General features: G+C 41.8%; 1 protein-coding gene across 2 annotated transcripts; it reads left to right on the top strand.

The window, feature by feature from the left end:
• The first annotated feature begins 5,476 nt into the window (after positions 1-5,476).
• On the top strand, positions 5,477-24,112 carry LOC138832935 (betaine--homocysteine S-methyltransferase 1). 2 transcript variants are annotated; one of them, XM_070031205.1, is made up of 8 exons: positions 5,477-5,689; positions 9,331-9,463; positions 12,192-12,310; positions 12,975-13,166; positions 14,050-14,197; positions 19,459-19,641; positions 21,985-22,213; positions 23,357-24,112. In XM_070031205.1, the coding sequence occupies exons 1-8, from the start codon at positions 5,660-5,662 to the stop codon at positions 23,541-23,543; spliced, it is 1,221 nt and encodes a 406-aa protein (XP_069887306.1). In that variant the 5' UTR covers positions 5,477-5,659; the 3' UTR covers positions 23,544-24,112. The 2 variants fall into 2 exon arrangements, with proteins under 2 accessions (XP_069887306.1, XP_069887307.1); XM_070031206.1 differs by lacking the exon at positions 5,477-5,689 and adding an exon at positions 6,128-6,219.
• Positions 24,113-53,064: the final 28,952 nt, after the last annotated feature.

Here is a 53,064-nt window from a genome sequence, read left to right as displayed (position 1 = left end):
CATTTTTTTTTTCTGGGTCTCGTTGTGGGGCCTGAACTCTGGGCTTGGGCGCTGTCCCTCAGCTCTTCAGCTCAAGGCTAGCCCTCTACCACTTGAGCCACATCACCACTTCCGGCTTTTTTCTTTTTTTGCTTATGTGGTGCTAAGGAATCGAGCCCAGGGCCTCATGCATGCAAGGCAAGCACTCTACCACTGAGCCACCTTCCTAGCCCCAATAAACATCATTTTATATGAACATATGCACATATCTATTAAGCCTTTGTGATCCTCTCCTAAGAATATCCTCCTTTAGTCTCACTGAATATTTAGTCCTGTTTAATTTATCATGTCCAAGTGTGATTTTGCTTTTTACCATACATTGTTTTTACTTGTAGATTTATAGGCTCATTCTAATTACTACAAGTAAGGAAACCATGCAACCTGTGTTTTGGGGGGGTCTGGCTTACTTTGCTTAATATAATTTTTTCCAAGTCTTTCCATTTCCTTATGAATGGAACAATGCCATTCTTTCTGATGGAAGCACAGAATTACATATATATTACATATACATAACATGTTTCCTTGATCCATTCATCCACTGAGGGACATCTGGGTCAATTCCATATCTTGGCCATGGTAAACAATGCAGCAACAAACATGGTTGTGCTGGTAGTGACCTTGATTGTGTCTATTGGGTATTCCAGGAGTCGAATTGCTGGGTCATTGGAAAGCTCTATGCTTAGTCTTTGAGGAACCCCCATACTGCTTTCCAGAGTTGTTGAACAAGTTTACATATCTACTAACATTGTAGTAGCATTCCCTTTTGGCTACATCTCAGCTGGTACCTATTATTGTTAGTTTTATTGAAACTGGCTATTCTAACTGAGGTGAGAAGGTATCTCAATGTTGTTTTGATTTGTATTTCTTTTTTTTTGGGGGGGGAGGGAGGGTCCGGTCGTGGGGCCTGAACTCTGGGCATGGGCACTGTCCCTCAGCTCTTCAGCTCAAGGCTAGTGCTCTACCACTTGAGCCACAGTGCCACTTCCGGCTTTTTTCTTTTTGCTTATGTGGTACTGAGGCATCAAACCCAGGGCCTCAGGCATGCAAGGCAAGCACTCTACCACTGAGCCACCTTCCCAGCCCCTGATTTGTATTTCTTTTATGGCTAGAAATGTTGAACATTTCTTCATGTATCTATTGGCCATTCTTCTTCTGAGAAATTTCTCTTTAAGTCTTTAGCCCATTTATTAATTGGGTTGTTGTTTCTTTCAGGGTTTGTTTTTGGAAGGTTTAATTTTTTTGAGCTCTAAGCATATTTTTGATATGAGGTCCTTGTGTGGTGCACAGTAAAAATCTTCTCCTATCCTGTGGGCTTTCTATTTATTTTGCTAGCAATGTTGTTTGCTACACAGAAACTCTTCAGTTTGATGCAATCCCATTTATCCAGTCTTTCTTTGATTTGTTGTGATTTTGGATTTTTACTTAGGAAGTTCCCACCCATGCCTAGGAGCCCTAGTGTTTCCCCTATCCCTTCCTATAATACTAAATCTCAGTTTTATTTTAAGAGCGATGCCATCACTTTTCAAGCTTTGGGCTAAAATCAAGTATTAAAGGAGATGATAATGAATAGAAAAGAAAAAGTCTTGATATTTTCCCTACAATCTATTGATAAAAGAGATATTTTAACCACTTTTATGAGATGATATATACCTCCCCATTAAAAGTAAAGAGAGAGAAAGAGAGAGAGAGAGAGAGAGAGAGAGAGAGAGAGAGAATCCATTCCAGCCCCAAGAGTAATGCTTGATAAATATTTGTTCAATGGTGCTTAATAAATATTTCTCAGGTTATAAGTACAAGAAAACAGGAGCTAGATACAGAATAAACTCTTTTGAGGTTATGAAACTCAAGTGGGGTGGTTGTCCAGCTCTAACCCTCCTCTTCCCTGTCAGGATTTATTTTGAACTCTGAACATCTTTGCACAAGGTAGAGGAATTCATTGGTAGTTATCTCCCTCATCTTGCTGCTCCGGCAGAGCTCAAAGACCATGGGCAGCCTCCCAAGAACAGCTTCTTACAGAACTTGTTTTCTAAGTGGTAGCCAAGCGGACTTGGTTCTTTGGGATCCTGACAAAAGAACAAGAGATCTTGCTGATAACCTTCCTACTTGCCTGCCTTCATGACTCTTGAGTACAAAGTAGAGGAATTAACCAGCTACGTGTAGGAAAGGTATGCTTAATGCCAAAAGGTATGCTTAATGCCTGGCATTCAATAAGCACTTCAACATAGTCATTATCATCTATGATAGAAATAGAAGGTCAATGGGGCCTGGGAAGGTGGCTCAGTGGTAGAGCGCTTGTTTGAGGCCCTGGGTTCAATTCCTCAGCACCACATAAGCAGAGAAAAAAAAAAAAAGCCAGAAGTGGCGCTGTGGCTCAAGTGGTAGAGTGCTAGCCTTGAGCTGAAGAGCTGAGGGACAATGCCCTGGACCAGAGTTTAGGCCCCACGACTGGACCCTCCCCCCACCAAAAAAGAAAGAAATAGAAGGTCGATGGGTATTTTTGTTAGTTTTTTTTTTTTTTCTTGTCGGTCATGGAGCTTGAACTCTGGGACTGGGTGCTGTCCCTGAGCTCTTCAGCTCAAGGCTGGTGCTCTACCACTTGAGCCACAGCGCCACTTCTGGTTTTCTGGTGGTTAATTGGAGATAAAAGTCTTGCAGACTTTCCTGCCTGGGCTGTCTTTGAACCAGATCCTCAGATCTCAGCCACCTGAGTAGCTAGGATTACAGGCATGAACCACCTGGCCTTTTTTTTGTTAATGGACCTAATGTGTAGAGGGAGAGTTAGGGAGAGTTGTGAAGCAGAAAAATAACAAAAGCATCCCAATGCCTGCCTATAAATCATTTTTGGAAAAGTTTTCTGGAGTTTGAACTCAGGACCTTGCACCTCCCAAGAAGGTACTCTACCACTTAAGCTATACCCCTACCAATTTTTGCTCTTGTTTTTTGCATAGGGACTTATTTTTTATCCTCAAGACTGTCCTGTATCATGGTCCTCCTATTTATGCTACCTACATAGCTAGAATGACCGATGTGTACCAACATGTCTAGCTTTTTCTTAACTAAATGGAGTCTCATGTACATTTTTTAATGAGGGGGAAAAGGTGGACAGGGTTGGCCTTGAATCACAATCCTCCAACTCATCCTCCAGGTTACAGTTATTAGCTAGGATGACAGTTATTACTCACCATGTCTGGCTCAAATACAATTTTTATTCACATCTATATACTTAGATAAACATAGAATGCTTCTGGAAATGTAGTTAACAGCAATAGTGGTTATCTCCAGGAAAGGGATTCAAACTGGAATGGGTAAAAACAACTGGAAAAAGATTTGTAAGGTTGGGCTGGGAAGGTGGCTCAGTGGTAGAGCGCTTGCCTTGCATGCATGAGGCCCTGGGTTCGATTCCTTAGCACCACATAAGAAAAAAGAAAAAAGCCGGAAGTGGCGCTGTGGCTCAAGTGGTAGAGCGCTAGCCTTGAGCTGAAGAGCTGAGGGACAGTGCCCAGGCCCAGAGTTCAGGCCCCACGACTGGACCCCCCCTCCAAAAAAAAAAGATTTGTAAGGTTTTTTAATTTTTTTTGCCATGTGGTTATATCAATATCTATTAAAAACTATTTATATTAACAGAGTTTATGCCATCTGAGCTGGCCTCAAACTCTTGATTCTCCTACCTCAACCTCTGAAATTTTAATGTGTGCCACCACACCCACCCAGCTTAATAATTCATTTTTAAAATTAATGCTACCAGCTTAAAATCTCTTCAAAGTTATACTGCCTTTGGACAACATGGAAAATGAATAATGCCTGCTGTCACCCTTTGTTGACTGATAACCATTGCAATAGAGAAGATTAATTCTGAGAAAAACATAATATGTGCATGTCGGAAAGACATGGTCAAACTCCTTGGTACAATGATATACACTAATTAAAAAAGAATAACAAGGGGGAAGGGGGCTAGAATAATAGCAGGGAGATGGTGGGCTATGGAGAAAGTGACTGAGGATGTTATATGGTCCAAGGAGGAAAAGAGGTAGGAGGTAGCCATAGAGGGAGTGAGTTTGATCTAGATAGCTTGTATGCATATATGGAAAAGTCACAATGAAAACCTCCTTATACAACTAGTGTAAGGTAATAAAATACCATAAAAATCAGTATTGAGAAAAACATTTTAACTGTTTTTTTGTTATTGTTGTTGTTTTTTAAGTAAGACTGTAAGTGTGCTCAAGTGTCATAGAGCAGTAAAGGAGTAAGCATGAGACCCTGAGTACAACCCACAGTACTATAAAAAAAAAAGAACATTAAAAATATTTTGGGATGGGCTGGGAAGGTAGCTCAGTGGTAGAGCGCTTGCCTTGCATGCCTGAGGCCCTGGGTTCAATTCCTCAGCACCATATAAGCAAAAAGAAAAAAAGCCAGAAGTGGTGCTGTGGCTCAAGTGGTAGAGTGCTAGCCTTGAGCTGAAGAGCTGAGGGACAGCGCCCAGGCCCAGAGTTCAGGCCCATGACCGAACCCCAAAAAAAAAAATATTTTGGGATGGAGCTGGGAAGGTGGCTCAGTGGTAGAGTGCTTGTCTTGCATGAATGAGACTCTGGGTTCGATTCCTCAGCACCACATAAGCAAAAAAGCCAGAAGTGGCGCTGTGGCTCAAGTGGTAAATGCTAGCCTTGAGCTGAAGAGCTGAGGGGCACTGCCCAGGCCCAGAATTCAAACCCCACCACAGACAAAAAAAAGAAAATTAAAAAAAATTTTGGGAAATACTATAAAACATGGAGAATAACAAGCACTAATTCTACCACCAACAGATAGCTACTGTTAACATTTTCATTTCTTTTCGTTTCTAAGATCTATACATTTGCATATACAAAGTGTTCATGCTGAATTTTGAGGTCTTCAAAATATATTTCCATTTTTCTTATATAAATGACAATTGGCTTGTCCTTTTTAAATACTGCAAAAAATATTCCCTTTATGTTACTGTATTACTAGACATTGCAATGCATGTTTTCATATAAGGTAGAAATCATTTGGAAATCTCCGTAATTTCAGGGTTAGCATTGACTTCTTCTATAAATGCCATAGTTAAGTTCACATGGATGTCTGTCACTCAGTTCACACTTCAGGCTGAAATGAGTTCTTCCTCTCTCACTAATACCAAGTTCCCGGCTTTGGGCAAATATTTGAGTATTGAATGGAAACCTTAGGGGGCTCCTCTGGTGGCTTTCTTAGGTAAAGGTACATGCTCCTGGCCAAGAGAGCACTAGATCAAGGTCGGGGCCCTGCACTGGGCCAAAAGGGGACAGTGCATAGATCAGCGAGCAAATGCCAATTTCAATTTTTCCCCGTTATCTTCTTGGGCGGTGTTCCCACCCACTTGGGAAAACAATCTCCACATATCCTCAGCGGGTAGCTTCCTAATGATCACCGGGCTGAAATCACAGGCTGGTAGGCGGGTCCATGCCGGAGGCTCGTGTTGGACCAAGCCTGGGCTGGAAACCCACCCCACAGACGAGCCAGGCAGTATAAAGGGGCGAGGCAGGCTGGGGCTGCTGTAGCACAGCTTTACCAGAGGAAAGGCTCGCCTGCTCTGTCCACGGCTGCTGAGTGCCTGTCCCACATCACGAAGATGGCACCCGTCGGGAAAAAATCCAAGAAGGTGAGTGTCCTGGGAGCGCGAGGGTGCTCTGGGTCCCACTTGCCAGCCGGGTGCTAACCTCCTCAGGGAGTGCGGAAAGGCCCCCGCAGCCTGGCTGCAGACCAAGCGACCTCCTCCCCGCCGGCCTCAAAGCCCTCACTCCTCAACCCACGTCCAGGGAGGGCGTGCCCCTGGAGTTCCTCTCCCTCCTCTCCATCCCCAGCTGCACTCTGGACCAGAGTAAGCCCTGTGATCCTAGCCGCCTGTGCCCAAAGGCACCTCGAAGGGGCCTCCAAGCTCCAAGACTCCTCCAAAGTCCAGTGTCCCAAGACCAGATTACTCCTCAGAAATGCTACTCTAGACCCCCAGGTCCGATTTCCTGCCCTTGAAAGTGGCGCGGGTTGGTAGCCTGCAGGATGTAGGGGCTGGGCTCCAGGAGCGCGAGGACCCAGATAAGACCGTTTCCCATCGGTGCCAAGAAACAAGCGCGGCTGGTTCCCACTGTGCCCCCGCGGCTGCCGCACCAAGGCCAGACGTTGGTGGGGGTAATGGTAGGTTTCATCCACGATTTGTTTCAACAATCACAGAGAGAGAGAAAAAAAATCACCACACCAGCTTCAAAAGCAGTTTGAGAAGAACTGGGCAGAATGATTGAAGCTGTTGAGGAAAAGCTGCTGGTTAAAAATTGTTAAACCCCAAACCCAGCAGTTCTAGCTCCGGGCTAACAAGCCCATCACTTCACTTTTCCCAGTGCTTTCTGGGAGGGGCTGACCAGCATCTCCTATACCTGGTGGGAAGGGAGAGAAGGATGGAGGGGGAACAAAATGTACTTGGACCCTTTGCTACCACCACGACCAGCCACACACCTGGCACTAGGAGATAAGTAAGAGGCAGCAATGGTCCAGGCCAGCTGTTAACCCTTGATTTGTGAGGCACAGGAGGGCAGCCGAGCCCTGATGGGGTGCCCACTTTTTAAAGGAACCACCAACAAATCAAAAGGTCCTCTGCACAGGAATAAAAGGTGAATTCGATTAAATATTTCCAAGGCCATACCCTGATGCTGAATGACAAATTACAGGCTGTTATCAGTTGAAATAAGTTGAGAAGTACTTCCAGCCCCCACACATTTACTAAGTGAATAGCCCATGTGGACTAGAATTCCTACAGAGATTCAATTAATTGTTTTTCTTGGTCTGGCCCCGTTCATATAGCCATGGATTCTATCCCTTTCCCTCAAGATGCAAATTCAAATTTTTCGCCATTTTAAAGAATGGTCTCTAAAGAATCATCTAAGCAACAGGGGTCTCCAATAGAGTAAAGTGTTGCCCTCATTCCCCCATCAGTGATAAAATGTGGACAGTAATTTGTTTGCATATATGAGTATCAAATATGTTGCAGAGCTAATACAAATTCATTATAAACAACTAGTAACACAAAGAACCATGCTCATCACATTTGCCATATGTTCTGCTAGTTACTGTCAAGGCACCTTTTTCAATAAAAATGGACTGATACACACACACACACACACACACATGCGCGTACACACACAACACACATGTAATACTTCTTCACAAAATAGTATCCATTTCATAGCACATTCCAGTATGTTCTTTGAATCGTCCCTCCTACTCTGCCACCAAACAGCACAAAAGCTGGTATAAAGTCATAGCTCACTGATGTGTTTTATGTTTAGGAAATAACTGCACTAGTAGAAATGTTTTTGTAGATAGATAGATAGATAGATAGATAGATAGATAGATAGATAGATAGATAGATAGATAGATTTTTCTTGCTAATTAGGTCACAGTGATCAAAGCTGCTGTTTTAAGACAAGCATTTAGATACATTGTAATCATGCCAAATGTTTGGGTTTCAAAAATCACATGTGGAGAATTCTGTATTTTTGTACTTGTTTGATAACCTATGGTCAACCATAGGTTTTAATTAAAGGTAATGTTTTAATTAAAAAGGTATTCAAGGGCTGGGAAGGTGGCTCAGTGGTAGAGCACTTGCCTTGCATGCCTAAGGCCGGTTCGATTCCTCAGCACCACATAAGCAAAAAGAAAAAAGCCAGAAGTGGCGCTGTGGCTCAAGTGGTAGAACGCTAGCCTTGAGCTGAAGAGCTGAGGGACAGTGCCCAGGCCCAGAGTTCAGGCCCCATGACTGGACCCTCAAAAAAATAAAATTAAAAATTAAAAAAATAAAAAGGTATTCAAAAGTAAATAGAATTATCCCCCACTAAGCTTCCTGCTCTAAGGTAAAAATGCCCCTGGTTTCCTCTCTCTGAGCATTTGCTGTCCAAAGGGCATGGAATGGAGCTGTGGAGGGGAAGACGATTGCAATGAGATTCTAAGAAAATGAAGAGGAATTGGGTGCACAATCTTATGAATGCCTCACACATTTATATAGGCCTTGTTATATCCACTTTAAAAATTTTTTGTCCACTTGTAGTAGCAATAAATGAGACAGAGTGAATACATTCCAAACTCGTCTTTAGAGTTTACAGTTTTCTCAGGGTTATCTCACTCTCCCCCTCAATTCAATTTACAATCAAATCTAGGATAGCATTTAAGGACAAAAGAGTCTGGAAGACTTTGTATAAATTACTCAGGGACTCTGGGCTTTAATTTCTCATTTATAAAACCAGAAACAGCAACCTAAATTGAAGGTAGGGTATCTTTTATTTAAAGTCTGAGTCTCCAAAACTGCAAAAATATTCAGTTACACTAGTAAATTACTTTCTAGTCTATAAAGCCCTTTAAAAATATCAATTCAAAATTCATTTCTTAAACATTAAAGTCGGGGTGATTCTTGAAGTTTTGTAAATGGAATAGGTGTGAAGAATGGGCTAGAAACCATTTCATAAATGTTTTACTCATCTTTTTCCCTGTTCTTGGTGTAGTGCAGGACATAAATCATCTCAGTCTCCAGGATGGATAGCAAAGCTGCTACTGTGAAAAATGATCTTTAATGCCAGAGAGAAAAGTCCTTTAAATGGTTTAGTCACCTATGTTAGAATCTTCTTCCTTCTGTTTGTGCCAAGTGTCTTGTTTTCCGTCTTTGAAATGTGTACAGTATTACCTCTTTAATCCTCTAGTTTATTGATTGAACAGGACCACTAGCAGTTGCCATTTAACAACATGCACATCAGGGCTGTGGATTGGCATGGTTCACTTGTAGAGCACTTGCCTAGCATGCATAAGGCCCTGGTTTTATCCCCAACACATACAAAGAGAGGAGAAGAGAGAGAGAGAGAGAGAAAGAGAGCTCCTGATTAGGGTGACTACAGTTGACAACAACCTTATATGTAAACATTTAAAAGAATGTACATTTGGAGGTGTGGAGGAGGTATGCTGAGGATCAAACCAGGGGCCTGGGCAAGCTAGGCAAATGATCTACCACTGAGTTATACCCTCCTCCCCCATCTGAATATACATGCATGTGTTCTGAAAGACACCACCCCACACAGCACATACACATGAATACACACATTTCCACTCTATGAGTATTCTGCCATAAATTTGTGTATAAAATATTTGATGTATTTTTTCCTGAGAATTTTAAAGAAACTATACTTCTCAAGGATGTTTAGCAAAAGCATTCAAATACAAAATTGCTTTAAAAATAAACTCCTTTCTCACCCTCATCTGTAATTTCAGGGCATCCTAGAACGCTTAAATGCAGGAGAAGTTGTGATTGGAGATGGAGGGTTTGTCTTTGCACTGGAGAAGAGGGGCTATGTAAAGGCTGGACCCTGGACCCCAGAAGCTGCTGTGGAGCACCCTGAGGCAGGTTGGTACATAGCTTTATTCTAAATTCTCAGAATGGACCTTCAATTGACCCAAGTTCATGGGCAAAACCAAAACAGATACATAAATGCAATACTTTGCAGAAACTTGTTCTTGATTGCTGGGCCCTGCTAGGTTAAGTCCAGATACATTTACACATGTTCTAGCACCCTGGCTCTCCCTGCTGTTGATAGCTACAGACCTCCAATCCCTGCCTCTCACTCTATATGAGTTTAGAGCTAGCTGACTATCCTACCTCACCAGTCTACCCAACTTTAATATCCATATAGATGATGCAGCAATTTTCCTGGTAGTCCGTCAATTTCCTCCCCACCCCCAACTAGCCACATACTCGTAGGCTTTACCATCACCGAGAGCTGCCCACCTCTGAAATCTCAATTCCAAGCACCCCACTCCCTCACCATCACCACCTTATCTTTGTCTTTGCTAGGCCAGTATTATGCTCCATTCTCCCTTTAAAAAAGCTTGTTTTTATTACTTGGTCAGGTGTGTCCAGCTTACTTTGGGCTTATGTGTGTTTAATATTTGCTTTTTCTTCTGAAAGTTGCATGCTTTTCAAGAATTAATAGAAACTCCATGATGCCAAATCTTTCAGCTTAATCCTTTCAGCCAGGGACTGAAGTCTTCTATGATATTTGGCTCTGCCAGCACCCAGCTCAATCTGGGCTCTGTTGGAAGCATTTTATATAATTGGTGCCTGAAGCCTGACTTTTTAGTGCCAGAGACAGCAATAAAGAAAAAGATACGTTGCAGGTCCACAATCCTTTATCCAAACTATTTTGGGATCAAACATGGTTTAGAATCTAGAAGTTTGGGATTTTAGAAAATTAGTACAGTATATATACTGCATATTACAAAACATTCCTATTGGCCTAAAGCACATGCGTGAACACGTGAACACACACACACATACACACACACACACACCAAGAAATCAAATACATATATACTTTTTGTATCAGCACATGTGACTACCATATCAATGGGCATGCACTTATAAACACCTTTGTGTTAGTACAGGCACAGTTTGCTCCCAAATGTCTTAGATGTTATTCTACTCAAGAAATGCTGCATTGGGGGGCTGGGAAGGTGGCTCAGTGGTAGAGCGCTTGCCTTGCATGCCTGAGGCCGTGGGTTCGATTCCTCAGCACCACATAAGCAAAAAGAAAAAAGCTGGAAGTGGCGCTGTGGCTCAAGTGGTAGAGCGCTAGCCTTGAGCTGAAGAACTAAGGGACAGCGCCCAGGCCCAGAGTTCAGGCCCCATGACCGGACCCAAAAAAAAAAAAAAAATGCTACATTGGGCTGGGAAGGTGGCTCAGTGGTAGAGCGCTTGCCTTGCATGTATGAGGCCCTGGATTCAATTTCTCAGCATCACAGAAGCAGAAAAATAAAGCAGGAAGTGGCGCTGTGGCTCAAGTAGTAGAGAGCTAGCCTTGAGCTGAAGAGCTGAGGGACAGCACCCAGGCCCAGAGTTCAGGCCCCACGACTGAACCCCCTCCCCCCAAAAAAGAAATGCTGCATAATTTTATCTGATCCTATAGATTTTGGAATTACAAAAACTTGCATTTCTTGCTGGGTGTGGTGGCACATATCTGTGATGTGACAGACAGAATCCAGGCAGAGTGAGACCCTGTCTCATAAAATCAAGGACTAGAGACATAGTTCAGCAGTGCAGTGCTTGCTTAGTATATACAAGGCCCTGGAGTTCCTTTCCCAGTATTCTCCCCTCAAAAGAAGCAGCAGCCTGGAGGGATAAACAAATCTATTCAGAATAGCTGTCATCAACTGTTTGGCACCATTGTCCTTTGGAAAAATCTGATGACAATATAGTCCTACTGCACTGCAAAATGCACTTATGTACAAACTATTTGCACATTTTTGTGGGATGATTTCACGAGATCTCTTGAATTCTACCTTCAGAACAAGTGGGTGGGTGGGCTTACACTCAGGAATCCTATGACCCTGTCACCCCATGTAAGACCTCTCCATACCCACAGCTAGACAGGGATTTCCTCTAAAATGTTTTTATAAAACAAGCTTGAAGCTTGTGATTTAAGGCATACTTTCAAGTTCCAGTCCCACTGAAAGCTAAATTTTCCTTATTTTACAAAAATCATAGGAAAAACCTGGCTTGTCTCAGCCTGTTTGTCAGTCCTCTTAAATGCCCAATTTGTTCCTGCCTTCCGATCTTTGTTCAAGTTGTTCCCTCTGCAGAGAATGCCCTTACCACTTTCCATGGTTGGTAAGAATACTGCATTCCCCAAAGTACAGCTCAGATGACACCTTCTCTGTGGGACCTTTACCCCATAGCTCTTTACTCCATGGAAACTCTTTCTACTCCTCCATTGTCCATCCACAGTCAGTTATTCTTGAATGGTTCATAGAGTTTTTTGAAGACAGGACAGTAGGCTCTTCTTCCTTGAGTGCCATACACACAGAAAGCCAGTGCATGATGAATGAGTTAACACTAGACACAGTAGATACCAAATATCTATAAGAGTAAATGCAGGACCATGAGCCTCCAGCTTCAGCTACCCATCCACCAAGTCATGGCAGGTTCGCAGGAGGTGCACACCTCTCTCTTGCTAACCCCTAAGATGTCCAAAATGCCACACAACAAAAAGTATGTCTATTTATATGAGTCTTTTGAAAATACCATGGATTAATACATGGACAGAAATGACAGCTTTTCCCCCCACGCAATCTCCCAGTTCGCCAGCTTCACCGAGAGTTTCTCAGAGCCGGGTCAAATGTCATGCAGACCTTCACCTTCTACGCCAGTGAAGACAAGCTGGAAAACAGAGGAAACTATGTTGCAGAGAAGATATCAGTGAGTGGTGCCTACCCTGACCGCATACACATTCTCTCCACCACCCAAATCTTCACAGGGAGACACAACAATCTCTTCTGAGTTTTGTGTCTACTACTATGAAAATGAAGGGTAGTGAATAACACTCATGTTTTATCTAGAATTTCTCAAGTGAACAGAAAAGCATTTAATGAAGCAGATTAGAGAGAGCTACTTAATGATTAATCATCCTGCTAGTCTCTTGATTAAGTTGCTAAGTGGACATCTCTACAAATCTGCACTTTTTAATGTGCACAGTGTTGGGAAAGATCACAGGCTCAAGCAGTCCAGAAACTAATGGAATAGTGCCTGAATCAGCTACAATCATAACTTGTGTTGTTGAGCAAACCATTTTTCCCAGCATAGTTTCATCTCTACAATAAAACAGGGAGATCTAAAATTCCATGAGTCTAATTAGTGTTGTTGTTTGAGGATAAAACTTCTTTGTTGTTATTTTGTTTTTGTTTTGCCCCACAACTGATAAAAAAAAAAGCATGTATTAATTATACAACAGGGTTTCATTGTGATATTTTCATACATTTTACCCTCTTAAGCCTTTGCTGTAATTCCATACCCTCATGGGGGTTTAACCAATGATAGTTTTCAATTTCAAGTGCAAATACAGATGTATTGTCACCCATTCTAGGGGCAGAAAGTCAACGAAGCTGCTTGTGACATTGCCCGGCAAGTGGCTGATGAGGGAGATGCTTTGGTGGCAGGAGGTGTGAGTCAGACACCTTCGTATCTTAGCTGTAAGAGTGAAACTGAAGTTAAGAAAATATTTGCCCAGCAGTTAGAGGTGTTCATGAAGAAGAACGTGGACTTCCTCATTGCAGAGGTAAGCACTGGTGATCCAAGATCAGATAAATAAAGTGCACTTTGCTGGCCTATTGATCTCACGCTGTCCATGTGGAGTCCAGAGCCAATAAAGACTAGTATTTAGTTTTTGGAATCTTTATTTTTTTTTCAGTCAGGGCTTGAACTCAGGACCTGAGCTTTTTTGCTCAAGGTTAGCACTCTACCACTTTGATCCACAGCTCCACTTCCATTTTTCGGCTTATTAATTGGAAAGTCTCACAGACTTTCCTGCCAAAGATGGCTTTGAACTATGATCCTCAAGTCATCCTGAGTAGCACCAGTGCCCAGCAGAATCTTTTTACAGTATAATTTTCTGCTAACTTTGATTCAGTGAATGTTATAGTAGGGGGGGTTGTTGTTGTTGTTTTTTTATTTTTAAGAGAGTCTCATTAAGTAGCCCAAGCAGTCTCAAACTTGCAATCTTCCTGCTTCAGCCTCTCAGGTGCTACGATTATGGGAGTATGCTAACCCACCTGGTTTCTAATATATAGTTTTTCTTTTCAAATCTTATGACCGTAATTCACACTAAGTAATTACAATTCCATTTTATTCTGTTAAAAAAAGAACTTAGTGGCTGGGAAGGTGGCTCAGTGATAGGCCTTGCATGCCTGAGGCCCTGGGTTCGATTCTTTAGCATCACACAAGAAAAAAGCCGGAAGTGGCGCTGTGGCTCAAGTGGTAGAGTGCTAGCCTTGAGCTGAATAGCTGAGGGACAGCACCCAGGCCCAGAGTTCAGGCCCCATGACCGGACCCAAAAATAATAATAATAATAATAAAAAGAACTTAGTGAGCAATAGTTAACAATAAAGTAAGTGTTCATATTGTTTTGTGGTTAACAGTATCATAACCTTAACTGATTTCAGTATTTTGAACACGTGGAAGAAGCTGTGTGGGCAGTGGAGGCCTTGAAAGTATCTGGCAAACCAGTGGCTGCTACCATGTGCATTGGCCCAGAAGGAGACCTGCATGGTGTGACCCCTGGCGAGTGTGCAGTGCGTTTGGTGAAAGCAGGTAAGTTGTTGGCAATTAATAAGTCTCTTAAAATAGCATCCAAAAACACACATCCCTGCCAGAATCCACATGTACTCCTTGGCATACACCAAGGAGATATATGGCAACTATGAATTGATATGATTTTTAAGAAAAATCACACACACACAGACACACACACACACACCTTTTGGAGGGAGGCTACTAGACCTTGCTAGAAACCTTAGCACATAGAAATGAGAAGAGTACTTTGATACATCAAGAGAATCATTAGGATCAAGTACGTTTTATTTTAAACTTGTCTCAAGTACAGGCTCTTAAACAGTAATAACTTGAAAAGTACTTGCCTTCTATACCCAAATTTTTCCAGTTTCATAAGTTATAAGCATGTTTTTCTCTTTATAATTGGTGTAATGAATCAAAAAACAAAACTTTTTTATATGAAATATTGACCACCTAATATATCTTTTTATACAATTTCCTAGCAATGGGTGTTTTTTCAATTATAGGAACTGTTTTCAAAACTGCCTTATTTTAAAGTCAAGAGTGATTCCTCCCTCCTGGGAGGAACCCAGATCACTATGAAATGGAGAAAATTTGAATGGTGATTTGTTTAATATCTGATTCTTCACTCAATACTTGCTTTTTTCATAAAAATCCTTTCATGCTTCTCATCAACAATAACAGATATTTATATTTAGGAATGAAATTGTATAATTCTCATTAGGACTGGGAAATATAAAATAGGACCGATGAGGAGCAAGTTAATTGTTTTCAAAAAAACTGCCAGGAGGACTTCACAGGGCTTGGGGAATGGGCCCGGATGCTGACCTGCATCTATCTTGTCCTTCCATCATCATTGTGTTCAGATGCACTTCATGTTTTATACCACCACCCACCCTTATGTCCTTCATGGCCTTTCTCATCTTGTCTTTAATGTCTGGCCCCCTTACTAGGTTATTAAATCCACAAAGGCAGAGACCATGTCTGTTTGGTTCAGCACTGAGTGCCCTGTATCTAATGAATAAGACAGTTATGCTTAAATATTTATCTAATAAATCTCATCCATCTTTCGATATTCAGTTTAAATTTTATACTTGTTTCTCTCTTGTCTTTCTCTCTCTCTCTCTTTTGTTGGTCATGGGGCCTGAACTCTGGGCCTGGGCACTGTCCCTGAGCTCTTCAGCTCAAGGCTAGAGCTCTACCACTTGAGCCACAGCGCCACTTTTGGCTTTTTTTTTTTGCTTATGTGGTGCTGAGGAATTGAACCCAGGGCCTCACACATGCAAGGCAAGCGCTCTTCCACTGAGCCACCTTCCCAGCCCTAAATTCTATACTTGTTGACGCTTCTATGGTCATCTCTACCCCAAGTGATCACAGCCCATCTCAGTAATGACAACACATTTTACTTAATCTCTTCTGTTAACATCATATTCATAACATTTATTAGCTATGCCAAGGCTCCAAATTCAGGCCCCACACTACCAGAACCAACAAGAAACAAAACACAAAGGGCAAGTTATGGGAATCTTTACCTCCCATTTCCTGCATGGAGAGCAGGAAATGTTTCTGTTTTTCTATTTCTCCCTACTATAACCTGGTTATACTAAAATAAATCCTTGCTAAAACTTTAAAAATCAGGTGCCAGTGACTCACTCCTATAATTCCCTACTCAAGAGGCTGATATCAGAAAATTGTGGTTCAAATTCAGCCCAGACAGAGAAGTCCATGAGACTCTTATCTCCAATTAAATACCAAAGTCCAGAAATGGAGCTATAGCTCAAGTGGTAAAGCACTAGCCTTGAGCACAAAAGTTGAGGGATAGTATCCAGGCCCTGAGTTCAGGATTGGCACAAAAAAAATTTAATCAAGTTGTACATGGATCTTTACTGTATAAATTATCAGAGGCTGGGCACCAGTAGCTCACACTTATAATCCTAGCTACTCAGGAGGCTGTGATCTGAGGATCATTGTTCAAATCCAGACTGGACAGGAAACTCCATGAGACTCTTATCTCTAATAAACTACCCAAAAAAAGCCAAAAGTGGTTCTGTGGCTCAAGTGGTAGAGTGCTCTCCTTGAGCAAAATGAAGCTCAGGGACAGCACCCAGGTCCACAGTTCAAGCCCCAGCAAAAGAAAAAAGAAAAAGAAAAAGAAAGAAAGAGAGAAAAGAAAGAAATTATCAGAATCTTTGATACATTTGTATATATTGTCATTCTCCAAGAAGGAGATATAGTGAAGAGCTGCAGCCTGACCTATTTTAGTCTATTGCCATAGACAAAAATTTTGGGAATCTCTGTACTAAATTACAAAATCTTTGATGTCATAGGCAATGTCCTATATGTATATTTCCCCATAACCTTTGTTTTGCCAGTTCTGGGACTTGAACTCAGGGCCTGGGCACTGTCCCTGAGCTTCTTTTGCTCAATGATGGTACTCTACCACTTGAGCCACAGAGCCACTTCGGGCTTTTTCTGTTTATGTGGTACTGGAAAATCAAACCCAGGGCTTCATGCATGCTAGGCAAGTACTCTATCACTAAGGCATATTCCCACTCACCCCCATAAACTTTTATAAAGAACCACACACTAGATAAACACCCCAAAATAGCCACTGTATCACTAATTCGTTCATGCAATGAAGTTAAAGAAAGAGAAACCTTGGTAGTCCAATATTAAAAATAAAAATAAATAGTCACAGCCCAAGTGAAGATATTAAGTATGCTGTTGATTGTTCAAGTTTGGAACTCAATGAAAAGGTCCAGGATAAAGAGAGAAATACAGGAGAGATGTGGGTATATATGGTACTGAAACTCTGGGCTAAAAAAAGGAGGTATAAATGGAGAAGAGAAGCAGACTGGGGGGGGGAGGGATCATGGAATTCTACAGGCTTAAAAAGGAATTAGTACAATAAAAAATGCAGCCAGGGAGGTTGGAGCACCACTCAGAGTGTGATCCGAGGAGTGAGGAGGAGGGTCAGTGGAAGTTGAGTCACACATAGTGGATCAGGACCGAAAGCCCTATGAGTGATGACAGATTCTACTGCTGAGAAGTGATGGAGAATGAAGCCTACTTGGAACAGGAATGAGGTGCAGACAGCAGGCCCAGCCCATTGAGGCCCACCATATCACCTGCCGCGAAACACTACATGCTTCTGGGGTTTGGATATTGGTATCAATTTCACTACATCCAACAAGACTCTTTTTGTTTTGTTTTGTTTTTGTTTTTTGGGGTCTGGTCTTGGGGCCTGAACTCTGGGCCTGGGTGCTGTCCCTCAGCTCTTCAGCTCAAGGCTAGCACTCTACCACTTGAGCCACAGTGCCACTTCCGGCTTTTTTCTTTTTGCTTATGTGGTGTTGAATCGAACCCAGGGCCTCAGGCATGCAAGGCAAGCACTCTACCACTGAGCCACCTTCCCAGCCCCCAAGACTCTTGTCTGTCATTATTCTTGGTCTATCTGTGTAGGAATAACATCTTGCATCATCCAAAAGAAGTCCTTTTTGGAGGTAGAAACATCCCAGAAGTCCTTCAACAGATGAATGCTAAACAAAACATGGTATATCCATGCAATGGAATACTCTTTAATCATGAACAAGACTACTGCTGGAGTATATTTTATACAAGGATAAACTTTAGAAACATCATGACAAGTTAAATAAGCCATTCACAAAAGAACAAATATTATATGAGTTCACATACATATTTAGAATGGGCAGTCCTATTCTTACCAGATTAGTGATTACCAGAAAGCAAGGACAAAGGGGGAAACCGGGAGTTTTTTCTTAAGGAGTATAGATTTCTCTCTTTGAGGCAATGAAAGGCTTTGAAAGTAGTGACGATGGCTACAAAGTGTTGTGTATATGGTTAACATCATTGAGCTGTATATTTAAAATTATTTAAATGGCCAATTTTATGATTATATACTTTATCAAAAATGTAAAAGCCCCCAAATAGTAAAGACTCTACTTGGAAATTCTTTACATTGCAAGAGGATGGAATAATGTATGTTGTCTCTTACTTCCTCTAGAGGAGAAAATTTCCAAAATCATGTCTAGTAATTGCTGATAAATTATCCTTGGTCCAGATATAAGTAAACATACAAAGGAAGTTTTCAAAATAAACTTCTATGCTGGGTGCCAGTGGCTACTCAGGAGGCTGAGATCTGAGGATCACGGTTCAAAGCAGGCCTGAACAGGAAAGTCTGTGAGACTCTTATTTCCAGTTAACCACCAGAAACTGGAAATGGTGCTGTGGTTCAAGTGGTAGAGCACTAGCCTTGAGCTGAAAAGCTCAGGGACAATGCCCAGGCCCAGAGTTCAAGCCCCACAACCGACAAAAGAAAAAAAAATCCTTTAAAACACAGTTTTATTCTCATTTAATCAAATTTAACAGGAACCAAACAAGGAGGCTCTGAACTATTCAGAAGGCCTGGGCAGAAAAATCCACAAGCCTCTTATCTCCAATGAACCATAATAAGCTGGAAGCTGAAGTGTGGCTCAAGAGGTAGAGCAAAAAAGCTAAGGGACAGTGCCTAGGCCCTGAGTTCAAGTCCCAGTTCCAGCATGCGTGCACATGTGTGCATGTAGAAGAAAGCTGTAGGAAGATAACTCCATGTAGTTGTAAGTCTTGGGAGCAGGGAGAGGAACAGTAATCGAGAAACTTGTCCAAATGATTGATAGGATGTCACACATATTGGTTAGCTCAAGTCAAAAGATTTTTGAGGTGGCTTTTTTTTCCCAAATCACTGGTCCTAGACACAAAATTCTTCCTAGACAACAGATTTCTCAAAAACTTCCACCTAAATTACTTTCTGCTGTTATGACCAAGAAGCCTAATGAAATTACTAGACAGGCATGTTGAGAAGGAACATTTATTTATGCCTCTAATGAGCAGCACTATGGTAAACACAGGTACCATCTAGCAGCGTGGGATGTTGAAAAATTACTGTGCTTGCAATCTAATGTCAAACACTGAAAAACTGCTAAAATTTGAAACAAAAAAAAACCCCACCTCTAATAATGAATTTTTTGGATAAAAAGATGGACAACCAAATGTGCTTAAGTGACACTTCAATTATACCAGAGTCTCCCAAGCACTTTTCTCAGAAAGTACTTCCTGCTGGCTAGCCATCATTCTTGCTCACTGGTGAGACGGGTTTGTGGGGAGGACCAAATGGTATGTCTCAGATTCATCCCAATAAAAGCTTCTCTATGGAGAGAGGAGCATGGGACCTGCTGGAATGGGGTACATCCTTAAAGCTAACCTGTTCTCCACACTTGCAGGAGCCTCCATTGTTGGGGTGAACTGCCACTTCGACCCCACGATTAGTTTACAGACAGTGAAGCTCATGAAAGAGGGCTTGGAGGCCGCCCGGTTGAAAGCTTACCTGATGAGCCAGCCCTTGGCCTACCATACCCCTGATTGCGGCAAACAGGGATTTATTGATCTCCCAGAATTTCCCTTTGGTAAGATGAACATTTTTATAAGTTGTCTAAATACCTTTGTTTGATAAATTTCAAGTCAATCTATAACCAAGAGCTTTTGTCATAGCAAAGATGGTGACTGGACCAGGTATGGTGGAATACAACTGTAACCCAAGAGATCAGGAAAAACAAAAAACAAGACTCCATCTCAACAAACAGTTATGGTAGTATACACATAATCCTAGCCACATTGGTAGAAGGATCATGGTTCTATGCCAGACTCAGACAGAAAAAAAGAAAGAGAGAGAAAGAGAAAGAGAGAGAGGAAAGAAAGAAAGAGAGAAAAAGAAGAGAGAGAGAAAGAAAAGAAAGAGAGGGAGGAAAGAGGGAGGAAGTAAAGAAGGGAGGGAGGGAGGAAGGAAGGAAGGAAGGAAGGAGCTAGGAATGTAGCTTAGCAATAGAATGCTTGACTAGCATTCATGAAGCCCTGAGTTCAATTCCCCAGTACCACATACACAGAAAAAGCCGGAAGTGGCATTGTGGCTCAAGTAGTAGAGTGCTAGCCTTGAGAAAAAGAAGCTCAAGGACAGTGCCCAAACCTTGAGTTCAAACGCCAGGACTAGCCAAAAAAAAAAAAGAAGAAGAAGAAGAAGAAAGAAAGAGGAGAGAGAGAGAGAGAGAGAGAGAGAGAGAGAGAGAGAGAGAGAGAGAGAGAGAGAGAGAGAGAAAGAAAGAAAGAAGAAAAGAAAAGAAAGAGAGGAGGGAGGGAGGGAAGGAAGGAAGGAAGGAACGAAGGAACGAAGGAACGAAGGAACGAAGGAAGAAAGGAAGGAAGGGAGGGAGGGGAGAGGGAGAGAGGGAAAGAAGGAAGGAAATTGATTGAAAGGCCACATCTAAAAAATAACTAGATAGTAGCCAGGTGCCAGTGGCTCATACCTGTAATCCTAGCTACTCAGGAGGATGAGATCTGAGGATCAAGGTTCAAAGCCAGATCGGGCAGGAAATCCATGAGACTCTTATCTCTGATTAACCACCAGGAAACCAGAAGTGGCGCTGTGGCTCAAGTGGTAGAGTGCTCACCTTGAGCTAAAGAGAGCAGGGACAGCACCCATGCCTGCTTATTAAGCTGAAGTTCTGAGTCAAAGTCCAGTACTTCCCCTCCAAAGAAAGAAAAGGGCTGCACAGTCTGATCTCTTTTCCTCTAGTTCTCCCAACAGCTCAAATTCTTTTGATATTAAAGAGTAGGAGAAGGATGAAAAACAAGACAAGACAAGACAAGCCAACTCTCTCCCCAAAATGTAATAACTAAGCAAAACTGCTCTGAGGTCAGTGATAAAAGTTGCCCTCCAAGCCGGGGATCAGTAGCAAGTTGGTTGTGGTTTTAATTCTGTTGTTACCGTGTACAACTTCATTCAAGAAGTTCTTAAACTTCTCTAAATCTTCATTTTCTCATCAGAAATATAAATTTAAAACTATGATCTTCAAAGATCATTTCCTTCCTTCAAACATGCCTCAGATACTCCAAAGCCTTTGGGCTGGGCTGGGTTGCTGTACAACAGATGTTGATGAGACAAAGCAGATTGGGGTAAAGGAATTGTTGGCCAAGGAAGGCAGGGAAAAGGGGTTCAGTCCACCTTGATTAACAAAGCCATCAAGATGGCAGGGCAGGGCAGGGCAAGGCAGGGCCAGCCCCGCAGCCTACTGTAAAGTCCTTAGACTCTATCCTCTGTTCTCTGTGGGTGCCCAGAGACCTAAGATGAAGACTTACCAGAACCAGAGAGGAAGGTTGATAAGTCATTTGTTACTGTTTCTGTGTAATATGTTACTGTAAAACTTAGTGGCTCTAAAATGCAAGTGTTAATTCCTTGCTGTTTCTGTGGGTCAGGAATTCAAGAACAGGGACCTTTCCTTCAGGATCTCTTAAATGCCTGCAGTCCAGATGTTGGCTGGTACTGCTGGCAGCAGAGGGCCTGATGGAAGCTACAGATCTTCTTTCTAGCTTGTTTAGGTGATTCTTGGGAGTTGCTGTCACTGTCTTGCTGTCTGTTGACTAGAGAATTCAGTTCTCAGCTCATGGGAATTTCCATGGTGATGCTTAAGTGTTCTTAAAACATGGCGGCTGGCTTCCCCAAGGGTGAGTGCCCCAAGAAAAAGCAAAGCAGAAGCCATGTTTTCTATAACTGAGGCTCTAGAGTCATGGGCCATCCCCCTTGTCATGTATTTCTGGTTTCTCAGACCATCTTCGATAAGACTATCAGAGGAAAGGAATCATTGAGAACCATCCAGAAGGCTGGCTACCAACCACACAATGTAAAATAAGATGTGTAAACACAAAGTACTTAATAGTTTTTAAGAAAAATTCAAATATGATGCCATTTATTACAGGACTGGAACCCAGAGTTGCCACCAGATGGGATATTCAAAAATATGCCCGAGAGGCCTACAACCTGGGGGTCAGGTACATTGGTGGGTGCTGTGGATTTGAGCCCTACCACATCAGAGCAATTGCAGAGGAGCTGGCCCCAGAGCGTGGGTTTTTGCCACCAGCTTCAGAAAAACACGGTAGCTGGGGAAGTGGTTTGGACATGCACACCAAACCCTGGATTAGAGCAAGGTAAGTATTTCAGCTACACTTCCTGACCCAAACTTGCGCAGATGTCCAAGGGAGGCCACTGAAAAACAGGAAGGAACTATCTGGCTCTATGAAGATAAAGAGTTAGGCAACCTCTTTAAATTCTCCCACAGAGGTTTTTATTTTTTAAAAAAAATCCTATGGTTTATTTCTGGAGAAGGCTTTAGGAATATAAAATGTAAATCATTTAAGTGGTGATGAAATGTGACCACCACAGTGTACACAGTGTAAAGCAACATCCATGCTAACATTGACTTGTAGTGATTGTTTGAAGTATAATTTTATAATATTCTTTAAGAGTCTGTTTTGTGTCACATTTTCAGAGCTGAGAATGCAAAGGTAGATACGAAAGGCAAGGTCATTACCCTCAGAACTTACATTCCAGTGGTAGAGATGAACACATTTCATATCTTGCCCTTTGCTAGGGACTAGGAATACTAAAGAAATGTGTAGTTTCTGACTTAGAGACTGCTGACTACTGGGGAAAAGAAAACCAGTGGAACTGTTTTATTAGCAGTATAGATGTGGGAAAAAAAAGCTACATAAGAACCACTATCTGCCTAATATAAAAATAGAAGAGGCTGGGAATGTGGCTTAGTGGTAGAGTGCTTGCCTCGCATGCATGAAGCCCTGGGTTTGATTCCTCAGTACCACACGAACAGAAAAGGCCAAAAGTGGCTCTGTGGCTCAAGTGGTAGAGTACTAACCTTAAGCAAAAGAAGCTCAGAGACAGTGCCCTGGACCTGAGTTCAAGTCCCAGGACTGGCACAAAAAGGAAAAAAAAGAAATATAGAAGAAGAGGTTGGGGAGAGGCAGATTTGAAGGATTCCATCAGCTAGAAGATGAAAGTTATAGAGGGATCAGAGTCATTTCATAAAGTAGACATTAATTGGATACAAACTATCTACCTGACACAGTTGCTTATATATAGTAGAGCCCTACAGAACCTAGGGGTGGATACATCTTTGGATGCATACCAATGTGCCTTCTTTGAGACATTGAGAGTCCAAAGATGGCTGTATTCAAGGCAGTGGCTAAAGTGTGAAGCCTGGGGGAGGAGTCTGATGCTGGGGGAGGAGCCTGATGCTGGGGGACACCATGACATTGTATGTTCTGTTCACTCAGGGCCCGGAAGGAGTACTGGCAGAACCTTCGGATAGCCTCTGGCAGGCCCTACAACCCTTCCATGTCAAAGCCAGATGCCTGGGGAGTGACCAAAGGGACAGCAGAGCTGATGCAACAAAAGGAAGCCACAACAGAGCAGCAGCTGAAAGAGCTCTTTGAGAAACAAAAATTCAAATCAGCACAGTAGCCAAAACACAACTAGTTTTGGTCATATCCACTATGTTTGGGCCACAATAGTCAGAAATAAGGAAAAGATGATTAAAATGTAATGCTTGTGTTGACACAAGCTGACTCACAGCTGACACACAGAATTGGTATTAGCAGAAGAAAACAGAATTACAAACAGCATTTGACAAATCTAAAAGTATGTGTTAGAAGTTTCCTTAGAAACCACAGCAGGAAAGCATACATTAAGTCTTACAGAGTTTCCTAAGTGACCATCAAATGTAAGGCATGGCAGAAGTCACTGCAGGAAGGGAAACATGATTCAAACAGTAATCTTACTTCACGAAGTTACATGCAAGGAGGATGAGGCTCAAACTGTCATAAATGACACAGCAACCTGCTGGGAATAGATAAGGCATCATAGGAAATGGCTTCCAAAGCTCTTTTGAACATGGCCCCTAGCAAGAAACAATTTATGTAATGGCCCAGTGGAACATGTAACACATTGCCTCTGAAACAAAATGTGTGATTCATTCTGGTATTTTCTATTCCTTTCCATCCTATTTCATTAATAAAACATGCTGATTAAGACCCTTCAAATTGATTATTATGGCACTAATAGCTAATTGGGGTTGGTTTTTTTTTTAATAGTGCTGGGACTGATGCTAGGGCCTTGTGCATGCTGGGTAAGCACCCTACCACTGTGCTATATCTCTAGAGCCCATTGATGGTTTTGACCTGCAATTTGCAAAATACTGCTGTTGGACAATTCAGATATGGGATCTTCCAGGGTATGGTTATAAGAAAGTCATATGAGACTTGCCATAAATATCTATAGTTCAGAGTCCTGGGGGTGCCAGTGTTCTCTCCATTTCCTGACTTACTCCTACTGCTAAGCAGTGTAAAGAGGAAAGAGTAGCCCTCGTGCTGCTCAAAACTGGGCCTTCAAATGCGGTGAGCCTGGCTTATACTATAGTTTTCAGAAAAGTATACGTGTGTGTGTGTGTGTGTGTGTGTGTGTGTGTGTGTGTGTGTGTGTGTGTGTGTGTTAGTTCTGGGCTTAAACTCAGGGTCTAGGTACTGTTCTTGAGCTTTTCTGACTACTGCTAGCATTCTCCTGCTTTAGTTACAGCTCTACTTCTAGCTTTTCAGTAGTTAGAGATAGAATCTTATGAACTTTCCTGCCAGGACTAGCACTGAACCACAGTCCTCAGATCACAGCCTCCTGAGTCAATAGGATCATAAGTGTGAGCCACTGGTACCCATTTTTTTTTTACATTTTTTTGGGGGTCCGGTCATGGGGCCTGAACTCTGGGCCTGGGCGCTGTCCCTCAGCTCTTCAGCTCAAGGCTAGCGCTCTACCACTTGAGCCACAGCGCCACTTCCGGCTTTTTTCTTTTTGTTTATGTGGTGCTGAGGAATCGAACCCAGGGCCTCATGCATGCAAGGCAAGCACTCTACCACTGATCCACCTTCCCAGCCCCGGTACCCATTTTTTAAAATGGACATTTCCTAAACACTAGCCAGGATTCCTAGATTGAGAGTAGTATATACTCTTCTATGATAGCTCATGCTTGAAGATACAGGAGTATTAGAATAAAAATGGCTACCTCTGATGTGCTGGAAAGGAGTTTATAGCCAGGCACAGAAGCATGGGCCTTTGTTCCAGCTCCTGCAGATACAAGGAGATCACTTGAGCCCAGATGTTAGAGGCCAGCCTGAGTAACATAGTAAGACCCAGTCTCCTCAAAAATAAAAAAGAGCTGGGCAAAGTTGCTCATGCCTGTAATCCTAGCTACTCAGGAGGCTGAGATCTGAGGATTGCGGTTCAAAACATGCCTGGGCAGGAAAGGCCATGAAACTCTTATCTCCAATAAACCACCAGAAAATCAGAAGTAGTGCTGTAGCTCAAGTGGCAGAGCATTAGCCTTGAGCTGAAGAGCTGAGGGACAGCATTCAGGCCCAGAGTTCAAGCTCCAGGACCGACAAAAATAAATAAATAAGACTGAACAGCAACAACAACAACAAAAGACAACATTCCTGGATCGGTTGAGTTGTAATTTTTTCAACTATTAGAAAAGGAAAGCACCAGGCACCAGTGGCTTGTGTCTATAAATCCCAGCTACTCAAGAGGCTGAGATCTGAGGATCATGGTTCAAAGCCAGCCCAGACAGGAAAGTCCATGACACACTTATCTCCAACTCAGCACCAAAAAAAACTACAAGTAGAGCTGTGGCTCAAGTGGTACATTTCTAGCCATGGGAAACAAAGCCCAGAGACAGTGCCCAGGCCCTGAGTTCAAGCACCAGGATTGGCACAAATAAACAAATAGCAATGAGATTATCTTAATTTGATTTCTATCTTAGTACTGCAGTTTTAGTCCTGCCAGAATCTCTATACCTCAATTGCTCTATTAACAGAATAACAATGCTACTTACTTCATAAGTATGCTGGAATTTTAAACGAGATAGCAGTATTTAACAGGAACATAAATTCTAGAACCTTCTTTCTAAGATTTAATCATCTATTTGCTGCTTCAGAAGAGTCAAACCAGCACCTCTCAAATGTTGCATATCCTTCAGGTAAAATAAGAATAAACTATACACTCTGAAATATGCATATCCCTTTACTATAAGTTTTAGAACTTTATCACCACAGAGATTATTGTAACCCTTAGTCATTCCTATAGTCTTTGATTTGGAAGATATTTTTAACTCATTGTACAATATTATGAAGGTGATGTACAGAGGGGTTACAGTTCCATGATGATTTGGAAAATAATTTCACTGGGAGAAGTATATAGTGAAGCTCTTCCTGTAAGTGAACGCCACATCAACACTGCCTCCTAGTGGTAGGTTTTCTACTTTGAAAATGTCTTGCAATTCAGCCTCCTCTCCAAGCACATTCATTTCCCCTCTCCACCCCAGAAATCTTGTCATTAAAAGGGAAAGTTCATTTAATATCAAAGAATTTATTTAGGCTAAGTAGATACTTCTCACCAGCAAATGTTTTTTTAATGGTATCAGACACCAAGGGAACTTAGAAATCAAAAGTCCAAACTCCTCCTTTTAAGGACAAGACTAGTCAGGCAGGAAGCCAAGTCAGAGAACACTTTGCTAGTCCAAGGCTGCCAAGGGGCTTTTACTTAAACCTTTTCATAGAAGAAAAGATGAAGCAGAAGAGACTGCTTACAAAACTGAAGAGTCATCCTCCAGCCAGGAAAGGAAAAAAGATTCTGGTGTTACTCGAAGTCAACTCACTGAATAAACTGCTGATTGTATTCAGACATTTCTTCATACTGTGGCAAAACACCTTTGGGTGAGACAGCCAAGGCAATGCAGACCAAAGATGCAAATGAGCTAAAATAGTTCAGTTCCCAATGTCTCCAGATGGGGGCAGCAGGTCATCAGCAAGGAATGTCCAATAGCTGTGTTTGTGCTTTGAACTTGAGCTATTTTCATCAAGATAGACTCACGTTACAGGGCAGAAGTATCTGTAGCCCTTTTTTCTCCCCGAAGTCATGTGGATCTTTGAATTGCATCCAGGAAAACTCACCCAGCAAGAAGAGCCTTATATGTCTCCAGCCAGTCCTCTTTCTCCTCAGCTGTTAGCACACTGATGTATTCTTGACAGCTTTTATAAACTGTTTTCCCCAAAAGCCTCCTGTTAGTCAATAACATCCCCTTAATCGGGCTCAAACCTCCCACAGGCCACTTGCAGGGTCAACACCCTAAGTCTTAAGACAATAAAAGAGGAAGGCGTCAATTTGAAGAAAGAAAAACAGAGCAGGCCTCCAAAGTGCTTCAGGAATAACATGCCTGATAGCTGTGAAACAAAGAACTACAGATAACAAGCTCAGTATTTCCACACATCTTTATAATGAACATTTAACATATAAACAGAAAACAACCCCAGGGCTGCCAAATGCAAAGACTTCTCACAGATGGTGATAGGAAGTGTGGAATTGTGGTTGGCAATATGTGGAGTAGGGTGAGAGAAATAAGAGTCTGAAAATGCTTCTTTTTCAAGCAGCTGAAGGCCTTCTACTGGCCTTGAATAGGTGAAAACTGAAGAAGGTTGAAAGTGACAGAGACAGGTGTCATCACTTGTTCTGCTCTCAGCCACAGAAATCACACCAAACAAGTCAAGTAACACAAACCTGTAAAAGAAAAAGAAAGAAAGAGATCCTCCAAACTCTAGCCAGAATTCCTAAACTGATAACTATGATGCCCTACATTCTCATTTAATATCTTAGGAGGAGACTTCAAGCCTGAAGGCATTAAACTTTTGGAGCAGACTTGGCTACCTTTGATATATGAGGAAAAGTTTCACTTAATTTGTAAATGGTCTTTGATTGGCTGAGCTGGTCTGAAAAAAAGAAAGAGCTTGCAGGCCTGGTGTCTCACATTCATAATACCACATACCTGAAAGGTAGACCAGACCAGGCAAAAAGTTCAAGAGACTACATCTCAATAAATAAGCCCAACGTAGGAGATACAGGTTGGAGGATGGCAGTCCAAAGCTGGCACCAAGCAGAAACATGAAACTTTATTCAAAAAAAGAAAAAACAAAAACTGAGAAGGAATGGTAAAAGTATCAGTGGTAGAATGAGGTGGTAGAATGTTTGCCTAGCAAAGGCAAGGCACAAACTTCAATACAAAAAAAACAACAACAATTAAAAAAGAAGAGAGAGGGCTGGGAAGGTGGTTCAGTGGTAGAGTGCTTGCCTTGCATGCCTGAGGCCCTGGGTTCGATTCCTCAGCACCACATAAGCAAAAAGAAAAAAGCCGGAAGTGGTGCTGTGGCTCAAGTGGTAGAGTGCTAGCCTTGAGCTGAAGAGCTGAGGGACAGCACCCAGGCCCAGAGTTCAGGCCCCACGACCGGACCAAAAAAAAAAAAAAAAGAGAGAGAGAGAGAGAGAGAGCAAGTTAGACACACAGAGCCCAGGTCTATAATCATAGCACTGGGCAGACAAATCAGGAGTCTGGGGTACATAAGGAGAGTCTGTTCCAAAATACATGGGTGACGGTAGGGGCATGGTTCAAGTTGTAGAGCACTGCCTAGGGAGGAAAAGTTCCTCACAGTCAGTTCAAACCCTAGAACTAAGAAAGAAGAGGAAAAGGAAGCAAAGGAGAAGAAGAGGGAGGAGGAGGAGGAAGAATAAAGCTATCTTAGCTGATTTGATTCTTACTTTATTTCTACAATTTGTCATTAAATGTAACCACAATTATATGCCATTTATATACCACTTAATCAAAATGACCATTTTAATATGTAGTTTAACCAACATTTACTTTTGAATGTGTGATTTTTTCATGTATATTTTCACATGAAAATGAGTTTTAAAAAATCTTTAGCTTACTTTTAATAACAATATTTCCCCAGCTGGGCACTAGTGGCTCATGCTTGTAATCCTAGCTACTCAGGAGGCTAAGATCTGAGGATCAAGGTTTGTAGCCAGCACAGGCAGGAAAGTCCGTGAGACTCTTATCCAAATAACCAACAAAAAAGCTAGAAGTGGAGCTGTAGCTCAAGTAGTAAAGTACTAGCCTTGAGCAAAAAAGGTCAGGGGCAGTACCCAGGCCCTGAGTTCAAGCGCTGGCACAGTGTGTGTGTGTGTGTGTGTGTGTGTGTGTGTGTGTGTGTGTGTGTGTGTGTGTGTGTGTGTGTGTGTGTGTGTGTGTGTTCTTCAAATGCTATGATATCTTTACAGTCACCACTTACACACAAACTACACATTGCACACTTTACAAACTGTATAAATGTTCTTTTAAACAGGTTCACAAAGACCTCTACATGGCTCATTCTGTGCATATTTGTTTTAATTTATTACATGGCCTTGAAAGGAAAAAGCTGAATATCTTTTAAAATAGGTCAAACTTTTTCTCCAATTCAGCCTCCCTATTCTTCCAATTATTTTTACTTAATGAGATTTTACTGTTCTTTGGAAAGGTTAATGCCTCAAACATCTGAACTAGCTTAGTGAAATTCATCCAGCTCTCCAAATGTTATTGCAACTAGCAGGGACAGTAATGAAGTACCAGCTTTGGTGGCTGGAGACTCAGGAGACTGAAATCTGGAGGATCACAGTTCAAAGACAGCCAGGCCGAAAAGCCCTCAAGACTTCATCTCCAATTAATCAGCAAAAAGAATAGCTGAGGAGATTCTCAATAGGTAGAGCACCAGCCAGTTGAGCTTGAGGCCCTAAATTCAAAAAAATAATGAATACATCAGAACTAGGAGTTTGAGGTACAAGTTTGGGCTTTGCCATGTCCTCACAGTGAGACCTTGAACAAGTCATTTTGCTTCTAAAAACATGTCTAGAAGATGACCAGCCTTTAATACTGTGCAGAGAAATTACAGTTTTCTTTCTAATGTGATGGTGTAAACAACAGCCTTGTCATGATCAACAAATATTTCCTGAGAGCCACTTGATAGTGTGTTTCCAGTAGGCTTAACTGTTAATTATTCCCTGGCTAAACAGACAGCAGACTAAAACAAATAACACAGCTCAGATGGTAGAGAAAATATTCTTCCTGGAGATTCAGCCTGGTACTAAACAATGAGAATGTCACCCTTCCCAGGTATTGGTCCTAGCGAGTTTGGTGTGTGTGTGTGTGTGTGTGTGTGTGTGTGTCTGTGTGTGTGTGTGTCTGTGTGTATGTGTCTGTGTGTGTGTCTGTGTGTGTGTCTGTGTGTATCTGTGTGTCTGTGTGTGTCTGTGTGTCTGTGTATCTGTGTGTGTCTCTGTGTCTGTGTGTCTGTGTGTGTCTCTGTGTCTCTGTGTCTGTGTCTCTGTGTCTGTGTCTGTGTCTCTGTGTCTGTGTCTGTGTCTGTGTCTGTGTTTTGTGTCGGTCATGGAGCTTGAACTCTGGGCTTGGGCACTGTCCCTCAGCTCTTCAACTCAAGGCAAGCATTCTACCAGTTGAGCCACAGCGCCACTTCCGATTTTCTAGTGGTTTATTGGAGATAAGAGTCTCACAGACTTTCCTGCCTGGGCTGGCTTTGAACCGTGATCCTCAGATCTCAGCCTCCTGAGTAGCTAGGATTACAGGCGTGAGCCCCGGTGCCAGGCTGGTCCTAGCGAGTTTGAATCTGTACTTTGTCATCATATGAAGTATTTTGTTTCAGGGCTGGAAGTTCATAGTAGGTTTACATAAGCAATAGAAGTTCTAAAAACTATCAGTGGGTAATTCTTGGCTTAGAATCCTTTGTCTTCCTACGAAGGAAGAAAACGAGCTTCTCACATTTTTCAAAGAAGATGAAAGTCTGGGAACTGGAAACCTCGGAAATGTTCCTTCCATAAAGCTTTCTTCAACAGCTTGATGAGTACCAGATTTATGTCTCCAACTTGGACTGCTCCCAAGAACACAGGCACATGATATCGGTTCGGCCTGTAGACCCAAGCAAGCATTCCCTGCCCAGAGTGCTGCACTCTTCCCATGATAGGTCAGGAAGGGTGCCCCAAATCTGGATGAGGTCCCATGTGAGTTCTGGTTGCCAAAGGTGCCTTCCTCAAAACTCTCTACATCCCTATCTCCAGTGACTGGCACTGGCCAGGCCCTACTGTCCCTCTTGGGAGGAACAAACTAGACCTGACAGCAGGACACCTAATCCTATTTGTCCCCTCTGGGTGCTCAGCAATCTCTCACCCCATTCCCATGTCTCACTTATGAAGTGAGCACTCTGAGATGCCTGAGATTTATAAAGGACCTAGTTCTAGGAGGAAACCCAAGTGACAGGAAGGCTACTCCTGATAGGCAGCTGTTTCTATCACTTGGATTTAGGGTGACTCACATCAGACACAGCAACACTTTCAGGGATCTGAGCCAGGAAGGTCCTCTAGTGGCCCTTGTCCTAAGCAGTGTATGGGGAGCCCTGCCTTCCTTCCTCAGCTATTCTACTCCCCCACTCCTCCTGGCATCATTGCTACCCAGGCTCTACTTCACATGGCAGGCGATCCTCTAGGGGCAGCTGTGACTCATCTGAGGTTTCTGGGGTAACAGACATTCAGGCTCAATATCTTTGGTCTCTTTTGAATGGGGTAGCATTGTGGCCTCCCAGGCTGGGATTAAGTCCTGAGAAATGAGAGATGGACATTCCTTGAGCGGATGGAACTGTCTTCTAGGGTCATTATTGCTTGACAGGAGGCCACACTCACTAATGATGGATTAAAGAATTCAAGACAAGCTGGGAACTTAGATTCCCCTACTTTTACATAAAATCCCTATGGACAAATTAGACAGAAATGTAATATAAAATCAATTGCTTATATGTTCTCAGGGGTTCTTGATAAGGCTGACAATTGGGGTTCTCCTTAATAAAGTACTGATGACATATGAGAAAGAGCCACTGGCATGTCATGCAGCCAACACTAAAGAATGGATTAGGCCAAGCACTGGTGGCTTACACTTATAATCCTAGCTACTCAGGAGGCTGAGATCTGAGGATTGTGGTTCAAAGCCAGCCCAGGCAGGAATGTCTATGAGACTCTTATATCAATTAACTACCAGAAAACTGGAAGTGGCATTGTGGCTCAAGTGGTAGAGCACCAGCCTTGAGCTGAAGAGCTCAGGGACAGCACCCAGGCCCAGAGTTCAAGCCCTACAACCAAAAAAAAAAAAAAAAGAATGGATTAGTAACTGCAGAACAAGGTCTGTGTTGTCCCCACCACCACCAACTCTCCCAAAGTTCGATGGCATCGTGGGGAAACATCAATGCATTTTTCATGCAATGAAGACAGCAAAGCAGAACATTTAACAACAAAGGCCAAGAAGAGGTTGTTTATGTTCCTCACAGGGACAGATGGTGTCTGCTGCTGTGAAGACTCCTCATGTACACTAATTGGACAACAAACTAAGTACTTAAGGACCTCTTCTCAAGCCATTATTCTACATCCTCATTGACCAATCATGACACTCCACAGATGCCCAGGAACTTTCAAATACATTTTAAATCAAACACACTTTAAAAGTGGATTTTAAAATCAACTTTTTATGTAGACAGATAATAAAAATAGTTTTCCAAAACTTCCCATGCCCTTGAAGAATTTCATCATGAATCTGAAAATGAAGTCCTAATCTTCTCTAGTCCATTAGACTTTCCCCTCCTACAGCATCTTCCATCATGGTAGATGGCACTGCCAGCCTTTCCTTTCCTTGTACATCCACATTCAATCCACTCACAAAGCCTGTTAGATCTCCCTTCAAAACACATCCAAATCTGACCACTTTTCACTTGTCCCTGTGATCTCCTTACTAAGACACCATAAATTTTTTTGTTCTATTTTGTTGTTCCATTCCATCTCATCTCATTCCCTTCCCTTTCCTTTGTATTAATGTGGTATGTGAGTGTGAGTGTGTGGGCCTGGGCACTGTCCCTGAGCAGTCTTGTTCTCAGCCTTTACCACTTGAGCCACAGCTCCACTTCTGGGTTTTTGGTGAAATCCCATGGACTTCTCTGCCCAGATTGATTTCAAACTGCAACCCGCATATCTCAGCCTCCTGAATTACTAGAATTTTACAGGCATGAGCCAAATGATGCCTGAGAATTGAACCCAGAGGACTCAGACTTGTTAGGCCTCAACCCTGCTGATTTTTTATTTTGTTTTCTTGAAACAGGATCTCATGATAATTCAAGATCCTCCTTGCCCTGGTCTCCCAAGTAGCTGGGATTACAGGTGTGAGTCACTACAACTAGCTACTCACCCTGCATCTCTCACCTAGAGCATTGTACAATAATTTTTTATGCCTCTCCCTGCATTCTTGAGGGCCTATCATAGATATATTCTAATAAGTATCCTGAGTGATTCTTTGAAAAACTGTCAGATCATGTTGCTTCTCAGTCCAAATCTTCTAGTGGCTTCTTAGAAAGATGAGAGAGCTACACACAACATGCCCCTTTAAGGAAAGGCAGGCTGCTCAATAGGTTATGTGACCACAGCCTCCAGCTGTTAGTTCCTTCAAGGTCAAAGGTGCAGACAGCCTCTTTGTTCAAAATCATGCTCTACCCAGGCCAGCCTGCATGTGATGCCTGAGCAAAGCAAGGATATAAATACCTGGGAGTTTTGCCCAAAGAGTGACAGCTCTGTCAGGTATTTTCTCAGAAGTCACCACAAGGTTGTTGAAGGTATTTGGGGGCCTTGCAAAACAATTCAGCTTTAACCTACACATTCATATCTTCTCTCCCTGCTGTCACCCATGTATTTCAGTCCAAAGGTTCTGTCCATCCTCTCCTCTTTTCTTTCATTTTCACTGTTTCTGCCCCCTTTCAAAATCCTGCACTTTTATGTTCTTCTTAGAATCAGGTTCTCCAAAACTAACTTTTCCTGACCTGCACCCCACCCCCATGGAAAAGAGCAACACACTCCTCCACCCTAGTCCCTATTACTCTACTAGCTTAGTCATCTCCATAGAAACGGTTGCTACTTGCCATACATTTTTACTTCATCCATTCATCTACTGTCTTCCTCCTCAAAGAATTTAGCTTTTTTTCACTTCAGTATTCAGTTCCTGGATATAGTAAGAACTCAATGAATTTGATTCATGAACAAAATGAATGCATCTTTGGGAGCATGCACCCCTCCAAGAAAGAAGAAAAATTTAGCTAAAAAACTGAAGCAATACTTCCTAGTCTTTTCTCAGGCATGTAAAAATTAAATTTTAAGAGCTAAAAAAATTGGCATTAAATTATCTTTTTATTGAATAGTAATCTCAACATTACAGAAAGGATAGAAGAAAGCATGAATAGAAAGAACAGAAAAAAGAACTCTAATATCCTCCCAACTCCTCCCTTGTCTCTTCCTTTCCTTGTCCTACTTTGGAATGAGTTTTTTCCTAAAGTCCTGGTTTCCCTTATTGAAGAAAAAAATATTTAGAAAACAAATCTGGGCACTGGGTATGTTCTTTTCCACTAGAACTCCATTGCTTTTGGGATCTCTCACAAACAAAACAAGAAAAATCAATGTATGTGCACAGAAAGCTATGTCCATTTCTATCCCTCTCATAGATATATAGTTATATCTCACATTCAACTGAGTTTGTCATAATTGATACCTTCAATTCCAATCTAACAACACTTATGAGTTAAATTTTTCTGAGTTGCTTGTTACTTTTGAAATTTGAACCCAGATTTCCACTGATTTCTTCATGTGTGTTTCCTACAGTTATTAGGTACCTTCCCTGTGCCAGACACTGGGCCAAGGGGCCAGTGTATGTTCTTTCATACAAAGATGAAAGAACACTCTTTCTGACTTCACTCAGTCACTAGCAAGAGACAGACAAGTAATTAAGTGTGACTGACACCACAGGGGATGTTGCAGAGGCCAAGAAAAGCCGCTCAGCCCAGCCTCACAGAGGGCCCAAGGGCCCTGAGGAAGCCCAGAGAAATCTTCATCCTTCTCACATCTTTCTGATGTTCATATATCTGCTGAGCCTATTTCTACCTTTGCAGGATGCCATGAAATAGCCTAAGTTTAGAAGAGGGGGCCTGGAAGCCGGGCGCTGGTGGCTCACGCCTGTAATCCTAGCTACTCAGGAGGCTGAGATCTGAGGATCGCGGTTCAAAGCCAACCCGGGCAGGAGAGACCGTGAGACTCCTATCTCCAATAAACCACCAGAAAACCGGAAGTGGCGCTGTAGCTCAAGTGGTAGAGCGCTCGCCTTGAGCTGAAGAGCTGAGGGACAGCGCCGAGGCCCAGAGTTCGAGCCCCACGGCCGACCAAAAAAAAAAAAAAAAGAAGAAGAGGGGGCCTGGGAAAGAGGCAGGTGTGTCTTCAGTAGGATTGAAGACTGGTTAGAATTCCAAGCTCCAGTTGCAACTTCCAACCCTTCCTCCTTGGAGGCTTGCCTGCTTCAACCACCCATCTTGAGCCTGTCCTTGTTCTTTCAACCTTCTACCTTTGGGTCCTTCTACTAGTGTCAGCAAAGCCTGACCACCTTCTTCACCTACTTCAGCTTCCTTAGACATGAAGCCATGTGCTGGTGGCTCACACCTGTAATCCTAGCTACTCAGGAGACTGAGATCTGAGGATCACAGTTAGAAACCTGGGCACCGGTGAGACTCTTATCTCCAATTAGTCACCAAAAGCCAGGAAGTGGAGTTGTAGCTTTGGTGGAAGATTGCCAGCCTTGAACAAAAAGCTAAGAGAGAGGGCCTATGCCCTGAGTTCAAGCCCCTGTACCAGCGTCTCTGTCTCTCTGTCTCTCTTTCCTTTCTCTCCTCCCCTTTAGCCTAGGCCATCATCCAGGAAAACTGAAACCACAACGGGACCCCATGACCCCCTCCCAGTTCACTTCAACACTCCCCCTTTCCCAACTAAGCCTCACTCGAAACTCCTCTTCAACTTCAAAGTCTGGCCCCGTCCTCATTCACATCATCACAAGTGCCCCCACGCCTGGAGTCTCCCACACCCTGCCCTTTCTGTCTTTTTGCACCCTGATACCCTACTCCGTTTCATTTCTTTTCCTTATGCACAGCTTTGTCTGGCCAGCTTAGCGACTCTTAAACTCACGGGGGAGGGGAGTGGGGGGGACTCCAGGTGACTCAGTTACCTCAGCTGCTCCCCCAGGGGACCCCAGGCTGGAAGTGAAGGCCCATGAGGTGCCTGCAGCCCCAAGGCTTGACACCGGACACCTTTTTCCTCCCACGGACAGTCCTTCCAAAGGCCCAACCTTGAAGCAATCCCACCTCGTGCTTTCCTTGTTCCTACCTGCGAGCCACTGAGCTCTGCTGGATGAAAATTACCCCATCTGCTTTCCCTGAAGAGTCTTAAGTGGGCACCGTCTGGTAAGTTTAAAGAACACCAGGGACTCACAAGGACGCGGGACCCTCGGAGCGCTGAGGGGAAAGGTGAGGGCTTGGACACCCGCCTCGTGTGCAAGGGAGGCGCGATTTGTGGAGGAAGAATCTGATTGGCAATTCAGATCACGTGTGCCTTCCCAGTCCAATCAGCCATGGATAGGGGTGGGTCAGCTAGGATAAAAATGGCTGACTGACTTGTAGCCACCCGTCAATGAGGGAGTCGAGTGGTAAAGACTGGCATGGGGAGCATGAAGATGGCTCAAAAGTTGTTGCTGGCTCATGGGAGACTAGGCTATCTAGAGAATGCTGAGCTCTTGAGGGTCGGGAGGGAGGAAGGAAAGAAGGAACAAGAAATCAAAGCTGAAAGACGCTCTCTACCTTCCCAAATTTGGCAAGAACAAACTGAAGCCTTCCTGATGCTGATGTTGTTTTGTTTTGTGCCAGTGCTGGGGCTTAAACTCAGGGCCTTGGCTTTTTCACTCATGGCTGGCGCACTACTACTTGAGCCTGAGTTTCCAGTTCTAGCTCTTTGTTGGTTAATTGGAAATAGGAGTCTCATAGATTTGTCTGCCTGGCCTGGTTTCAAACTGTGCTGCTCAGATCTCAACCTCCTGACTAGCTAATATTTAAAGGCATGATCCACTGGAGCTCAGTCTGGCTAACAGCTTTCTGCCTCCAGAAACTCGCACTGTTTTGTCTTCAGGTTATAAAGTTTACCAGAGTAACATTATTGTTAACGTGCTGGAGAAAATGACCACAACCCAGGGACAATAAAATATCAGGAGAAACATGCAGAAGGTTAGCAAAAGAAAAAAAAATTGCTAAGAAGAAACACAGGGAGACAAAGAACACAAATATCTTAAAGGTGTAGGACAAGACACCAGAATTTTGTCATATCTTTCTTCTGGAGAATAAGCATGACACATGGTACCGTCATGAAACATGGCTGTTATTACAGAATACTGTCTCCAGGTGACTGCCCAGGGGTATTCACCTGTCGGAAGTATCTGACTGTCAGGATGAATCAGAGCTGTATAAATTAACCAGCAAGTACATTGTAGGCAGAAATATGTTTTAGAGAGAGATGGTAGCCTTGGAATTGTGGGCAGGAGTGGGCGTGTGGAGAATGAAAAACAGAGCTAGGAAAGAGAGCAAAACAAATTCCTCATTCTCCTCTTCCACTGCTTGTGCAACTCAGTAGCTGGGCTGAAGTTTTGAAACAGTAGAAAAGATGGGCAGGGACAGTAGTCACATAAAATACATCCAAAGCCTAAAGAATAGCTTAACTGTTTTGTATATGTGAAAGGAAGTGGAATTAAAAATCATGATATTTGTTTTGAAGAAAACCAATGAATATACAACATTTCCTTAAGCCACTCAGAACTACATAAAGGAAACAAAGAAGAATGAATCATTGACAAGACTGCTCTCTGAGCCTAGGCATAAAGTTGATGAATTTTAATAACCTAATATTCTATTTAATGATTAAGAGCAAGGAATAGGATCCAGGCTGATGTATGTATTCAAACAACCCAAGCCTAGGCAGTATGTTTGAACAGGATGTGGAATTTCAAGGATGTTGTACAATAGAAAGGCAGGCATTAATGCACTTCTAACACTCTTGTGTCCTGCACTACACTGTAGGTGGTTTCCCTGGTAGGAATGGGCAGAGAAAGAGACAGGAGAAGGAGTAAACAGAAGAGATTGTAGGAAGACCTGGAGGCCTAGAACTTGGACCACTCACCTTGGAACTGCTGCTTTGACCCATACACTAAACCAAAATTATATAAGAAAACTACTCTGGTTATAGCATATCCTCTGCCATACTTGAAACTCATCTCAACAAGACACCAAAGCACTAGTTTCCCCAATCCCCTCCCTCCCCCCTTCCCCCTATCCCCAGGGAATTCTCAAAAGTTGTGAAATGTTTCCCTACTATTTCATTACGTTTCTAGGAAATGTTTGGATTTCCTGGAACTATTTTGTATAATTTATATCAGCCTTCAGTAATTCATACAGCACAAACTCTGCTAACAAAAAAAAATGGGAAAATATTTGAATACACAGAAGGCTTTCTGAAAGTGAGACCTATCATTCCACTAAATATAACAGCAGAAGAAACAATGTGGTGCACAAGTGACTCACAACTCTAATCCTAGCTACTCAGGAAGCTGAGATCTGAAGATTGAGACTTTTATCTCCAATTAACAGCCCCTCCCCCTCAAAACTCCCATGGAAAACAAAACAAAACTGGAAATGGAGCTGTGTGGCTCAAGTAGTACAGTGCCAACCTTGAGTAAAAAAAAATCTAAAGGACCATGCCCAGTCCCTAAGTTCCAACCTAAGTTCTTGCACACACACACACACACACACACACACACACACACACACACACACACACACACACACAAATCAATTAATTAAAAAGATGTTTAGCTTCAGGCACCGATAGCTGATACTCCTAGCTATACTCCTAACTAGCTAGAAGGCTATGATCAGTGAATTGGGATTTGAAGCCAGCCTGGGAGGAAAAGTCTATGAGACACCATCTCCAAAATAACCAGCATAAAAGCAGTGTTGGAGGCATGGCTCAAGTGGAAGAGCACAAGCTGTCATCAATAAAGCATAAGCCAGGTACCAATGGCTCAGGCCTATAATCCTAGCTACTCAGGAGACTGAGATCTGAGGATCAGTTCAGCCCAGGCAGAAAGTCTATGAGACTCTTATCTCTAATTAACCAGCAGAAAACAAACAAGAAATGGCTCAAAGTGGTAGAGTGGTAGAGTGCTAGCCTTGAGAGAAAAAGTTCAGGGAAAGTGCCCAGGCCCTGAGTTCAAGCTCCATGATTGACAAAAAAGAAAGGAAGAAAGAGAGAAAGAGAGGAAGGAAGGAAGGGAGGGAGGGAGGGAGAAAAAGCAGAGCTAGATCCCTGAGTTCTAGTAATACAAAGAAGGAAGAGCAGGAAAAGAAGGGAAAGAAGGAGAAGGAAGAGGAAGAAGAAGAGGTGGAGGAGGAGGAAGATGAAGAAGAAGAAATTTAGAATAGGCATGGATTAAATATTGTAAATAAAATTGTGCTTGTAAGAACAACGTGTTCTATGAACTATGTAATTCTATGTGTTTACCAATGGAATGATACATAAAAATACTTGCCTTAGAGCATTAATATGTTGACTCAACAGCATTCACCTTATTGTCTTGTGGAGGCTGTCCCAGGTGTTTGGGTAGAAGAAGAAAACAGTGGTAATAGGAACATCATCTCCTGAGTGCTTATCCCATGACTGTCTAATAGAATCCCATGACAGAGTATAAGCTACGTGTATGCTCCAGAAAGAAAACCAAGAGGCAGAGCAGGAGTCAAGGAGTCATGCCAGAGGTGTCTGCCACTCTGGCTCATTTTATACACACCTTCCTGCAATAAGCTAATTAGGTTAGAACTTATTACAAAAAGCTATAGCTACCGATACATTCTTGGCACAGAGGAGAAGCAATAAATGTTTACTAAATGAAATCTTTGGCTAATAATAAAATTTAGCTAAATAATCAAAACTGAAAATATTTGCTGCATTTAATAATTGACATAAATGGAATACATTGAAAACATCACTGGACTAAATAATTGAATACAGAGGCAAATTTATACAAAATTAAAAATTTGTACAAAATTAAAATGAAATCAACAAATCACCAATATCTCATTTATTTTTAGAATATTTTTATTATCTTTACATAGTTGTACAAAGGAGTTGCAGTTAATGAATACAGTGTGTATTGATCAATGCCCTGCCTTTTAACATTCTGACCCACCCCTCTCCCAATCTACCCTTTCCCTCACTTTTCTTAATTCTTTAAGATATGTGTTGAAATTTTTGCCATTTAACAAAGAGTTTATGTGTATAATGCATCTTGATCTGTCTTATCTCTTTCACCAATATCAATTATATTTTGTTTTGATAAAAGAATGTGCTACCTACTTACTGTATTTGGTGAGGTGTAATTATAATCTTAGTTTTTTAATTAATTTATTTCATTTATGTTGTCATGTCCAGTTATATATACAATGCTCTCTTTCACTTTTGGCTGTTGTTTATGATAGAAGATCTCAATATACAGCCGAGGCTGGCCTGGAACTCTCAATCTTTGCCTCTACCTACCAGGTGCTGGGATTATAGGCAGTAACCACCACACCTAGAAAAATCATTTAGCAATGGCTTCTAATATTGCATTCGTCACCTTTAATAGCCTTGCTCCAGTTGCCAAGCTTGAAGCTCCTAAATAAACAGATTCCAAGAGTAAATTGCATATCATAAAATATGGCTGGATGACTCCTCAGCTCAACACTCCTTCTCCTCAGTGGAGTATTTTGGTCTTCACTGAAGTTACTGGAACTTCAGTGGAGCCAATTGAACTGGAGCCAATTGAACTGGAGCCAATTGAAATTGAGGGTTTTGTCATATTTAAAAGGAAAATGCTAATCTACCTTAAGAGTGAAGGGTTAGGGCAGGTGTGTGACTTGGAACCCTGGGTCCATATCCAGGCCTGCCATGAGTTTGTGGCATAACTATTGAAGAACACACTGACTGAAAGAAGTTCAAAATGTCTGGTCTTCCAACTGCTGTGTGAGCCGGGCGCTGGTGGCTCACGCCTGTAATCCTAGCTACTCAGGAGGCTGAGATCTGAGGATCGCGGTTCAAAGCCAGCCCGGGCAGGAGAGACCGTGAGACTCCTATCTCCAATAAACCACCAGAAAACCGGAAGTGGCGCTGTAGCTCAAGTGGTAGAGCGCTCACCTTGAGCTGAAGAGCTGAGGGACAGCGCCCAGGCCCAGAGTTCAAGCCCCACAACCGACAAAAAAAAAAAAAAAAAAATATATATATATATATATATATATATATATATATATATATATATATGTTAAACCAACTGCTGTGTGACTAGAATGCTGTTTCCTTCAAGGTCATTTAATCACTGACCATTTGGAAGAACTGTTTCCTACAATTAACCTGCCTGAAAAAATCAACCCTAGTCCAGGTGCTGTGTGGTTTCTCCTTCCCACCTCTCTATTAATGATCATGCATTGGGAGAGAGCGAGGGAAGGGGTGATTTTGTCCAAAAAGAAATACTCCTGGGGGGGGGGCTGGGAATGTAGCTCAGTGGTAGAGCACTTGCCTTGCATGCATGAGGCCCTGGGTTCGATTCCTCAGCACCACATACGCAGAAAAAAAAAGCCGGAAGTGGCACAGTGGCTCAAGTGGTAGAGCACTAGCCTTGAGCTGAAGAGCTGAGGGACAGCGCCAAGGCCCAGAGTTCGGGCCCCACGACAGGACACCCCCCCCCAAAAAAAAAAGAAATACTCTTGAGCTGGGTGCTGGTGGCTCACACCTGTATTCTGACTGTTCAGGAGGCTGAGCATCGCTGTTTAAAGCCAGCTTGGGCAGGAAAGTCTGTAAGACTCTTATCTCCAATTAGCCATCAGAAAATCAGAAGTGGAGGTGTGGCTCAAAGTGGTAGAGTGTTAATATTGAGCCCTGAGTTCAAGCCCACAGCTGACAAAAAAAAAGAAAAGAAATGGAATCTTGGGCTGGGAATGTGGCTTAGTGGTAGAGTGCTTGCCTAGCTTGAATGAAGCCCTGGGTTTGATTCCTCAGTGCCACATAAACAGAAGAGGCCAGAAGTGGAGCTGTGGTTCAAGTGGCAGAGTCTAGCCTTAAGCAAAAAAAGCCCAGGGATGGTGCCCAACACCTGAATTCAAGCCCCAGGACTGACAAAGAGAGAGAGAGAGAGACAGACAGACAGACAGAGAGACTGAGACAGAGAGAGAGATAGAGAGACAGAGAGAGGAGAGAGAGAAAAACCAAGTCTTTTTATAGCTCTGGAATATAAAATCTGAATAGTCCTGAGATTTAGCCCATTTGCCACAGACCCCAAACCCAGTGAGAATCCTGAAATGAACCCTAAAAGTGAATAATTTTATTGATTGATTTTTTTTAAAAAGGCTTTTCACAAGTCAGGTAGTTCCCAGTGGTTTGCTATCAATAATTGGCAGGACACCTTAGCTGATAGAACATTGATAATAACACCTAATAACATAACATAGCAGGTTTGTGATCTAAACTGGGAAGGAGTTCAGAGAACTGAGTGATGTTACTATAACAAAATCTTCTTTCCCATCTGCTTATTCAGGAAAACAAATAGGGTTCTGATGTTTTCGCATCTATAAAGTAACAAATCAGCATAGAATCAGTGTTAATCTATCTCATTCTACTATAAGTGATATGCAAACATGTTTATAAAATTAATTAAAACTTAGTTCCACATATCTAATTAGAAATGTATTCTCCTGGTTCTGGTGGCTCATGCTTATAATCCTAGCTACTTGAGAAGCTGGAATCTAAGAATCATGCTTCAAAGCCAGCTCAGCCAGATAAATCTGAGATTATTATCTCCAATTAACCAGCCAAAAGCCAGAAGTAGAGCTGATAAAACACTAGTTTTGAGTGAATAAAAACTAAGCCAAAGTGTGAGGCCTTGAATTCAAGCTCTAGTACTGGCACACCAAAAAAAATGAATTCTAATAAATAAAATTGTTCTTTTGTTGTTTCTTTTTTTCTTTCTTTTGTTGTTTCTTAAATGTCTGTTGAGTTTTAAATTTTTTAAGTTAGAATAGTAATTTTATATGCTTATAGAGTATGATGTGGCATTTCAATCCAGATGTAAAATGTATAATGAATGATGAGATCAGTCAACTGACATAACAAGAACCTCAGGCACACGCCGGAAGTGGCGCTGTGGCTCAAGTGGTAGAGTGCTAGCCTTGAGCTGAAGAGCTGAGGGACAGCGCCCAAACCCAGAGTTCAAGCCCCACAACTGACAAAGAAAAACAACAAAAATAACTGTTATAACTCAGCTCTGAAGAAAATTTGAACAATCTGAGACCTGTAATCACATGAAACTTTAAAATTTTATATTTAAATAATATATAAACATTTTGGCAGAAGTCTACTCATAGAGGACTTTGGGATATAAAAATATATGAAATTGAGAGGGAAAGTAAGAATGGAATAAAAATACAAGTTTTGGGAGAAAAAATGAACACAGTACTATTTTCATTTGTTGAAGATGAACTCATGATAGAGGAGGAGAGACTGTTAAGAATACAATAGAATAGCTGATACTAAGCAAAAGGAAAGAAATGTACATTTCACCTGATTTGTAAAAAAATAGTTTTATTGTTAAAGAGTTCATAAGCAATGTAGATTAAGATATGATGACTATCACTGTGAAGATTAAAAGGTGTTTTAAGCCTAAATTTTTTTAAATCAAAACAAAGAAAATACAATAGAAATTGTGTAGAAATGTAACTGTGAAATACCCTCTCTGTATAATAAAATCTAATTTAAAAAAATATATATATATCTAAAGCCAAGGGCTGGTGGCTCACACCTGTAATCTTAATTACCTGAAAGGATAGGATCTGAGGATCCCAGTTCGTCCAGCCTGGACAGAAAATTTCATGAGACTCTCTCCAATTAACCAGCAAATAACTGGAAGTAGAGGTATAGCTCAAATGGTAGAGTACCAGCCTTGAGCAAAAAAGCCAAGTGAATGTAAAAAACATGAATTTAAGCCCTGTCAGTACCAGCACCAAAAATAAAGATTAACAAAGGTAAAAAAATAATATGAGCTCATTAATGTATATTTAAGGGAATAAAAGCAAGACTCAAGTTGATGTGGTATTTTATTTCTAGTTACTATATTTGGCTTTTTAGTGTCAATTTAAGAGGTTAGAAATTATATCCTTAGCAACAATTTAAATCTACAACTTCAAAAACAGATGGCTTGAAATGTATAAGGGTGCCAATTGTCTTGTTTTAAAATTATTTGTGGGCTCAAGGAGTAGGCACATTTGAATAGTGCCATTTCAAAGATCTGAGCTTCATGCAAATTCTAAATAATAGTGGCTTTGCTACTCCACAATTTCTCATCAAAGAAATAAACACATTGGTACACCAGGTACAAAGTACTATATTGTTTCAGAAAATGGTCCAATTAGCTAATTAATGTTTATATTACTATAACACATGCAATTGAGTTGAATTAAGATGGTTCTTAGGAAAAATTGACATTTACAAGTTCCAAAAACATATTCCAGAGGTTGAGATTAAATCCAATTTAACAATCATCGACAGCAGCTGACAAATGCTGTGGGAGTCCCTGAGCCCAGTCTGAACCAGTGTCCTCCACTTCTGGAGAAAAGCAACATAAATAAACTAAACAAGTATGCCAAGGGAGGCCCTGAGTTCAAACCCCAGTACACACCGCACACACATACAAACACACACACACACACACACACACACACCACACCACACCACACCACACCACACCACCACATCCAGCAACAACCCAATTTCTATAAAGACTCAATTTCTGTAAAGCATAAATTATAAAGTCACAGACTTAACAATATAACTGTCAAGTAAATCTAAAATACTAAGCACACAAACTGATGACTAATGAAGAACAACCACCCACACAAGGATCTCTTTAAAGCTGACTTTCAGGTCCTGATAGTTACCCCTTCCCTCCTCTCTCCTTAAAGTCCTTACTTCCTTGCTTTTTTTCTGTTTACTGAGGGACTGCTTTGTTCTGGCATAGGTCTAGAGGTCAATCTAGAGGTCAGATATCAGCTTGAAGCTCAGTAAAGGAAACAGGCATCACATAAAGAATTTATTGGTTGTTACTGTGTTGTCTGCTACTAACAGAAATTTAAGATGCATGGGAGCTTGTCAGGACATGAACCTAGTCTGGGAAGATAGGAAAGTTTGCCCTGATGCAACTAAAGCCTGGTGGACAACAAAGGATTAGGCATGTGAGGGTTGAAGGAGGAACAAATATTCCAGGCAGAAGATTAGTGGGGGCACTAAGAGCAAGTAATGTACCAGGCAGTCCTGTGTATTTTCTTACAATAAATATTTTTAAAGGCATGGAGTTGAGAGAAGCGGGTGGTTTATGCTTTTAAATGTCTGCTATGGTTTCTTTTAAGATTTGTCTTCGTGAGTTTGGAATAGTATGCACAGCTTCTTTAATACAGCTAAGATTCTTTAAAGGTCTTTAAAGTAAAAACACAGCTGAAATTATGTTAAGATTCCCATCTGAAACAGCAGTATGACTGACACAAATAGACCAGGACCTAGATACAAGGTAATCTCATTTTAAAGTTTTGCAGTCACAGTCATTTTTTTTTTTCCTGTCGGTCATGAGGCTTGAACCTAAGGCTTGGGCTCTGTCCCTGCTTTTATGTTCAAGATTAGTGCTCTACCACTTTGACCCACAGATCCACTTCAGCCACAATCAATTTTATATAGCAGCCCTCAGGTCAATCTACTATCTTCAGCCACCTGCTCCCCCACACCCCCCCCTTCATAAGTTACGAACTCATAACTTAAGTAGATTCATCTATGTTATAAATGATTTCATTGATTCCTTCCTTTCTTCCATTCCTCCTTCCTTTCTTCCATTCCTCCTTCCTTCCTTCCATTCTTCCTGCCTTCCTTCTTCCTTCCTTCCTTCTCTTTTTCCTTCCTTCCTTCCTTCTTTCCCTCCTTCCCTAAGGGATTTTTTTTTTAATTCAAAAAAGTCATTTTATGACCAGGTGTGGTAGCAAACACTTATAATCCCAGCACTCAAGAGGTAGAGACAGGAGGATTATACATTTGAGGCCAACCTGGGCTATGTAGTAAATTCAAACCTGGATTAGATAGTGAGTTTGGGGTCAGTCTAGGCTACCCAGCAAAACCCAGTCTCAAAACACCAAAGCCAAACTAAACGAACAAAACAGTCACTTCCTACAGGAAAACTAGAAAATTATTCTCCCCCAGGCAAGATAAACCATTCCGTATGCTGCACTGTGAATAGCACTGTTGCTCACACTGTGATATAGTTCACTTATCCCCCTTGTGGAGCTGATGTGGGGCGCTTTTACATTCTATTCTAATTTGTTTTACAAATCCCAGTGATCTCTATCAAGGGTTCTGCCTCTACTTTCGTAAATGAAGTTTTATCCAAAGACAACCAGGCTTACCTGGCTCCTGTCTCTGATTGCTTCACATGGCAACAGTAGAGTGAATATTTTGCACAGAGCCTCAGAGTCTAAATTATCTCATCCTTTACAAAGAAAAACATGCCAACTTCTGCCTTTGATGGTTCCCTGAAAGTACTCACAGATCTTAGGATATGCCCTGGAAGTATTAATTATCTAGAAAGAAATGTAGTCCAAGAGTAAAAGACAGAAATTCAAAGCACATTTAAGCATGTTGACACAAAAGCAAGGGAGAGAGAAACATGTCTCTGTGTAGACCACATTCATTTAAGGGAAATACTCATAGGCTGTTTGCAAAACAAAGAGCACAGGTTTTTTTAATATTTTTTTTGTCATGGTAGGGTTTGAACATAGGACCTCAAGCATGCAAGCTAAGCAGTTCTATCACTGTACTACACAGTCCCAACCCTGAACTGGTTAGTCTCATTCCAAATAAATAAATTTGATTTGGCCTAAAGATGAATGGATTCTCAAAAAGAAATTTGGTTGCTTCTGTGTTTCACTTACCATCTGGAATTCTGGAAGAAGTAAGCAAATATCCCATGTTGGCTGTATCTTAAATTGAGACAAGCTTGAAAGTCTTTCTAGCATAACTAAATTAATTCACATTTGCAGCCTGGAAGTCCTGGCCCAGGTGAGGGAGGACAAGTGAACTTTGACCTGATCTCATTGTCTCTCTATTGGATATTTTTTTAAGAAATATGAAAATTACATTAACAAGATCTTTTGCATGAATAATTTGGCTGAACACACTCAGGTCTTTGTAGTTGTTTTGTGTAGTTCTACATCTGCATGCAAAACTGGTGAGGGATTTTATTATTGTATGACAGATAGGGGAAATGTGAATTGTGTCCTGTGTGGTACTGATGAGTAGAGCTTATTATTTAAGCTTAGAAGATTTTTTTATTATTATGAGACAAGATCTCACTGTTACCCAGGCTGGTCTCAAATACCTGGGCTCAAGTCATCCTTGTGCATCTGGAACAGCTGGGACAATAAGAATATTCCTCTGTGCATAGTGGGAAAATAAATCTTTTTTTGAGACAGAGTCTCACTATGCAGCCCAAGTTGACCTGGAAGTCATTGTGTACCTCAGGTCTACAATTCACAATCCTCCTGCCTCTGCCTCCCACACCATAAGATTCCAAGCATATGACATCACCATACCTGGTGTGTGTGTGTGTGTGTGTGTGTATGTGTGTGTGTGTGTGTGTGTGTGTGTGTGTGTGTGTGTGTGTGTGTGTGTGTGTGTGTGTTGATGGTCCTGGGGCTTGAACTCAAGGCTCAGTGGTGTTGCTGTCCATAGGCTTCTTTTACTCAAGGTTAGCAAACTACCCCTTGAGCCACAGCTCCACTTCCAGCTTTTTTGGTGGTCAATTGGATAAGAGTCTCATGGGTTTTTCTACCTGAGCTAGCCATGATCTGTAGATCTTAGCCTCAAGAGAAGCTAGGATTATAGGCCTGAATGAGTCACCAAATCCTGGCTTAAAAATAATTTTGATTACTGTTACAAGCAAGAAATCAAAGCATCTAGCACTTAACCATCGAAGCGATTTAACTATTAGCAGTTCTTCACAATGATAAAACTTGAACCATTGAAAACAAGTATTAAATTATAATCAATACAAGGGGGGAAATGACTCTCTATGTGACAACTGGTTCTTCTTTATAGACAAATAGCTTATGCGTACATTCTGTTTCTATGTTTGTATGGTGCTGAGGAATCAACCCTAGGGTCTCATGTGTGCTAGGCAAGCATTCTTCCATTAAGCCACATTTCCAGACCTATGCATTGATTTTTAAGATATATTATAAGCAACAAGAAAGGCTCTGAAGAAACTAGGAATGTGTGATGTTGACAAACTTATAGTCCACATTATAGGAAGTAGGATAAAACTAAAATCATTTCCTCTGAAGTCAAGAATGAGGGCAAAGGTATTTACTCACCCTTCTTATTCAATATAGTACTGGAATTCTTAGTTAGCAATAAGGTAAGAAAAAGAAATAAAAAGGATCCAAATATGGAAAGAAGTCAAATTATCCCTATTTGCAGATTATATGATGCTGTAACTAATGGACCCTAAAGATTTCACCCCAAAACTCCTAGCAATGACAAACAACTTCGGCACACAACAGGATATAAAAGTCAACATTAAAAATCCAGTAGCTTTACTGTATACCAACAATGAATGAACAAAAACTCTAGAAATAAATTTAACTCAGTAGGTGAAAGACCTCTACAATACAAACTATTAAACTTCAAAGAAATAAATTGAAAAAGAAATCAGAATTAGAAGATTTATCATGTCTATGGATTGGAAGAATTGATACCATGAAAATGGCCATATTGCCAAAAGTAATCTACCAATTCAATACAAAATCCATTTTTTTTTAAATTCCAATGTTATTCTTCAAAGAAATAGAAAAATCCATCCTGAAATTCACTTCGAAGTATTCACTTTGAGCCAAGCACAGTGTCTCACACCTGTGCCTAGCTACTCAGGAGGATCCCCATTTGAAGCCAGCCTGGGCAGGAAAGTTATGAGACTCTCACCTCCAATTAACCACCAGAAAAAATGGAAGTAGTGCTGTGGCTCTAAGTGGAAAAGTGTTAACCTTGAGTGAAAAAGCTCAGGGGCGAAGTATTCACTTAGAAGTATTTACTTAGGGGTTAGGAAGGTGGTTCAGTGGTAGAGTGCTTGCCTTGCATGCATGAGACCCTGGGTTTGATTCTTCAACACCACATAAGCTGAAAAAGTCAGAAGTGGCACTGTGGCTCAAGTGGTAGAGCACTAGCCCTGAGGGACAGCATCCAGGCCCAGAGTTCAGGTCCCACGACTGACAAAACAAACAAACAAACCAAAAACAAGTATTTACTTAGAAAATTCAAATACCCAAAGCAATACTGAGGTGGGGAGGTAGGAAACAAATTGTTGAAGTATAACAACGCTGGCCTTCAAATTATACTATAGAACTATAGTATCATGGGGCTAGGAAGGTGGCTCAGTGGTAGAGCGCTTGCCTTGCATGCCTGAGGCCCTGGGTTCGACTCCTCAGCACCACTTAAGCAAAAAAGAAAAAAGCCGGAAGTGGCGCTATGGTTCAAGTGGTAGAGTGCTAGCCTTGAGCTGAAGAGCTGAGGGACAGCACCCAGGCCCAGAGTTCAGGCCCCACGACCGGACCCAAAAAAACAAAAACAAAAAAAAACTTACAGACAAGGTTTGCTTTTCCTGAAGGAAAGTAAAAGTATGAGCTAGAGATGTGGCTCAGTGGTAGAGCACTTGGCTAACATGTACAAGGTCCTGAATTCAATCTCTAGCACTCAATTAGGGGGCACCCAGTATTTAAATGCATTCTAAGATATTTTCTTCTCAGATCCTCTCTTTCCCATTTCTTCATTACCACCAATGCAGAGGTGACTTACAAATTCATATCTCCAATCCAAGCCTCTGTCTCCTCAGGTTTCAAACCTGGTTGTATAGGAGACAACTTGCCTTGTACTCAGGATTCTCAAAGATGCACAAGCTTAACAGGAATTCATGTTCTTCCCATCCTACCTACAACCATATTCCTTACTTGGTTTGATTCAATGGACCTCAAACTCAATGAACTACTCATCCAGCTGAACAAGCTCAAAACCCATAGCAATTCTCTCTCACCTCCCTCTCATTCATACTAAAGTTCTATCTTCCTTTCTTCCTCCTCCTCCTCCTCTCCTTCTCCTTCTCCTTCTCCTTCTCCTTCTCCTTCTCCTTCTTCTTCTTCTTCATTTCCTAAAGAAAAAGATTTTGTTTTTTCTTTCTGCCAGTCTTGAGGCTTGGACTCAGGGTCTGGGCACTGTAGTTCAAGGCTAGCACTCTACCACTTGAGCTACAGTGCCACTTCCACTTTTTCTGTGTATGTGATACTGAGAAATCGAACCCAGGGCTTCATGCATTCTAGGCAAGCACCGTACCCCTGAGCCACTTTCCCAGCTTTTGTGAAGAATTTTAATTTATTTTTTCCTTTCCTTTTCCTTCCTTCCTTCCCTCCATCCCTCTTTCCTTCCTTCCTTTTTTTTAAATTAAAAAAATTTTTTTTTGGTTGTGGGGCTTGAACTCTGGACCTGGGTGCTGTACCTGAGCTCTTCAGCTCAAGACTAGCTCTCTACCACTTGAGCCACAGTGCCACTTCCCATTTTCTGAGTGGTTTATTGGAGATAAGAGTCTCACGGACTTCCCTGCCCGAGCTGGCTTTGAACCGTGATCCTCAGACCTCAGCCTCCTGAGTAGCTAGGATTATAGGCATGAGCCACCAGCACCCAGCTAGCTTCCTTCCTTCCTTCCTTCCTTTTGACAGTAGTGAAGTCTGAACTCTGGGTCTTACATTTAAGTCATGTCCCCAATGCTTTTTGCCTTAATTTCTATTTAATTAAATAATAATAATAACTATTATTATTATTATTAAGGTAATGTACAGAGGGATTGCCATTTTGCTTTAGTTTTTCAAATGAGGTTTCATGCTTTTGCCTGTGCCAGTCTTGGACCATCATCCAAGAATTATAGGTATAGATCATCATGCCAAGATCTGTGAATAGTCTACCTAGAGCCCTTTTAACCTCAGCCACATCTGCTTATCATGTTAAAGCAAAAGTAAAAATCTTAATACATATCATACCCCTTCACCCTCTAGTACCACAGATACTTTGCACAGTAGAGCTGATTTGAAATACTCTTCATCTTAATTAACTCCAACTTCTTCACATCAGTTTTCTGTGAAGCTTTTCTTGCTTTCATGACCATGTTGAACCCACTGTCAATCCTAGCTACTAAGGAGGCTGAGATCTGAGGGTCACGATTCAAAGCCAGACCAGGCAGGAAAAAAGGCTGTGAGACTCTTATGTCCAATTAACCACCAGAAATCTGGAAGTGGTGCTGTGGCTCAAGTGGTAGAGCACTCACCTTGAGCTGAAGAGCTGAGGGACAGGGCCCAGGCCCAAGTTCAAGCCCTACAACCAACAAAAAACTAAACAAAACACTTGTCGCCCAGCACTTTAACCATCTCTTTCATAGTGCTCATCCTATTGTGAGACGAAATAAATTTGTGTTATTATATTGTCTTACTTGCTAGTTCAAGTCATATCATAGATAAGTCTAATTTTTTTAATTAGATCCAAACACCTAGCACACTGTCTTATACATTGTAGTATCTCAAGAACTTTTTACTAGGTAAATAAATGCATAAATTAAAATGTAAATAAGCAACATCAAATCCTTTCCCACCAGTAGGTTTTTATGACAAATGCCAACCGGGATGCTAATCAAGTATTTTCTTTAACATTTGAAAAAACTGCCTTGTAAAAAAATCTATCTGCTGTCTAGCTTTTCATGAAATCAATATCTGAAGTCTGTCCTTTATTTATGGAAAATGGAACCAGAGCAATGCAATTTGCTTCCAGAATGCTAATAATGGAATGTTGCTTTTTGCTCTGTGTAAATTTAGAAGGACCTCATGAAACATATCAGGCCAAATGAAAGCAAGAATTTCTACTTTGCAAGTTGGTCAAGATGTGCAGGGACCATGTATACATCTTCCCATTAAACAGATGTACTACTGTCCAGTCTTAAGGCCCACATCAAGACTTCACAAGAATGCAAATTCTCTCTCTAAATTCAGGCCAGAGAATTAAGATTTCAAGTTTAGCTTCCTCAATGTGTGAGTGAGACACTCAAAGGGATACAAGTGTTTAATCTGCCTGAGTTCACATAAGGACATGTCCCAATAAGGAAAAGCTGTAGGGCATATGATTGTTTTATAAAAACAGCGTGAAGAGAATTGTTCAGCACTGTTTGCACATGACATACTCACAATTCATTTCTTTAAATATGAAGCCCTAAATCACATCTAAAATTGTTTCTTACCACGATTGCTTATTCTATGTAGAAACAGAGCAGGGGCCTGGAAGTTAACACCCTCAGCTCTCCTCAGATAAACACTTCCTCTTCCATTTACTCAGATGCTGGTCCAGACACTTCCTGTTTCTGTCCCATTTCTCCACCACTAATTAGCTTTGTGGTTCTCACAAGGTCTCAGTGCTTCCTAGGTAAAATGAGAGGGTTGGATATTTTAAGTTGTTAATGTCTCTTACAGTTCGGACTTCTCTGATTCAGGCCTGAATTCCTGCCAGCTGACTGGGTTTATTAACTCACCTACATGATTTGTTCCATATCGTGAGTATTTAGCAGAGGTTCCCTCCTCCCAGGAAGGAGCCATTCATAGAAGGAAATTATGCCACCTTATTAAAATGAGCAGAGAGAAACCTGTCTTTTCTTTCCAGGGTCATAAACAGCCTCAAAGTGGAAACTGGCTAGACCAGTGGGGAGAAAGACAAGCGTCTGAGGTAAGAAGCTGCCATGCTAGTGATGAACTAAAGTGGCCCCAGTCCATACCGGTGAGGTTTCCCTTCCCACTGCTGTGCTCTGGGCATGAAGCTCTGACCCCCCCTCCCTCCCTCCTCCCCCACTCAACTGAAGAATCAAGACTTCTGTGCCACATTTGTCATGAGTTTTCTTTGTTGTTGTTGTTTAAATATTTGTTGGTCCTGGGGCTTGAACTCTGGGCCTGGGCACTGTCCCTGGGCTACTTTTGCTTAAGGCTAATGC

This window comes from Dipodomys merriami, unplaced genomic scaffold (assembly GCF_024711535.1).
Source record: "Dipodomys merriami isolate MVZ:Mamm:240054 unplaced genomic scaffold, mDipMer1.0.p SCAF_20, whole genome shotgun sequence".
NCBI classification, from domain to species: domain Eukaryota; kingdom Metazoa; phylum Chordata; class Mammalia; order Rodentia; family Heteromyidae; genus Dipodomys; species Dipodomys merriami.
This window is presented reverse-complemented; position numbering and strand designations above follow the sequence as displayed.

Coding starts and splice junctions, on each gene's coding strand:
- LOC138832935 (XM_070031205.1), top strand. CDS start 5,660: ATGGCACCCGTCGGGAAAAAATCCAAGAAG. Junction 12,311..12,974: donor ATGTTGCAGAGAAGATATCA/GTGAGTGGTGCC, acceptor CACCCATTCTAG/GGGCAGAAAGTCAACGAAGC. Junction 13,167..14,049: donor TGGACTTCCTCATTGCAGAG/GTAAGCACTGGT, acceptor AACTGATTTCAG/TATTTTGAACACGTGGAAGA.